Source organism: Marmota flaviventris, chromosome 14 (genome assembly GCF_047511675.1).
Source record: "Marmota flaviventris isolate mMarFla1 chromosome 14, mMarFla1.hap1, whole genome shotgun sequence".
In the NCBI taxonomy this organism is placed as follows: Eukaryota; Metazoa; Chordata; class Mammalia; order Rodentia; family Sciuridae; genus Marmota; species Marmota flaviventris.
The window spans coordinates 93,408,986-93,469,933 of NC_092511.1; the positions used below are offsets into that span (position 1 = coordinate 93,408,986).

At 41.5% G+C, this 60,948-nt stretch overlaps 1 protein-coding gene across 1 annotated transcript; it reads right to left on the reverse strand.

Annotated features, from left to right (window-relative positions):
• Positions 1-19,830: 19,830 nt before the first annotated feature.
• Il1rl2 (interleukin 1 receptor like 2) lies at positions 19,831-57,917 on the reverse strand. The gene is made up of 10 exons (XM_071601270.1): positions 57,854-57,917; positions 56,824-57,058; positions 54,643-54,838; positions 46,340-46,499; positions 42,588-42,659; positions 34,916-35,045; positions 34,005-34,141; positions 27,811-27,954; positions 21,835-21,996; positions 19,831-20,246 (listed from the first exon to the last, which is right to left on the reverse strand). The coding sequence occupies exons 1-10, from the start codon at positions 57,915-57,917 to the stop codon at positions 19,831-19,833; spliced, it is 1,716 nt and encodes a 571-aa protein (XP_071457371.1).
• Positions 57,918-60,948: the final 3,031 nt, after the last annotated feature.

Below are 60,948 nucleotides of genomic sequence, written 5' to 3' on the forward strand. Positions count from 1 at the left end.
TTATTGAGCTCTGCTGTGCATCTGCTCAGCTGGTAGATGTGCTGAACTGTCCCTGTGCCTCTAGAGTAGAGAAAAGTGGACTTGGAAGAGGTGGCCAGGTAGGGCATTGCCCAGTGGGGCAGGGCATGGACACTCCCACTCTTACAAGGGGACACAGGTCAGGAGGGTCTGGCTTCTAGGTTAGGAAGAAGGATGCCAAGTGTCCCTGCAACCTGAGAGTCAACCAGTACAGAAAGCTGAGTCAGGAAGCCAGGCATGAAGCAGATGTGACCAGTATCTAGCATGAGGGCACCCACTGCATGTCAGCAGAGTACAATGACATGTCTCCAAGGACCATGTTTGCCCAGGACTCTGCTCAGATGTGAGATCCTTACAGCCTGAGGGGTTGTCAGGGTCCCTCTTCCTGACGCCCTTGACAGTGAGCTAGGAGAGCAGCTGTGGTGGCCCAGGGAGAGAGAGGATGGCCACCATATGCAGTCAAGAATGTGGACCTGGCCCTTCTCCATCTCCCACTGCTCCAACTGGGATAGGAGAGAGGAAGAGGACAAGAGTGTGAAGCACCCCACACCCACCTTCACTCCAACTATTGGAGGGTCAGCTTCCGTCTACTCCACGAGGGCAAGAGGAAAAGGAAAACCCTAATCAAATGGTAGAAGTATTAGTATGGACCAGCAATATGTCCTGTCAACCCCAACACCTCTTCAAACTCCAAAAAAGTGACCACAAAGCTATGAAATCTAGCCCAAATATCAGCACAGGAGATTCTATCCAGTAGGAAAGAAGGCTTAGGATTGGGGAAAAATCATGTTTATGCCATTCTCTTTGAGCTAAATTACCTGGATACACCTCCTGTCTTCCACCTGCCACAACAGTCTTATGGGATTGTTTTTGACAACAATCATTTTGCACTTTTCCCACGTTGATGGCACGTCTCCAGAAAAGTCTACCCAAAAATGCTCACCCATCCAATCATAGAAGAAACCTAAGGTTATGTGTTATTTTCAATTATGTGTGCGTGTGTAAGTGTGCATTTGCCTGAGACAAGAAGGTGCAAAGTCAGTTCTCAGCATGTCTCCACTGCTTTCTGACAAATCAAGAATCTGCTGCAAAATAGAAAAGAAACGCCAGGGCGCCCTCTGCAGGACACGTGGAGCAATCGCGCCCGATCACACCCGCTTCTTGGATTGGGGACACATTAGCTGTGCAACTACCAGGAATGGTAAAGTCAGGAATTTGACATTGAGATTAGATTAGCAGGTATGTCGGCAGGAGGCACGTTGTGGCAGACAGACTGACAGAGGGAGTACTGACAGAGGGAGGCAGCAGCAATCCTGAGGACAAGGCTTCTTCTTGTTAGCTCCGTCCTCAGCAAACCAGGGTATCTGGAAACCTCTGTCCCAGACAAGCCACCGCCACCCTTCTCCACAGGAGAGCAGGGACCCCCAAACATGTTCCCTGGGCTCATTTGAGGCTGATATCACTAGATGACAAATTCACCAAGACCTGAGTGAAAGAGCACACTAAATGACCTTTAAACACTCCTTAGGTGGAGTGTTTAACCTTGGGTTTAATTTAAACCAATCAACTCGACAAAGTGTGCAACCCTGCTCCAAACCCCACAAGGCCCCTGGCTGCAGCTCTTCCCACACGGAGGCCTGAAGGTCAAAACCAGATCGAGTGCTGAGGCTTCTTCATTAGGGAAATCGCGTTCAGGTCAGTCACATTCTCTTGCAACTATTGTTGCATTTTTGAAAGATAAGCTCAAGAGAGAGCAAGAGAAAGAGAGCCCATCCGATTATTTTCTCTTCCGTGATTTCCTTTGTTCTCATCTCTGCTCTGCATCTCCCACCTCCTCTCCCAGCCACATTCCCTCCTGCTGCTGACTTATCCATTCATTCTGGGGTGTGTGCCATCAGGACAGAGACCAAGCTGATTTGGCCCTTTTTGTAACCTAGTAGGAGAGGCATTTGTTCCATGGGTGGTAGAAGACACAGTTTGGGGCATTTGTCAGAGCGTCACCAACTGACCACATGGGCTCTCTCACTGCCTCCAGAGGTGTCTCTGTAGAGGACTCACTTTCAATTTGAAAGGGGCGAGGTAGGGTAAATGGAAGTGTAGAACTGATCATTCGAGATCCCCAGCCACCCTTCTGCAGAGGTACGATTTTCAGAAACCAAGCACACTTTTTGGATTCCCTGGCTCAGGCCACACCCTTGAAAGCTGGAGCTATCACAGCCTGAGGAGGGAGTAGCTTCCAAGGCCAGACTGCCCATGCTTTGGGAGCTGCATGGTACAAAGCCAACATTGGAACAAAAATCTGCCACCCATTTGGTGTTGACCTTCACGTGGCAATCTCAGATTTCAGATACAAATAAAATCGAAACAACAGGTCTTTACCTTGCTTGGTGCAGGTGGAGAAATCAAGCTTGGGCCAGGGAAAGACCATAAGCAAATCTTATCATTGCTTTTGCATCCATAATCTCATTGTTCATTCATTTAACAAACCTCTGCAGAGAGGTCTAGCCAAGGCCCCCATGCTGGGGGTCTTCAACTCCAGAGAAGTCCATGGTTGTACCTTTTGGGGCATATACTGACTCTTGTAAGAATCGCAAGTTACAGACCCTTTATTTGCACGCAGGGGCTACCTATTATTCATGCAGTCAGAAAAGTGTTGTGGGCGTTTTGACAACTCATCACCATTGCTTGAGCCAAAAAAAAAAAAAAAAAAAAAAAAAAGTGGGAAAGGAACCAGTTTTCAAGCATGGAGAGTGAGAATAATTTTTCTGCTGTTTCCCATGCACTTGTTCCCAATTAAATCTTTGATTTTGTTGATTTCTTTCAATGCCTACTATAAGACCTATAATCTTCTCAAGACCCCAAACATTCCTTTCAGAAATGTCTTGAGAGAACATGTATTCCCTGTATACTGATATGTGACATGAAATCACAGACGGTGGCATCCAAGCAGGGTCAGCTGTTATAGAGTGTGCATGGGGAGTTACAGGCCATCACACTTACTGAGCCAAATTGAAAGGGGGGAAAAAAGTCCTCTAATGAGCGTGCCAGCCAAGCGACTGGGAGCAGGCTAGCACCTCAAAGAATTCCCAGCACCTGAATTTTGGGAGTACAGAGTTTATAAAGGCAGAACCCACAAAAACCATAAGGACGTGGGTCAGAAAAGACCTTGTTGAGACAGATATTTTGAATACATGAGAGAATTGTTTTGATTTACATTTCGGAGCCATTTTTGTTAGACATCAGAGCCATAATCAGGGACCTGGGAAGGCCCTACTGTGCTGTCAACATAGAGACAGCTGTCAGGAGGCTGAAAAGAAGACATTTCAAGCAAGCACAAATGGAGTCAGGTCAGAAGAAAATAGTATTACTTTGATTCTTTTCCATTTCACAGCTGTATCTCAAGACCCCAAGTGTTCTCTGAGTTTCATGGGATTTCAGCCTTCTCACCAAGGAGCAGCTTTCTGTTACAGTCCAGGGAAGCAATCCCCTGTCTCCATCTCTTTCTCTCTGGGACCACTCAGCTTTATCTCATACATGAGATCCTAAATGCAATAGACGCCCCCCCCCCCAACAAAATATAATGTTGAGGCTCCCTAATTCCAAACTCTGGAATGCTCCAAAATCTGAAACTTTCTGAGTGTTGAAATTATACCACAAGTGGAAAATTCTACATCTGACCTCATGTGACAGGCCACAGTCCAAACAAAGGTGTATAAAAAACTATTGTATAAAATTACTCTTAGAGCCAGGCACAGTGACACGTGCCTATAATCCCAGCAGCTCAGGAGGTTGAGGCAGGAGGATCTTGAGTTCAAAGCCAGCCTCAGCAAAAGTGAGGTGCTAAGCAACTCAGTGAGACACTGTCTCTACATAAAATACAAAATAGGGCTGAGAATGTAGCTCAGTGTTAGAGCACTCCTGGGTTCAATCCCCCAGTAAACCACCCCAAAAAAATTACCCTCAGAGTATGTTTATAAAATGCTTATAAAACATACATCAACTTCATGTTTGACTTGAGTCCCGACCCAACATGTCTTATTATGTATATGCAAATACTCCAAAGTTCAAAAAATGCTGAAATCCAAAACACTGTGGTAACAAGTACTTTGGGTATGGGATGCTCAACCTGCAATAGCTTTGATTTGCTCTTGGGTGGGGTGGGGTGGGTAAGAAAAGGAGACAACACCAAGCAGAGTTTTTGGTTGCTATTGTTTAACTAACTTTCTGTATCAGAGTGGTTACTAGAAATGACTAGATGATTCCCTTTTTGTTTTGAGTCTGGATGTTTCCTTTCTTCTGATAATGGCCTTTCAAGTTTTCAGGATGTGCCCAGAGAGATGGAAACAGCAACCCAACTTTCAGGGATGCTCTACCACCTGAGAATATGCATGGCCTATGCAAGGGCGCTAAGTGCATGAGATAGGAAAACAAAAGACTGGAAATTACATAACCCTGCCCAGAAGGGAGACTTGAATAACTGGAACTCAAGAGCAAAACAAATCCTCATGCCCTTTGATCATTTCTTTTGAAATGTACATCAGTATAATAGAACAACAAATTTCCCAATGCTGCTACCATAATAGGAATCCAAACTTGATGCTGTTAATTCTTCTCTAGAACGCTTAGAATACTTCACCTTCCAGAATCTTCAGGCAATAGAGGTTGGATTCACAATTGGTAGAACTTTCTGGAGGGGAATTTGGAAGAATACATCAGATATCTCAACCTGGAAATTCTATTTCCAGTAGTCTATCCAAGGCAAATGATCAGATGAGTGTACTTTGTTTGCAAAAGTGACCAATTGGAAACAACAGAGTTCATGAGAATTCTGTTTGGTGAGAAGTTTTGTTTTGTTTTGTTTTGTTTTATTGTTCTGTTCTGTTTAGTTTTGTTTGTATCAACTTGGCTGGGCCAGGAGATGCCCAGGATTGATTAATGGGTGTGTCTCTGAGGATGTTTCTGGATGAGATCAGCATTTGAATCAGTGGGCTCAGTGAAGGAGATGGAACTTTCCAGGGCAGGTGAACATCACCAGGCCACTGAGGGGCTGAATACATCAAAATCCAGCCCAGACTCTGACTGATGGATAAACCCATGGCTTTCCTGGTTTCCAGCTTACAGAGAACAGATTATGGAGCATCTCAGACTCCCTGATGGATCTTGTGAGATAATGTGTGTGTGTGTGTGTGTGTGTGTGTGTGTGTGTGTGTGTGGTGTAAACCTCCTCTTGGTTCTGTTTCTCTGGAAAACTCTGACTGTAATCCATAAATATAGGATTGTTAAATAAATGAAGCACATATTTTGCAAGATTGAAATACATGAATAGTCATCCCTACACCAAAACGCTAATGTATATATTTTTTTTTGCATTTGACTATTTTTATGAATTTTTCGAATGAACACATTCTCAGGCAGGAAAATTCACTTTATATTTTGAAAGCACACAGAGAGAGAGAGAGAGAGAGAGAGAGAGAGAGAGAGAGAGACAGTATCTCCTTCCCTAGATTCCCTAGATTCATCTACTTTTTAGAGAGCCCAGTATTTATTTATTTAACAAACAAACTTCTTTTTTTGTCTAAGTGTTATTTTTTTTATTTTCAATTTTCTTTTTAACTACTTTATTTTTTAACCTTTCTTTGAAGAAAATTTCAGAAATATACAAAAGTAGAAAAAGTAAAGTATTGTGAACCCCAGAATCCTCATTCCTGGCCAATCATGTTTAATCAACTCTTCAAGGCCCTGAACATCTCCCTGTCCTGGATTATTTTGATGCAAATCTCAAATGTCATAGTATCACATCTCTGAATATGTTAAGGGTATCAACTCTGAAGCAGAAGGATGCTATCATTATGCTGTCTACAAATTTAATAGTAATGCTGTAACGTCATGAAATGGCCATTGGTGATAAATTCCCCCAGGACCAGGTCTATTTCTTACAACTTTGTTACTCTTGGGTATGTTACCAAATTTTGTCCATACTCAAAAATTCTTACATACTTAAATCTCTTACTTATTTTGTTATTTATTTATTTTTAAATTTTGGTACTGGGGATTGAAGCAAGGGTTGTTTAACCACAGAGCCACATCCCCAGCCCATTTTTATATTTTTTTTTATTTTTTGACAGGGTCTCATCAAGTTGCTCAGGATTTTGCTAAATTGCTGAGGCTGGCTTTGAACTCATAATTTTCCTGCCTCAGCCCCCCCAAGCTGCTGGGATTACAAACCTGGCTTATTTTTGGTTTTAAAATGGGAGGATATAGGATACTTGAGAGCACTAATGAGAGAATGTATTTAAAGATCTAGACAAAGAGGCTGACACATTGTAAATGTACTTCACTACAGTGCTGGATCATTTGTGCTGTTAGCCATCTTTCCATTTGCTAAGCATTTGATGAGTTAGCCCTTATTTTGTAAATGTTCTGATCATATTCCTTGGCCTTTTTTCAATGAGGCAGTAATGATAGCAAATCTTGTTTTTTTAATACTTATTCCCCCCATTTTTTTCAATGTGTTCTATGCATTTCACTTTATTTGCAAGTATGTAGTAAAATGTGTCAATCTTCCCTTCCCTTTGCTCCAATCCAAGAAGTGATGTTTTAAATATGAGGTGTTCCCCAGAGGCTTCTACATAGGAGGCTCTATAGTTAGATTATGAAAGCTGTAACCTAATTAGTCCATTCCAGTTTGAATGGACCAACTGGGTGGTAACTGTAGGCAGTTACCCAATCCCTCCCCGATTGCTTCCTGGCCACCGTGAGCAGAGCAGCTTCCCACCATCGTGCCCTTTCAACATGATGGATGTTCTGCCTTATTTTGGGCCCAGAGCAGTGGAATCAGTCAACCATGGACTAAATCTCTGAAACTGTGAACTCAAACTTATTTTCCTCCAAGTTTTTTGTCAGGTATTTTGGTCACTGTGACAAAAAGCTAACACAATATAACACATAACTATGTTTCCCAGTGGTTTGCTGGTTTCTTTTATTTGGGGTCTGTATAAACTTTAAGAGCTGCTTTTAAATGAACCCTAGAATCTTTTTAGTTATTATTTAAAAAGCAAAATATCCAGGCATAGCAATGCATGCCCATAATCTCAGCCACTTGAGAGGCTGAGGCAGAGGATCACTTAAGCTCAGGAGTTGGAGGCCAGCCAGGGCAGCATAGTGAGAACCTGTCTCGATTTTTTAAAAAATAAAGTCAAGCTGTAATCATTCTCTAATTTCATGTGCTTTACATATATTTTGTATAAAATTGGATTTTTCTTAAGTAGATACAGTCTATAAATAATTCAGTTATATAAGGCTGTCTGGCAATTGCCAAGTTCACAATACTAGCAATAATTATTCCCTGCGTAGGATTTAAAGTACTGTTTATGGTTTAGATATAGTGTCCCCCAAAAGTTCACATGTGAGACAATGAAAGAAGGTTTGGAGGATAAATGATTGGGTTATAGCCTTAACCCAATCAGTGAATTAATCCCCTGGCAGGGATTAACTGAGTGGTAACTGAAGTGGTAGGGTGCGGATGGAGGAGGTGGGAATTGGCGGTGTGGCTGAGGGGTATATATTTGTATCTTGGAGTAGACCCTCTCTCTGCTTTCTGATCACCATGATGTGAGCTGCATCCCTCCCCACACTCTTTAGCCACCATGTCCTGCCTCACCTACAGCACAGAGGAATGGAGCCCTCTGTCAACCTCTGAAACTGCGAGCTCTCAAATAAACTTTCCCTCCTCTACAACTGTTCTGGTTGGGTCCTTTTAGTCAAGCAGCAAAAAAAGCTGACTAAAATAAGTACTTTTCACACACTGCATTTAATCCTTACAACCACTCTCTGGAGGCACTCTTACTCCACCTGGAGATGGAGCACTGCAGCCCAGAGAGGCCAGACACCTGGAACAGGGTCCTCCAGCTCCCAAGCCTCCCTAACACTACACCACACTTACCTTGCCTCAGAGGGCAAGTCCTTAGAGCACCTGCTTCACAGAGCTCCCAATGCAAAAATGTGTGTAAGTCAGGAGAGCAATATCTGAAATGTTGTAAATGCATCATAATCATTCAGCAGTAATAAAAAAAAAATAAGTATAAAAGGATGACATCAGAGGAAAAGAAAGCATTCCTAGGGGTGAAAAACTTCAAGAAAGAGAAAAGCATTTGAAAAGCTCTTAATGAATATAACATGGGACTCACAGGGCTTGTTTCAAGACAATTATGAAAATGCATGCAATTCTGCAAATGCTAGAAAACTCTGAAATCAAAAATGCAAAAATAACAATGATAATAAAAATATTAGTATAATAAGGATACTAATTATGATCTCAATCTGAAAATACAAAATATTTCAACATCTGAAACTTTTTAAGCACTGACGACACCTGAAAACTTTCACATCTGACCTCATGCTGTGTGCATCTATAAATATATCACAGAGAATTTCACCTTTATGTATAAATAGAAAGTACCAATCAAAAATGAAATACATAGATGAACAAAAGGAAGATCAGTAGAGAAAGAAGAATAGGGGAGAGGGAGGAAAAGTGAGGGGACATGAACTGAAATCAAATTCCATGAATGTAGGCATTTGTCAAGACCAATCCAACTACTACGTATAACCATAATGCGCTAATAAAAAATAAATACATCGATAAATAAAATTACCTTCAGGCTATGTGAATAAGATGCATATAAAACATAAATTCAAAAGTTTTCTGAATTTCCTGGTCAGACAAATACAAGATAAATACATTCATATAGTTTAAAATCAAAACATTATATATGTAATATATTTAAATATTATATATATATATATGTGTACATACGAAATCTGAAATAATTCTGGTCCCAAGCCTTTCAGATAAGGGATATTCAATCTGTAATAATGAGTAAATGTTATTACACTGAATTACTTGGTGCCACTTACCAGTTATCCTACAATGTAGGTACAGATGAAGAAATTGAGGCATAGTTTGTCACTTGTCTGAAGGGTTAAGAAATCAAAGGAAAGACAGTGGAATGAATCTGCCATAGTTTCCCCGTGTACATATACAAAAACCACACAGTGAATTCCACCACCACGTACATTGGTAAGAATGGGACTTTAACAAGAATAAGATGTATCCCATGTTTGTAAAATTCTATCAAAATGGATTCTGCTGTCATATGTAACTAAAAAGAACCAATAAAAAAGAAATCAAGTTTAGCGAGGGTAACCCAGTGGTGGAGTTCTGAGTGGAGTCCAGGGCCACCATTCTCTCACTAGGACCGCGGTCCTGCCTTGGGGCACCACAGTAATACAGCCCGCTGACCCCCCACTCGCCACTAATGGGACAGATGGCTGCATTTCATGATACCCAAGAATTTAAAACACAGTTACCTAATTATAAAATGGCACTACCCCGCCCTCCACAGCCTAAGGAGAAGAAAATATTCGTGGCCTTAAGTGGGAGATCCATGAGAAGCTGACTGCATGTCCACACACCTGAAAAGACCTGCTCTGGCTGCCTGACCAGAATGACTCCATGAGCCGCAGGTGGGAGTGCATCTCCCAAGTCACCACGAGAGGGCGCAATGGCGCCGTGGGGCGGAATCCTCTATATTTTGACAAGTTAAGGTTTGAACAGTTTGCCCTGGGCTTCTTTGGGAGGAAATGATGCTTTTCTCTTTCTTGAGGTTTTTCACCCCTAGGACTGCTTTCTTTTCCTCTTGATGTCATCCTTTTACACAGGAAATTGTGTTTGCTTAAACCCTTGCTGGTGGGAAGACCTCTACTGCCCTGTGGTCACTTAAAACAATAAACAAAGCTGATGGACCGGAAGTTAGATAATTAAAAGAGCCATAATTGGTTCTTGATAAAGCCTTGTTGATTGAAGAACATAAATTATCATGATGGGATGGAGGGGAGGGAAGCACCAGGAAGCCGTGTTACTGTGTGTTCCAAGTAGCATTGGAAATGCAGAAGTTGGTCGTTAAACCAAGTTGGGCTGTGGCCAGCATTTCGTAAAACTGAACTAAACTGAAACAGAACAGGACAAATTACATGGGACAGAATTTTTTTTTTTATTCTGTGTATGTGTGCACCTGTACACTGAGTCCAAAAATATAATGCCTTTCTGCCTGTTAGCTTGCAATTTTAAAAACATGAACTGCAAGGTGATGGATACCAGTAGCTAAAAACCTAGAGTCTGCACTCTGCACCCCTGACTCTGTCTAGCGTATGGCCTTCCGTGGGACCCAGAGACACTGAAAACATGGTCTGTGTCCTGACCACTGTATGATGTAAAGTCCTCCAACTCTTGTCCAAGCCTCTCTCCTTATAAATGCTTTTACTCTCCAGAAAGATGCTAAGTGGAGTAGTGGATCAGGGGGCTAGATCTTAATGACAACAGTAAAGTGAAGGCAAAGCCAGATTGAAAGATAGGTAGTTAGTGTAGCCAGTAAATCAGGTCTGAAAGATAGGTAGGTAGTGTAGCCAGTAAATCAGGGCCCTCACCTCTCCTGCCCCATCAGGGCTCTGGGGGCCCCCAAAATAGTTCCACTTGAGCTGTGAGGCCTCCAGCAATTCAGACTCAACTGCAGCTCTTTGAGCCAGAGTCGACCCAAAAGCTCAGTCTGTTCTTCCCACCTTTGGCCTTCCCACCTGCATTCCCCATCCCGTGTAAGATAAAGGAAGAAATGTAGAAGGAGAAAGTAAACCTTAGGTATAAAATGGATGGGACTTCCTCATCCTGTGGATTCTGCCTTTCCGGTCCCCTTCTTCCTGGGGAGAAGTCTGCTCCACTATCTTCAATAAAGCCTCTTACTTTCTTAGCTCAGTATGCTTCTCTGTGTTATACTTCAGCATTCCGGGAAGCAGGACTCTGGTCAAGGTAAGTGGTAGTATCAAAGAGAGAGAAACAGGGAGAAATGAGGAGGTCAGGGGTTGGGTGTAGGGACCACAGATCCCCTGGGGAGATAAAGCTTTGTTCTCCAGGGTTCCCAGGCTAAAGAGAAAGTGTGGCATGAACTTCCTTTTTTTTTTTTTTAAGAGAGAGAGAGGGAGACAGAGACAATTTTTATTTATTTATCTATTTTTAAGCTTTCAGCGCACACAACATCTTTGTTTGTATGTGGTGCTGAGGATCGAACCCAGGCCACACGCATGCGAGGAGAGCACGCTACTGCTTGAGCCACATCCCCAGCCCAAGGCATGAACTTCTATTCACATTACCCGGACATCTTCCAATAGCTAGAATCGCAGTGCGGATTTTACCAATATTTCAATTGATTACACCTCCATAGTAGTGAAGTTCAGTTGATATCTATTTGAATGTTGACAAGCTGATTGCTTGGCTGTTGTAGAAATAGATTTTCATTTTCTAGACACAAAGTTTTGTGATTTTTTTTTTCACATAGATGTTGAACAAATAAAACCGGGATTTGTTTCTCAAACACAAATGGAATCTTATTTCAGGAACTTTTGATACTTCTAGCACTTACAGTTTAAATTTTCAATGTGAAGAGACAGGAAAGAGAGCATATATGCCATCCGGGCACTGGCTTGCCGGGGATATATACCCCTTTCCAATTCCCTCTTTTTGCTTCAATAAGTACGTTTTAATAGTTTGATGAGCTCTTTCAACTATGCCTTGTCCCTGTGGATTGTATGGGATTCCTGTTATATGAGTAAAGCCAAATGATGAGCAAAATTGTTTAAAAGAGGTAGAAGTATAACCAGGACCATTATCTGTTTTTAACTGTTTTGGAACGCCCACAGTGGCAAAATTTTGTAAGCAATGAGCTATAATATCTTTAGTTTTTTTCTCCGGCATGAAGGGAGTCCATCAAAAATCCGGAAGAAGTATCAACTGTAACATGCAAATATTTTAATTTTCCAAATTCTGGCAAGTGTGTGACGTCCATCTGCCAAATCAGGCGTCCCCCGCCCGGGGCCACCAAATGCCGCAGTCTGGCTGGGCACAAAATCACGAGCCACTCAAGCAGGAACAAACTTTCTTTCTGAAACTCCCGCCAATGCCACGCACGCTCCCGGGAAATATGCCGAGCCACACACATGGCGTTCTCCCGGGCCACACTACACCAACAGGAAAATCCCTCCTCCGGAAATCCCTCCTACCGCATTTCCCCAACCAATGGGAACTCTCCGGGAGTCCCACTAGAGCTCCAAAGTAGCAGGCCAAGGCGGACAGCAGGGGTCTAATATCCAATTGAATGCAGATCTTAACATAATCATATCATCTCAATGGCTTGCTGCCGTCACCTTTCAACCAAAAATGCCATGCATCATTCCTACTTGGCTATGGCTCTCAGCACTGGCTTCCTGATGGGGTCAGCCCACCATGACCATGGTGACCTCACACTCACACACCTCGCACCCCATCCAGGTGCCCTCTAAGACTGAGCTCAGCTGGGTGTCCAAAATCCCAACCCCAGCCTCATTCTGCAGAAGGGAATAGATGGCTTGCAGAAAAGAAGAGAGGTAGGGAAAACCAAAAGTTAGCATCAGCAGGTCTCTGGCAGGCATGTGATCTTAAGCCCCGTTTGGGGCCTGACATCAGGAACTATGTATTTCTTCCTTCCTGAGGTGATGGGTGGTGGGTTTGCTCAGAAACTCATGAGAGAACAGGAAAATGTCACCTTGTAGTTCAAATCACCCGCCATACCCTGTGGGTGTCATTGCTCTTGTGTTATGGGTTCAAGGGTGGTGAGGCCTCAAAGGTGGGCAGCCAGTAGGAGCTCAGAGGAAAGATGAGTCCTTCCCTAGTGGGGAATCTCTCCCTTGGATCACATGGGAGAGCAGGGTTTAATTGTATTTAAGGAAAGGTGGCATCCCCCGGAAGCTCCCTGGGTATGGGTGAGCATAGCCATGTCTACACTAGAGTTCCCAGTTCTCAGGGGCCCCAAAATAGTTCCACTTGAGCTGTGAGGCCTCCAGCAATTCAGACCCAAGAGTCTGCAGCTCTTAGAGGCAGAGTGGACCCAGAAGTTCAGCCTGTTCTGCGTAGGTTGGTCATCTGTAGAATAGCCCCCGTTCTAAGAGGGAAACCAGAGAGGAATTTTCCACCTTCTTCATTTTCCAAACACACACCCTGGATCAATCAACCAAACAAGCATGTGTTGAAAGAGAGTTTATAACAGGAGGCAGGATCAAGCTGAGGAAAGGTCAACTCTGACACAACAGGAAGCCGTCTGAGTCACTGCAGGGTCCCCACAGGAATAGAAAGCACTGAGGCCAAGCCCGCCCACCCCCGTTTCCCCATTCCCCAGATTAGTCCAACAGTCTATCAAGCGCTCGCACATGCACATCGTCATCTCAGTTCAGCTTCTGAGGAAAGACCATACCTGCCCAGACACTTCACGGGATGTGACTCAGTCTCTCCTAAGCCTCACAGGCAGAAGGGGAAAGGCCAAAACAAAGTGGGCATTATTGACCACTCAGTTATTACAGGGAACCTAGGGACTCAGCACCTGTAGTCACCTTCTCTCTCACCTGATCACTTTTGGAAGCCCCATGCTCAGGTCAGCTCCTGCCCCTCAGGTTGTCCCAGCAGTGCTAGGCTTCACTTCCAAGAAGGAGGGTAAGACCCTATAGAACTGCATCTCTGCACAAGGCCCAGCTGGTTAAACAGGAGAAAAATTAATGGTGGTCTTCAGTTTTCAGATAACCTGTGTTTTTCTGCACTCATGGCTGACCACCTAACCCTTCCTACCTATGCAAATTTGGACACAAGACCATCAATTGGCTTTTGGGTATTTTGAGCCATTACCTACCAACCTACCGTTCAGTAATGAGGCCAGGCTAATTCAATTATTCTCCTTTGGGCTGTATTGGATCCCTTCTACAGTGTTAAAAGTTCACAGGAATTTAAAAAATACAAGTGCCCTAGCTGGTGATAATGAAATGGAAAACAGCAGAACTGTTGAGGATTCAAAATGGCAGATACCTGGTATAAGGTTTGCACTTCTTGATTGTTAGCAGCTTGATTACATGTTCAGTTGAGACAAAGGTTACAGAACCCCTACAAAATAGTGGATAAAACTGACTGAGTTTAGTAGTTGGGTGAGAGGAATTCCAGCACCTCTCCCCCCAAATTTCCATTGAGATTTAGCCATCTTTGATATGGGTAACTAACTTCTCCCTCTTAAGTAGGAGGCTATAAAGATCCCCCACCCAAATCCTTTAACCACAGGAGATTTTTATTTCTCTCTCAAAGATCTTATTGTACTCTACTTACCCTTTTTGTGATGACATGAGAAGGTATTTAAAGGAAGTGCTTTACCACTTCTTGTCAGCATATCCAAATTGCTTAACAATATCACTTAGGGGTTATTATTAAGTAAAATAAAGATTGCTTGAACAGAAGCACTGATATAACAACAGATCTGCTAACTGAGATGGCTACTAACTGGTGGGTAGCATATACAGCACAGATACACTGCACAAAGGGATGGTTGGTGGATGGGGCCATGTAAGATTTCATTACACTACTCAGAATGGCATACAGTTTAAAAACTTATGCATGCTTTACTTCTGAGATTTTTCCATTTAATATTTTCAGATGGCAGTTGACCATGGGTAACTGAAACAGAAAAGTAAAACTGCCAATTAGAGAAGATCACTACACAAATGCTACCCCAGGTTCTTCTCAACTACCACCACCCCAAACAAAGGGTGCCCCTGAACTGCTTCAGAAATTCTAGAGTGAAGCAGGGTCTTCAAGGAAAATTGGCAAGTTTCATTAAACTTGTGCTTGTGTCAAATGATGGTAAGAAGTGAACACCTCCAGGACCTTAACACCTGCAAATCTTGTTTGGAATCATGGCTGTTGAAGGACCAAGGAACAATTGGTGATGGTCTGAGATGGTGGGACTGACTTTAAGGCTGGGGCAGGGGTGACCCTGTACTCTCTACTCCAGCCTAGTCCTTGGGAGGCCCAAGCTAGGGATGGCACTGTCAATAGCAGATGCCTTTTGAAGGTTCTTCCTCCAAATGCTCCTTGGCCTGGGTTACTACCTGGCCGAGTGGTCGCTACTGAAAATTAGTCCTGGCTTTCAGCAGTATTTAGCATCTGCCTCCCAAGACTGGCCTTCAAAACTCCTTAAGTCCCTCCAATCAAGACCAAGTAGTAAGGACAATAATCAGAGGTTCCATCAGGAAAGAAGTCTCGTGAATATCCAGGGCAATCAGGAAAGACTGGGGTCCTTGTGTAAGCAGGACAGAACGCTACCAGCAGGCAAAGCTGGGGGGCCTGGACAGATCCTCCAGCTGAGCCCTCACAGTACAGCACAGATGCAGGTCCCATAGATCCAGATAGAGAGCACCCTGTCTTCACGGGCTTTTTCTGTCTGACTTTGAGTAGTAGGTTAGGATTTCCCCCACACCATAAGCTGCCTTCTGCAAAACATTCAATGTCTACTGATGCTTTTCTCTGTAATGAAAGCTTTCTCCAAATAGCATGGGCAGAGTTCTTTCAAGTGTGTCCAAGTTGCATATAAATGACCACTATTTATAATGCCCATACCGAACTTGACTAGCGCCACCACAAAAATGAAGGAACTCGGAGAGGTTGATCAGCTTCTGAAGGGCTGCACAGGTGTAGTGTGGAGATGGTGAGTCCCCTTTCCTCTTAAAATCACCAAGCACACAACCTCCAGGTTCCAGATTCCTAGGAAGCAGTGGACTCTCTAGTCCAGGCTAGAGATGGACATTAGTTAAGGCCAATGCATCCTGCTAGGGGTGGGGCTCATATAAATCAAAGCACAACTTAGAAGACCAAGACAGCCGCAGTCTGGCCGGGCACAATTGACAAGCCATTTGTCAAGCACAAACGAACTTTATTTTTAGAACACACGCAGCACCACACAAGCTCTTCAGGAATTCCCTCAGAGCCCAACTGCCACCACCAGCTTCCAGCGAACCTCTCAACCCCCACTCCTCCGGCTCTTGAGGCCGATTGGCTGGGTCGCTTGGGCGGAGCCAAAAGAGTCCCCCAATGAGCAGCTCCGTGGTCTGAAAGGGCGGGGGGGGGGAGGGGGGGGGAACAGCCCAATGAGCATCACCACAGAGGAGCCAATCAGCTGGCAGCTGGAAGTTTGCTGGGGCCGCTGTGAGCCAATCAGCTGGAAGTTTACTGGGGCCCCTTTGGCTGTGGCTCTCAACACAAGACACCTGTTCCTCTCCATCTCAGATTACTAGAGGCTTCCGTCAGTCACTTCAATTCTTCAGGGCCTTAGTCTCCCCCATGGTAACCTGTTCCCATCACAGCCCACACAGAAGTGAATAAGGCACACTGGCTGACCAGGAAAGGCTTAAGACTCCAGACACACCAGGAAGAAATACAGTAGCCCCCTTATCTGGGGTCTCACTCCCCAGGGTTCCAGCTATTCCTGGTCCACCCAAGCTTGGTGCCATCTCACACCCACTCAGGAAGCAGAGTGCCCAGCATAGTGAGATGTTTCATGGGAGAAAGAGAGAGAGACCACATTTACTGCATGTTTATTGCAGTATATTGTTACAATTGCTCTATTGTATTAGTAGTTATCATTGTTAATCTCTTACTATGTCTAATTTACACATTCACCTTTATCTTGAGTAGGTATTATAGGAAAAAAAGATGGTGCTTACGGGGTTCAGTACCATCTGGAGCTTCAGGCATCCACTGGGATCTCACACTGTGTCCCCTATAGATGACAGGATGCTGCAGCTCCGGAGACCTGTGATGCATTGTGTGCCTCTGGGCTAGATCAAGTACCACTGAAATTGTCAGGCTGAGTTTCTTCTCAAAGAATATTTAGATCTAACTCATTCACCCAAGTTGCTAATCACTGACCCTCTAGATGAAGTCCTCAAAAATTCTGAGATCAGGTCTTATAAATATAGAAACAAACACAAAACAAAAGGCTAACGCAAGCATCTTAACCCCACATCCATGTCTATTGACTCATTAGAAGTTTCCGCTGAAGAGCTTGAAAACACGTCAGCCAAACTTCTAAAAACATAGCGAAGATTGTTTGTTTTACAGAGAGATGTCCATGGCCTTTATCAAATTATCAAAGGCGGAGATCACTGCTATGGAGTAACCCTTACTGATCTTTAAAATATTTGTCCATATTTTTGCAAATCTCTGAGCACAGCAATGAAATCGTTCCACCTGGAGAACCCTGCACAGCGTTCAAACATGTGAGATGTCATCTTTTTGAGAAAGAGAGTTTTCACATAAGACACAAAATATATTTTAATAAAAGTAATATTAAAATATGCTAGTGTAATCCATTAAGATTATTACAGCTTGAATTAATAATACATCTTGAATACTTTTAAACAGAAAGAAACTTCAAACACATATGGGATGGGGGTAGCTTTTTGACCTAAAAGTAAAGTTCTGGAATTGAATTCTCCAACAGGCCCGGGTATCCCATAAATCAGAGGTTTTTCCAAAAATACTTTTTCTTCTGATGAGTTCGGATTTCTTTTCTACAACCAGTCTCAACTGAGGTCCAGTGAATGCCATCAGAATAAATAAGCAGTCACTGGAGAATTCATTTCCTGAAATTCACAGGCATACTAGGAGCCCCTTAGAGAGGACACACCCCAATTTGTCCCCTACTTCCTGAAAAGGACACTGCATCTGCTTTCCTGCCTCTTTTGGAGGAAATGACTGGGAAGGACAGGGGAGTTCCAAATCAGAACAAGGGGGATTCCCCAGATTCTCTACAAAGCGTGTGCTGGTGATCACTCCCCGACTGGAGTCCAGATTTTTCTGCTCCCTGAGATGAGTGCCCCCTGCTCCAAGCTGGCTGCCTGGTGTGGCCAGGTTCCAAGCCAGGCACTGTAATGTGAGCTGCCCTCAGCCAGCCTGCAGTCCCCAGCTTCTCCAGTATTGCAGATAACCTCCTAGGACAGACCAAAACCTGGAGGGTGAGGGGATGGGATGGGGAACAGGTGCAAGAAGAAAGGTATTGTACTTCAAATCCTCCATGAGGAATTTTCATGTCAGAGTGGTAAACAAAGAAAGAAATGACAATCATCTGATGAGAAGGTCCCTTGATAAGCTTCTTGCTTTTGAGGACTTTCCAGAAGTAGAGTCTATGCTCTCCTCTCACTCTCCCCGCTAGGCAGAAAACATGTTAAAAGGAGGAAAGACGACAGGGGGCGCTGTGTAAGAACAGGATGAACCTGGAGGGCGCTCTGCTCTGCGAAATTAACCAGCCACAGGGAGATGCACGCTGCTCCACTGCACCTCCGTGAGGTCAGACTCACAGACCAGAAGATTGGCGGTTGCCAGGGTCTGGGGGAGGAGGGGGAGGTGCTTATTTGTTGGGCACACCATTTCAGTCTGCAAAGATGGAAAGGCTCCGAGGTGACTGGTGGTGACAATATCACAGCCAGTGGGCATGTGCTTGATGTCACTGAAATATCCACTTAAAAAATAACTAGGATGGTAAATTTTTAGGTTCATCTATTTTTGCCACAATTAACTTTTTTAGAAGCAGGTGTTAAATAACAATACTGAATGAGGGCTTTGTGCTAAATCACCTTGAAATGTCAATTAAAAGAATGGAGAGGGCTCTGTAGCACCTGCACCAGACACTCCAGGGGCACAGGCCTGTGGGACCCTGCCCCCTCCTGGCCACCCTGTCCTCCTTCCACGTGGGACCACTGTGGCTGGGCCTGGCCTCCTGTCCCTGGGCTGACTCACTTCCAGCCCTGGATAGCTCTTCCTTAACACGGGCCACTGTTTAAATCTTGGGATCATCAAACATGGCTTGAGAGAGTTCAACTGTAACTAATGTCCTCAAGTTAGGTTTTGCAAAGTAGTGAAGAGGCCTGACAGCTAATTCTTAGTATTAAAAATTGTTGGCAAATCGTTAAATCATAAACTAACCTTTGAGAAGGGCGCACTCACTAGGGGAAAACACATGTTGCTTTCCTCAGACCAGAATTACTCCACCTCCTGCGTCCAAAAGGAAAAATCAAAAAAAATTCTTACTCCTTGCCAGGCATGATGACACACATCTATAATCCCAGCAGCTCAGGAGGCTGAGGCAGAGGATCACAAGTTCAAAGACAGCCTCAGCAACTTAGTAAGACCATGTCTCAAAATAAAAAAACAATAAGGGCTGGCTGGAGATGTGGCTCAGTGGTTAACTGCCCCCGGGGTTCATTCTCTGATTTAAAAAAAAAAAAAAAAAAAAATCTTACTTATTTTGGTTTAGCAGGTAAAGTCTTTCAAAGGACAGGATTCCCTGGGTGGGTGACCACAGGACACTCATAGTGGTACCCCAGGGGGTCTCCCACTGTTCTAGCTGACCGCAAAGTAGCTTCCAAGGACACCAGGCCAAAACTGTGGTTACAGCTGTTTGCCTGCCCTGGAGGAGCGAGTAAGGGGGATTCCAGCACCTCAAATACTGCTGGGGAGCAGAGCCCTGTGGACACTGGGTGGGGAGAAACAAAGTGTGGTTCTGGCCAGTCTTCCTCAAGTCACTGACTGTCCTCCTGCCATCCCTAGACTACCCAAGCTCCAACTTCAGAACTCACAGTCAAGCTTTCTGACTCTGTATATCCACTTCGACAGCCCTCTGTATCCCATTCCCATGGGGCCGCAATGCCACATCCATCCCTTGCTCAGTGAGAGCTCACCAGTCTCCAGGACCCATTAAGTTCACGGGCCCTCGGGAGAAGTGATGTCTTTCCCTAAAAAACTAAGTCTGATCAAAACAAACCAACCAAGCAGCACAAAACAGCAAGCTTTGGGGCAGAGAGCCCAAATGAAATGCGTCCTTGGCCAGCCACAAGATACCATGAGGGGACAATTCTCAGTCAGCGGCTGATGAGCCCCATTTTGGTCTCCATTTGCTGGCTGGGAAATTGCAGGGTACGAGCTTCAGTGAGTGGACCTGAGGAAGGCGGGAACCTTTTGGGCGGCATGTGGTATCTCACTCTTTTCCAGAACTTGGTCTTGGCACACTGAGATGACTCTGTGAGGTCCCCCCTCCACTGGATGGCCCCGTGCTTCTGTCTCATGTACTGAATTGACTCTGGCATGGTGGTGTAGTCCTCAATCTTCTCCAGTTCAATCAGAATGACCTTCATCCCAAGCTGGATGAGGGCGTTGTAGACGGCGATTTGTTCTTCTGACATGTTCTTTAGCAGACCAAAGCTGGGCGACTCGGGGACTATAATGAGGATCAGCCTCCTGCACAGCTTAATGTTTTCATCAATGACATTGGCCACAGCTGGAAACAAAGAATGAAGACTCAGCCTGGGTGGTAATGCTACGGAGCACATTAGAAAGGGTCACTGAGGAGAGGAAATGGCCTTTAAAATCAACCCGATCTGGGCAGGAATGGATTAATAAAACTTGAAGCCTTCCTGGCTCTCTCATTACTTGTGTTTTGTTTTGTTTGGGGAAGTCTGTTGTTATGTCAGTTTCCCTAGCTAACAAGTATTTATCATGCCTAGCTTTGTATCCCCCCAATAGCTGAAGGTCTATTATATATTACAGAATGAACAGATTTATAAAATAAATTTTAGAAGGACAGGAAAAACGTAGTTAGTTCAAATGTTGTGTTAGTCTAACATTTGTATTTTCCTTTGGTTCTTTACAGCTATTTACATAACCAGAATTTATGTGACTGATTTAGAAACCAAATAACACCCACTGATGATGGCTTGCGGGGCGGGGGCCGGGGTGGGGAGGCGGGGAGCGTTCTCCAAACGCCTGGCTCTGCAGATATTTGGTGTGCAGTTGTCTCCAAGGGGATATAAGAGTAGACTGTCACCTCCTCAAGGACAGGTTCTTTGAGTGTTTGGCTTCCTTTGGGTTTCTAGTATCTGGACAAGTACACCGTGTATGGAAGAACTCAGTGATTAACTGCTCTATTAGTGAGCAAATGTATTTCCTAGTGAGTAAAAAACAGATAGCCAGGCGCAATGGCACACGCCTGTAATCCCAGCAGCTCGGGAGGTTGAGGCAGGAGGATCATGAATTCAAAGCCAGCATCAGCAAAAGCAAGGCACTAAGCAACTCAGTGAGACCCTGTCTCTAAATTAAACACGAATATAGAGCTGGGGATGTGGCTCAGTAGTTGAGTGATGGGGAGTTCAATCCCTGGTACCAAAAAAAAAAAAAAAAAGGGATTTTAGATCACAGACATTTTGCTGCACAGTCCTCAAAGGAAAACAAAGGAGATGAGAGGGAACTTTCGTATCAAATGTTGACGCTGTCCTAAGCTCCCTACTGGAGCCCACTCAGGTTAGTTCTCGTAGTGGTGTTAAAGAAGCATCCCTATCCCCATTTTACAGATGAGACAAGTGAGGTTCAGATACTGAATGAATTGCCCCAAACCTCATGCCAAAATTAAATGGGAGAAGTATATTAAAAACTTCCACTTCTTTTGGATAGAGAAGGAGCCTGTGGAGTTGAGCTTCATAAATCAGCTTTAACATTACCTGACTTGTATATTTAAACCAATTGGGGAATTCAGTAGATAGACTCAACTACAGGAGGTCAAATGATCATTTTCTTCTTTCAGTGTTTTAACCAAGACTCTGTTCCTGGCCACCTGTTGACATGAACAGGTAAGCTACATCCTCACTCCAAAGATGGGCTCGCAGTACTGCAACCAGAATCCCAGACAGGGGCATCTTGATGAGCCTGATGAGAGAAGGCAGCTTGTTCCACCTGCCTGAGCTCCAGTCACGGCCTTCCCAGGACTCTCAGGGCAAGGTGAGCAGAGTGCGCCATTTGGATGTAACATGAAGGCAGACAGGGGTCTCCTTCCCTTTTTTCATTTACTATTTGGTACCGCACTTGAACCGTACCTTGTCCGGGGAATTCATCCCTGCCGAATATGAACAACTTGTATCTGCACTGTCTCTCCAGCACCTCGGGCAGGAGCTTCAACACCAGAGTATCCACATCATGCCTCTGGCTTTCTTTTTGAGGCTTGGGGTACAAGACGTACGCATCATACAGCTTCCCGTCTGAAAAGGAAATGGGAGAAACTCATACAGTGATTCCTACTGAATCCCCTTCTGTGGACAAGGCGAACACCTGAGCTGCTGCCATGAAGCCCTCTGTCCTTGGGTTCAATGACTTCTGTGTGTCCAGCCACCAAGTTGGCACTCACAGGCCACCGTAGCCCTACTAGGTGAGAATGGAACACCAACCCATCCCCACTACATAAGAATGAAGCTGAAGCAGGACAATGACTTCATTCTGCAATTCCTCAATCCAGCCCAAGTCCTCTGATTTTATGGACACCGCTGCCTTTAAATGGGGCCCCAAAACAAGAGGAGATTGAGATTCTACCAACATCATCCTCAGTGCATGCTTCACCAGGGAAAGCGGGCCCAATCCCTCTTGATTTAGACCCACCAGTAAATTCTGTCAGTTCAGTTTTGCAGGCTGGCATTGCAGTCAGAGAACGAGCCCTTTGAGTGGACTGTGACTGTGCCTTGCAGGGCTGAGAAGTCCATGCAACAGCCATCATGAGGATGAGCAAGAATTCACTGAGAGCAGAACAGTGTCTCCACTCAGTGCAAAGAGGAACTAGACACAGGGCATAACTGGGCAGACCATTCACATACACAGAAGTAAAACAACACGAGGCACTACAAGATGACGACAGCTAAGTGAACAGAAGAAACAGAAAGAAAAGAAAGTCCCCATCCTTTGAAGCTCTTAATAAAAATTGCAAAGGACATGCAACAGAGAGGATTTTAAAGAAATGAGGGTCTGAGAGTGCAGGGTAAATAGGCAGAAAGGGGAGCAGCTTAAGACGAGTGTGGGAGGGGGAACATTGATGGCCTGTTCAGGAATCCTGGGAATGACACTGGGGTAGAGGGTGTGAGTGGAAGAAGAGCCAGTTACACCCAGCTGTGGGCATCTCATTGGAATATGTGATTTCAAACTTCAGGTTTTGGAAATTCAAAGCCAACCTAATGGGTACCAGGAGGACAGCCATTCTTCTCTTTTCTCTTTTTATGGGAGTTTGATGAACAGACTTGGAGAAAGGTGTGGTTCAGAAATTAACAAGTGGAATCAAAATCTCTAGTTTCTGTGTAACAGTAATTAAAATGTCTATTTTGACAGTAGTTAAAATGCATACTATTCTAGGTGACATGTTGCCTTCTCTTGTTCCATCAATTCCCACACCAACACTGCCGATCTCCAGGTCTCTGGTCACCATTCTTGGCCATCCTGTGGAGAATGACAAGGCATGTGTACACACACATCTGTGCATGCTCCTGCAAACACATGCTCAGGCACATGCCGTCATACACATACATGCACATGATGCAATTGTACCATGCTTGCATATGCATGCACTTCTCCCCACCCTCTGCCATGAAGGACACTGGGTGATATTGGGGACTCTGGATCCCTGCTCTATGTTCAGCACCAGGAGCAGGACCCTGCTCAGAAGAGTGCCCAATCAGTATCGATGAGAACGTCTGAATGGAGTTCCATTTTGCAAAGACTTAGACAGGTTACATCTATGTTGTTGGACAGGGAGGTTCTAGATCATGGGTGGATTCAGCCTTTTAATGGATAGGATCATGGGACATTCATTAAGGGAACAATTAATTTGTGTCTAGAGATGACCAAAATCCAACACAACTGAATTTTCTGTGAAATCTTAAAGGTCTCCAGACTAGACCAGCATTCCAAATAGCGGATGTTTCTGTACAAACTTAAATGTTCCATTATCAACTTCCTGAAACTATAAATTTTTTATTAAGAGAGAAAAGATGAAGGAAAAAAAGATAAAGATTTTGTAAAATGTTCATGTTTTTCAAAATTTTAGGAAGGAATTAAATTTTCCCATTCGAAAATTTGGTAATATTGATCCTTTTGTCTCTGAAAGAGGGTTGTTTGTGTTGGTGGTCTGCTCAACCCAGAGAATAGCTCCCCTGGTCTCTTAGCTATAGCTAACCCTCAGCTTCGTCACCACTCTGTCCCAGAGCCTGCCACTGGATTCTCCCTCTTATCATTCTGCTTCTCCTCCCCACCCCCAATGACTCCAATTTTAAAACAAACAAGCAAACAAAAAAATGAGCCACTTTTGCTAAGTGTCCTCTCTTTGATATTCTGTATCTAAACAAGCCATCTGAGGATACACAGTCACCTTGCTCTACAAACCCAGAAGATATTTGGGTGGTAAGAACTCACCTTTCAAAAAGTTTTTAAAATTAAAAATATAAAAATGTTCAACTTTTTTGTTCAATTTTTTTCTTTCTAAGTTTTTTTTTTTTCTTTTTGCAGTGCCAGGAAGTGAACCCAGCATTTCTCACCTGCTAGGCACATGATCGACCACAGAGCTTCATCCCTAGCCCTCTGACTAATGCTTTTGAATAAAAATACTCTTTGTTGCCTTGTTCTAAAAAATACAATGTGTTTTCATCACTTTCGATGGACCAATCCATAATTTACTGACCAGTATACTAAAAGATCATGCAGGGAACGGCATAAAGCTTATTCCCGATCAATCTTGTGCAACTGTGACTGATTGTATTCTCCAAAGGCAGCCCCAGCCACATTTCTGGTCCTACATGTTCTTTCAGAATGTTGCCACACCCCTACAAAGAGGGGAATCTATTTCCACTTCTTTGAAATTAGGGAGGCCTCCATGGCTGCCTCAAAAAGTAGGATGTAGTGGAATTGGCAGTAGAAATCCAGGAGGCCTAGATTATACCAGAAAACACAACTTTCCCCGGATTCTCTTGCTCCTGAAATGCTCACCCTGGGAAAACAGCCACCATTCCTTGAAGAAGCTCAAATGTGACACACAGAGAGAAGACTTGAAGAAACTCTTGCAAAGAGGGGCTGAAGCCATCAGCCAACAGCCAGAGTCAACTGCCAGTGGTCCAGCTGAAACTGAGCTGGGCTGTCCCCACTGTGTCTGTCCATGTCCCTGGTCCACAGAACCCATAAGCAGAATGAAGGGCTGTTTTACACCATGACATTTTGAGGTAATTCATTTCCCAGCCAAAATAGTTACTGGAACAGCAAGTAACGAGGGGCTGACCGTATCCTATTTCATCAAGAACATTTCAGACACACAGACCTCCTGGTGAGCATTCTGAGGACAATAAGCCCTGTGGACACTCACACGACCCATCTCTCTATACTGGGGAGGTGACAGTTTATCCACATCCTGGCCAAGCGCCTTTCATTTTCTGAGGAGATTCAACCTGATCTTCAATATTAAAGTATGTGCATGCGCTCTTATTGATTGTTTGCCAAACACACACAAAAAATCTGACTTTTATAAACTAGTATTTATGAAAGATTGCCTAAAAACTATTCAATTCTTGACTTTCTCTCAATTTGATATTGTGAAATTTTAGATTTGATTAACCCAGAGCAGAAGAAAAAAAATCGGACAGGTTCAATGTACCTTCGTCTAAATGCCATTAGTGGTTTGGGGTATTCAGCTCCAGCATGCATAGAAGTCACTAGAAGGAAAGATACCTAAAATATGGTCATACATTTACCACAGAAATGTCGCAGACAGGGTTCTTTATATCACACCCTTTAAACAGAGGACATTCCCCCCAAAAAAATCTCCCTTGGGAATGAGTCCCAGAAAACACCATGTTCTCTCATGAGCAATTGAAAGGTTTTTGTGAACAGCAATATTAATAAATCTTGTAATTGCCTTTGCTTTAGCTTTGAAAACAAATTCAGCTTTAACAACCAAGACTTGTCATTAGCTCTACCTCCAGCTTATTTAACCTTTCTACCCTTTGTTCACTGTATCTGTTTTGGTTTTTTTCTAGTTCCTCTGCTCTCCATGCACATTCTCCACACACCTACCTGGAGTATGAGGAGGCATGTGCGATCCCTCCAGGAGCCTAGTAAACTAATCCCTCCATTCCTCTGCACACATGCCCACCTGCCAGAAGAGCTTGACAGAGGATATACAGAATTCTCTGACTTCAGCCGGGCCTGAGAATGACTCATACGAAAACCACGAGTTAGACTCACCTAACTATTCACCATGTCACACAGCTTGATGAACCTAGTTGGGGTAGATGACTTATCTTACTTATCGGGCATGTAAGAGGACATCATTTCTCTCTCCCTCCCTTGTCTCTGCCATCCATTACTCTGTTTGTTCCCAGATCACTTAGAAAATATCCTCAAGGGAAACAAAGCCACAAACGAGATCACGGTGAATGTCAGAGTCTATCACCAGCTCATTGTGAAAGCCAACACTTGTATTACAAGGGAGTGAGGTGTAGACAATTTAATCACAAAGCACACACATTCTTTCCGGAATTAAAAATTTAAAATAAAAGGGCCCATTGGCTGCCTGTCAGCCCACTCACTGGTTGTGGGGAAACTGGGCGACAGCCAGGTTTGGCAGTGGGTGGGGCTCTCTGAGTCTCCTCTGCTCTGCGTGTCTGCTTGGCATGAGTCACTTTTCCTTTTTTTTTTTCTTTTCCTGTTAACCTCAACTCACTGACAGTCAGCTTCACCAGGCGCTCTGCTCGATACCAATAATTCACAGCCAATCGTGCTCCTGCGAGTTCCAGTGAGTCAGAGAGGGACAAATGCCAAGGAGTCGGAAAAGCTAGACCTTCCAGAAAGACCACGTCAGCGAGGTGATCCTGTTAGTCAAGACAGAAAGCAGCCGAACCACTCATATCTGCGTCAGAAGAAATAAATGGTGGTGGACCCGATCCTCTTCTCAAAAAGGACGACAGTCACAAGCGCTTAGAGCAAACTCTGTGCTGACCCTAGCCAAAGCCAGATATACACACTCCCAATCCATCTGCAGCCCTAGGAGCGCTGCATGCTGCGCTTGGCACACAAGACCAGAGTTGGACATGGCACTTCATCACCCACCAGGCACCTGCTGCTCTCTTCGTTGCTCGGGGTCTGCCGATGCTTCTCGTTGTTCTATTTTCTTTTCTTTTTTTGGTACTTGGAACGGAACCCAGGGTCTCATACATACTAAGTACGTGCTCTATCACTGAACTGCACACCCAGCCCCTGTGGTGCCAATCTTTAATCCTGACTTTTAACTTAGAAGTAGTCCAGGTTAGGATACCTATATTTTATCCAGTATTACAATAACTTGTGCCATAATTTTCATATGCAAAGCAGGCACTTAGAGTAACGGTGCTCTTCTATACATAAGCTACTTATAAAAACATGCTCTGATCAGCACTACAAGTCTCTGGACTGGAAAAGTTTAAATATGTACATCCCTCATCCTGTGTGGACTTCTCTTGGCTTTGTACCAATTTTTCCAAGCAATGAAAGAACATTAGAGCAGATTTATTACCTTTTTAAAGGTCACGTCCATTCTGAGACCAGAGAGAGAGAGAGAGAGAGTGTGCAGAGTCACAACCACACCACCCCTTGAGGATCACACTGGGGAATCTTCTTGTCAAATAGCTCTGGCAGGAGAGTAAACGGGGAACTCAAATTCACACTCAGGTCCATCTCTCTTCAACATTGAGAGTTGGAGACTGAAACCCCTTTGGGTAACACATCCTGGACCTAAGGGAGGACAGCTCCTACTCCCCATAATATAAACAGTACTCGAGTTGCCATGGTGCTGAGGACACATCACAGAAGGACAGCACTTTGCTCTTGGAGACAAAAAATACTGGTGATCGTGGACAAATCTCTCTGAAGCACTGTAAGTTCCAGGGAGTTCTAAATTTGCCAATAGCATGAAAGTCAAGCTTGTGAAATACGACAAAGTCTATTTGAAATGGTTATGCTGACGACAAGATACCAATTTTAAGACATTTCTCAGAGAATATGCACACACTTACCTTCTATGGCCTTGGTAGAACTGAAGGCACTCCGATACCAAAGTACAATGTCGATCTTAAAATAATTGTAGATGCATAGAACAGATGTGACCACAATGGCCAAAGCAATCAGCCCTCCTACCAAGTAAGCGCGGAAATCTGGAGCTGCAAATGACAGCAAAATAACATCATCATAATCCAGAGAGTTGATTAAACCCTTTATTCAGAGACATTACAGTATAAATTCCAAAGGTAAGTGTACTCGATATCAATGAGGACACTACTTAAATATTTCTTTAAAGTTAAATAACAGGTATGGGAGTAGAATAATCTGATCTGGGCCATGGATTTTAGGAAGCAAATGGGCTTTGGGGCACTAGGAAGAGAAAAACTGCAGAAATCTTCCTTCTCATTCCCACTGCAGGACAACTGCTTTCCAACTCTGCGTGTCCTGGTTCTACGCGGTCAACACCAGACGCTCCAGCGGTTTGTTTGAGACATTCCCCAGTTTTTACTGCACAATCTCGATCCACGGCACATCCTGATTACAATCCTATATCACATTGCTCCCCCGTCACTACACACTGAGGAGCATGACTCCCGGGTCTCCCCGGAAGCCATCTTTGCTGACTTCACATGGCTGCCTGAGAGGGAAGCCCTCATCCATGCCTCTGGGTGCCAGGAGTCCAGGCTGGGGCCCTGGGTGAGAGACAGTTTCTGAGAGGCTGTTCCAGTTCTGCTCGGCTTCCTGTGCAAGGATGGGGATGGACAAGCACTGGGCAGAGCTGACCAAGGAAAGGAGCAGTTCCTCTGGGGCCCACGTCCAGGGAGCAAGGCCCCCCGCCACACACACACACACACAAAGAGGAAGAGCAGCGTCCCACCTCACTACAGCCAAACCTAGGCCCCCAAAGAAGGAGCCTCAGGAAAGAGGGAATTTGGAAAGAGGAAGTGGGAGAGAGGAAGAGAAATCCTCCCATTCCTACAACCCACCCCATAAACCACTTCCTCAAGCCCCTTCCTGATCCTCCTGAAGATGAAGGATCCCTCCCAGAGGGATTTCATTTAAAAATATATATATATTTATTAAAGAGCTTATCACAATCTTCCCTAGGCCACACCATGTTGTAAATATCATGAGGCCCCAGACTTTCTGTTTCCTGTTGCAGATCTTGAAATACGTGGCACCATAAAGCACAGTAACAAAAAGCACATTTGGGGGCTGGGGTCATGGCTCCGTGGTAGAGCGCTCACCTGGTGTGTATGAGGCACTGAGTTCGATTCTCAGCACCACATATAAATAAATTAAATAAAGTCCTTTGACAAGTAAAAAATATATATATATTAAAAAATAATTTAGTTTAAAATAAAAAAGCACATTTGGTGCTCCCGCCCCCCCCCCCAAATATATATTGATTAAGTCCCAATGCAGCCAGGTAGAAATGCTCCACACACAGGGGCCAAATTCCATCCTGACCCCATGTTATAACCTTTGACTTGTAAGCAGGAGATGGGTCCTCCCATTCCCCTCTCTCTTTCTCTTTGTCAGCCCTTCTTTCTCCTTCTTGAATCAACACTACCCCTCTTCCTTTGGGAGAATTCGTGTGTAGGGAGACCTAATGTACAACTCAGGGGTCTTGGTGTGGTAAGCAGCCATTGATAGGGTGACGATGCCCCCAATATTTATCAGATTCAAAGAGCCCCTGTGGCAGGTAGCAGGAGTGATACCCCGGGATTCTTGAGTCGGTCATTCATTGCATTCAGGTGTGTTGATGCTCTATGCTCTGCAAGTGTGCTGAAAGATGACACTGGAATGACTAAGTTCAAAGGGAGTATGGAGTTTGATATAGGAGCAAATGGAAAACTCACTGCTGGTATGTCCGAAACCCTGTTAAAAATGGTGTTTGTCACTTGAGTCCATGTGGCCACCATCAGCCTTTAAATTTGCCAATAGCATGAACGTCAAGTTTGTGAAATATGACAAAGTCTATATGGTCGGTGAGGACAAGTGATCAAAAAATTTATGGAAGGGACACATAATCTAAACAACTTTTTAGTGACTCTGTTTCACACAAACTGGTAGGATTCAAATCTGGAGGTGTTCTCAGCAAAAAGAAGGAAGTCCAATGGAGAAGTTATAACCTTGACTTTGCCCCCAAGAAAACCAAGAAGCCTGGATTTAAGAGGGTGAGGTTCCTAAGAACTCAGGACAAACAAAACAGTATGCAGCTGATTGAAGTGGTGCACGCCTATAATCCCAGCATCTCAGGAGACGGAGGCAGGAGGATTATGAGTTCAAAGCCCAGTCTCAGCAAAAGCAAGGCACTAAGCATCTCAGTGAGACCTTGTCTCTAAAGAAAATACAAAATAGTGCTGGGGATGTGGCTCAGTGGTCAAGTGCCCCTTAGTTCAATTCTTGGTGCCCCCACCAAAAAAAAAAAAGCAAGCACATGACCAAAATTGCATTGCATATGAGATGTGAAATGAGTGTCAGGAGGAAGGAAGATGAATTCAGTAAACAAGAACTTCTCAACCTGCCTAAAAGGAAGAGACAAAATGTTAGATATGGAAATGAAAAACCCCAAGATAGTGCAGCCTGGGAAAAAGGAGTGAAAAAGAAAGCCATACACTGATAGCTTTCATCTCTTTCAAGATAAATCCTTTTCAGAAGCTGGCCACAGGTGGGCCATTCAAACTTAGAATGAGACTTGCAAGATAATCCTCTCCAGGTGCTGACCACCAACCCCCAACCCCAAATCCCAAATTCCTGAGTACCCAAGCTGTCATGCTCACTAAATCACCTCTCAGTGTAACCTACATAACCCCAAAATTCTCCTTTGGCCAGTGGCTCATTTTCCACCAGGAAAGTAGGTCCCCTGAAAGTGTAATCCCATTCCTGAATAAAAGGCTGAAATGATCCGTGAAGTTCACCTCTGGGCCCGGCTAAAACAAAGGATCCTACCCGCTGCCCCATGATTGACAGATGTTAACTGGGGAAAAATATAGCACTATTTCTTTTAATCCTGGATTTGGCCTCAGAAGCCTCCTGAGTAGTGCTTCTGGGTAGTCCATACTGACAGGTTAGGATTGTCATGGAAATCTGGTTTTGGCCAGATTCAGGTGAGGTTACTAAACAAGGAAGTCAAACTTCTAGGTTGAAGCAGATTTAAGTGGTAACTTCAGGTCTCATGGTATCTCCAAGGCTTCTCTTCTTCCCCTCTTTTCTCTGGGGTTGACCATGAGTTCCTGTCTCTGGCCTAAGCCAGTCTGCAGGTTCTGCCCTGATCACCGCTTGAAAAGCAATTCCACCCTCACTGGCTTCAAAGTCATCTTCTTTCTCAAAATATGAGGCCCAGAGAGGACCTGCTTTTGTCTCTGATCTATTTCATAGGGCAGACAAAGGAGACAACCAATAAGTTAGTGGGAAAAGGTAGATGGGGGGGATGAGAATGCCAAGCCATGGAGGGTCATTTTTATCCCATAGGGAAGGAGGTGGGACTAATGTCCTGGCAGGGGAGTGGCAGAGTTCCAATCATCCTTGGAGAAGGTAATTCTACAACAGTCACCAGGAGATAAGTAGACCAGAAAAAGTTCTCAAAGCAAGGAAGTCATTAATAAAATTAATATGATCATCCAAACCCATAATAGTCAACCGGAACCAGGATAGTAGTAATGCAAACAAACATATTTTTTTTTAAGAATTCACTAAAATGTCCTGGCTCTGTGGTCACTCTGCAACATTATCTCTTGATTCTCTCCTACACTGTGATAGGCAACAGGAATATGAATTGGTCCAATCGTATGGGAAAACAGTGTGACATTATATAGAAAGGCCAATAACACACTCTCATTAGGCAACTCTACTCCTAGAACTGTAGCAGAGAGGACTATTCTGCATGCATACCAGGACACACATCCAGGAAGCTTCACAGTGGAGTTATTGGCTAATAGTCCAAACTGGAAACAACTTAAATGTCCATGTGCATATATAGTAAAGTGGATGCATGATGATCTAGCTGTTCAAAGGAACAGGACGCAGCAAAAAAAAAAAAAAAAAAAAAAATGAATGAACTACAGCCACATAGATCACTGAGGTACCAACACAACCCAGACACCTACGAGGAAATGAAAGTCATAGGAAGAATTCATACTATAGAATCCTTTTCCTATAAAGCTCAAAAAACAGGCAAAACTAAACTGTACTTTTTAGGGCTAGCAACACAGATGGGAAAGAAGAGCAATGACTTTCCTAAAAGTTGAAGAAGTGATCATCTACGCAGGAAAAGGATGATTTGATCAGGAAGGAAATGCGGAGACTCTTTGGGTCTGGTAACCTGTGTTCGGTTGTCTTTCTTAATCTAGATGGCAGCTTGGCATGAATTTGCTATGTGATTATTTGCTATGTAATATGTAAATTATATATGTCCTTTCTCATATGTATGTTATGTATCATGATTAAAAAACTAAAAACCGAAATTCCAAATCAGTCTCAACAACAACCCTCCGTGGAAGGTACCGTTATGATCAATGACAACACTGTGGTCACACGACTCATAAATGGTAAAGCCATGACCTGTGACCCTGGAAACCTGGACCTTGCTGTCCTGGGTTGGAAACACTCCCCATCTAGATTAGCAGTGGAAGTGGACAGGAAGTCTCCATAGAACTCGGCAACTAACTGGGCATTGGCATGAGGGAAGAAGAGGAAAGGAATGAGATGAAGCTGAATTACCTGGATGATACGGGGGACACCATTAGCAAAGGTAATAAACACAGGAACCAGGAGGTTTGAGAGGGTAGGTGTGTTTTCACACTTTAGCCAATGTATCCGTGGTCTAGCACACGGGTGGAAAGGCAGGCTGCCGCGTGGGAAGAGAGGACACAGGGGAAGACATTGGTTCCTGCACAAGGCTGACACCGAAGCCGTAGAGAAAGTGAGATGGTCAGGGATGAGGGTGCAGAGAGAAAGTCAGCACTTAGGACAGGACCTCAGGAAGGACACCACAGAGAGAGATGGGTGCACAAGACCCACCCAAGGAAAGTGGTTGAAACTGGCTCCTTATGAAAGGCACAGGAGAAGAAGAAGAGAAGGCAGTGGAGACAGATAAGCTCAAGGATCCTCCCTCCTGGTGTAACCACAGCAGTTCCTCACAGATCCAGGGAGAGATGTGCAGCTGCTGTGTGCCCACGCAGAGCAGACACTGCTGGGGACAGAGGGATTCTGGCCTCCTGGTCACAGCACAAGGAGAGAATGCACACCCAGAGCTGCAGGACGCTGGGCACACACCCCTATTTCCCCACTATTCTAAGGAAGGCTGTGGACACACAAAATGTCAGGAGCTTGGCAGAAGCAGATGCACATCTGCTAGCTTCATACGGCAACCCGTGTTTTCTGTTAACTTCTAGAAAAACACTTCTGGCGGGGTTTTAGCTAGATGCATAAGTATGTAGGTTTAACTGATTACTAAGGAACACTGGCCATTCAGGCTCTCTGTTGTATATGAGTTAGCCACACACACACACAGAGAGAGAGAGAGAGAGAGAGAGAGAGAGAGAGAGAGAGAGATTATACTAAAAGAATCAAGAAAATAATGCCTTGGTAAACTACCCAGCATTTTACAAGGTATCTCATACACTTCTCTTGTAGGTTATCAACTTAGTTGATCTCAAGGCTCTGACATCACCCTCTATTATTACTCTCTATTCTCTGGCTTTAAGACCTCCAATGCATCCTTTAAAAGCTCTATACAGTTGTTGAGTGAAATTTTTGTACGCCCTTGGAGTGGGGAGCTCGCCTGCTCAAATATCAGAATCATATATAAGTTTGCAAAGTTATGTGGTGAAAATATGCATAAGCATTTTATTTGCATATGAAATTATTTGTAACAATCTAAAAGCTGAAAATCGCAACTAAATGGTCATACAAGTTGAACAATTAGGTTTTGTAAAGGAAAACTCAGTTTCCTGGAATTTTAATGCATACATTATCAATATATATGAATGTGGCATTTTCAAAGATGCTACTTTATCCCAGCCTTACTCCATGCAGAGTAGGAGACGATATCAACTCTTCCCCAGGTGACACACCTGGGTTTTCTACTCAGTTCCACCGTCCTGTGTCACCATTGCACACGTGACTTCCCCTTCTCTTTCAGATGCATTTCCTGCCCAGCACTTTGAACATGTTGAGCAGTGGGTGACACACTGGACCTTACCTGGGAGCGTTAGCATAAAGTAGGCTGTGGACACTCCAGCATGACACATGAATGGAAGTCCGTAATCTTCCATTTTCACTTCTAAGAAGGTTATGTTTACCGTGTAGAAAATGTGTTCCGGAAAAGAAACATTGGTTCTACATAAAAAAAAAAAAAAAAAAAAACAGTTGAGCATAACGCTTGGGTCAAATTAACCCAACATAATTCATAATGTTTTTTTTTTTTTCTGGAGACAAAATTATGTATTTTCTCCCCTCCCCTGGAGAACACTTTCACCCTAAGAATTTTTTTTTTTACCCTAAGAATACTTCACTGAGTGACTCCATGAGGTGTATAGATTATGTGGTTCCAAATTTGCATTTTCTTCTGGATAGTGGCAAGGAAGTATGGTTCTGTCAGCGAGAGCCTAAAAGCCTTGCTTCTCTAACTCAGCTCCACCTAAAGGCCCTGCACAAGTTCTATTGCCCTGAGGTCACGGGGCCCATTTTACACCACTCCAATCAGACTTCCATACATTGAGTTTATACTCAATTCACTGGGAACTAACTATGTCCTCTCTCCCCAAGACCTCCTGCCTTGGCTCTTGTTTTACTATTTAATCCTCAAAGGCCAGTGGTTCAGGATGTAACTGAATAGGAGTAGGCTGGTTTCAAGCAGCAGTTGAGAGAAATGGACATTCTTTTACTGAGGCATGCTTCAGGTTTCGCCACATGCCCCCCATTAGGCCGGGCTCACCTCTCTGAGCCAGCTGCTTGGCCACACAGCACACTGCAATCTTCAAAAGACAAAGCCAAGAGGAGCGGTGGCTGAGCAGGTGGCGGGAGTGTCTATAAGCAGCAGCAGTGGCAGCAGATAGTAGGTGGAGACAGTCTTGCCAGGTTTTAGAGAAGCCAGAGGAACAAAACACCTACTCGATTCCCTCTCTGATGCGTTTGGATTCATTGTAGTAGGTGTCCACCAAAGTACTGTTGACCCTCCAGCATCGCAGGTTGGTGTTCTCCTTCGAGTCTGTTATGTTGCAGTCCACAATGAGAGTGGAGCCTAGAGCAACCAAATTCACAAATATTCAGTGAAAAGTTTACCAAGTTTCAGTGACTCAAATTGGTTAATTCCCAAATGCATCTTCTTTTGAGATTTGAGTATCTTGAGTGCCAGAATTTCCCCAGCCCCGGTCAGTCGGCTCTCTCTCCCGGACAGAGATCAGGAGGGATGAGCCGGCTTCTAGGGTGTCTGTTGTAAAGAGAGTTGCACATGCTGCCGAATGCCAACACTTCAGATGATGTCCTCTACAATATCAGAGACACAAATACCACTTGTACTCGAGCTGCAGCCGAGACCTCTACAGCTTACAAAGTATTGTATACGGATTTTCTCCCTCAGTCTTCATATCTTGTAAACAATCCAACAAGGCAGAAGAAAGGGGAAGAGTTATCCCCATGTTAGAGATGAGAAAATTGAAGTTTCAGACAGATTGACTGACTTGCCCAAGGTCATACGTGAAGTACAGGGAGAGATGAGACAAACACAGTTTTCTAGTTCCAAATCCAGTCATATTCCTACATCAACAAATGTGGCCCCACACCCATTGTCATCTCTCCCTTACCTGCTTCCACATACACACACACATCTTGTTTAATAAATCCATGTTTTCATTTTACTTTGTCCAGAAGTCTCATAAATCGTACATGGAGTTTGAAGGATAGTTCTTTATTCTAGGTGGCACTTTAAAAACGTCATGGATGGAGCTGGCAAATATCATGCTAAGCGAAAGAAGCCAATCCCCCAAACCAAAGGCCAAATGTTTTCTCTGATATGCAGATGCTAAGTCACCGTAAGGAGGGGGGACCAGTAGGGAAGAATAGAGGTACTTTGGACTAGGCAGAGGAGAGTGAAGGGAAGGGAGGAGGCAGGCTGGTAGGAAGGATCGCAGAATGAATCAAACATTATTACCTTATGTGCATATATGACTATGTGGTGTGATTCACGTATAACCATAAGAATGAGAAGTTATACTCCATTTATGTATGATGTGTCAAAGTGCATTCTAATGTAATGTATAACTAATTAGAACAAATTGTTTAAAAAGTAAAAAAAAAAAGAAAAGAAAACACAAGATAAGGCTGGAGTTATTTTCGGCTTTCAGAAATAGGACACATGGACATCCTAGGAACAGGACATTCAATCCGGGAGAAGATACATTAAAAAGACTAAAACATTAAAAAATGTATTGTGTACTATATATAACACACAGTTAAAACCATGGAATCCAGTTAATGAATTATGACAAAGCAAATATCCACCCCACCCTCACTCCATCAGGAAGGTAGTATACTCCCAGAAGTCTCCCAGGCCCCTTCCCTACTTCATATTTCATCATTTGCATGTTCATCCCTGAGCACCAGTTTCTACTGCTCAGCATTTTGCTGGTAAGACTCATCCATGCTGCTGGAGAGGATGGAATACACTAATCCTCATTTATTCCTTCTACCACGGCTGCATACCGTTCATATTATTTCTGGTGTTTGTCTAGTATGCCTAGGGCTCCTAAGAACTCTTTCCTTTTCCCCAGTATTGGGAACTGAAACCAGGGGTGATCAAGCCCTGAGCTGCATCCCCAGCACTTTATATTTTTATTTTGAGACAGTTTCCTAAGAACTTGCAATTCTCCCTCCTCCACCTAGTGAGTTGTTGGGATTATAGGCACGTCCCACGGTACCCACCTAGGAACTCCCTTCTGCATGTCCCCTGGATATTCCACATACAATACTGGTAGATCATAGGTCATACATCTCTTCAACTTCATACAATGGTACAGCTTAGCTTTCCACAGCAGGGCAGGGGCCTTCTTATACTTTACACGCTCAACAGTAGCTAGGGTGCCCAGTCTATTTTAGTTTTGCCATCTTGTCATGTGCATGATGGTACTACACTATAAAAATTAACATTTTAGCTGGGCACAGTGGTGCAGACCTGTAATTCTAGCAGCTTGGGAGGTTGAGGTAGGATTATCTCAAGTTCAAAGCCAGCCTCAGCAATTTAGTGAGGCTCTAACCAACTCAGTGAGATCCTGTCTCTAAATAAAATATTAGAAAGGGCTGGGCATGTGGCTCAGTGGCTAAGTGAGTGCCCCTGGATTCAATCCCTAGTTTTAAAAAAATTAAATTAATATTTTTGCTTTATTATTCCTGCTAAAACTTCAATTAGCAGTCTTATTTCTGTACATAGAAGGGATTTTTTTTATTTCTTTCTTTCTTATTTTTAAGATTTTTTGATTTGTTTTTGGTTTTCCACAATTTCGCTATGGTGTATCCAGGTGTAGTAGTTTTAATTTTATGGTCTTGCTTGGGATTTTTCGTTTATAGAATCTTTTGGATTCGTGTGTCCTATCAGTTTGGAACATTCTCAGCACTAACTGGGACAACATAACATTGCCTCTGCCTCCATAGTCTCTCTCTCTTTTTTTTTTTTTTTTGAGTGGGGGAGGGGGTATACCAGGGATTGAACTCCTTGGCACACACTGAGCCACATCCCCAGCCCTATTTTGTATTTTCTTTAGACACAGGGTCTCATTGAGTTGCTTGGCACCTCACTTCTGCTGAGGCTGGCTTTGAACTCACAATACATCTGTATTTTCTATTCCTTTGTCTCTCTATGCTTAATCCTAAATTTTTTTTCCACCTATATTTTAGCTTAGTAATCCTCATTTTTAAACAAGTCTAAAATGCTTTTAAAACCTTTATTGAGTTTTAATTTTTTTTTGGGGGGGGGGACTGTACTGATAAGCTCTGAATATTTTATTTGTTCTTTTTCAAATCTGATATGCTGTGACTTTACATTTCAAGTTTTCTTTAGAAAACTTCAATCCTGTCTTTTCTTTCCTAAAAGAGACCACAGACAATTTTTTTTCTAAGATACATATCTGATATTTATCTGAACCCCTGTGGCTGTTTCTATTATATATACCTTATCCAGAATTTACTGGGCCCAAAGTGTACACATTTCTAATGGTTCTACATATACATTGGCAATGGCCTTCTATACAGTTCAAAGTAAGCTGTTCATTCATTTCCCATTTAACAGCCGCCGTTTCTTGAGCGTCTGCTACATTCTCGTCTCTGTTTTGAGCCCGGGTGAATCAGCAGGGAAGAGAACAGACAAAAAGCAAAGCTCTTCAGGAGCATAAGGTCAAACAGAACCAGAGAAACTAAAAGAAAACTTTAAAAGTATGTGAGAGTAAAAAGTGAATTTGTGAAAAGGGTTGGGAGGATAGGGGGTGGTTGCATGAGACTCTCTAACGAGGTGGACAGGGGAGCTAACTCCTCCTCGCAGATCTGATGGAGGGGAGGGAACAAATGGTATGTGGCTGGAGAACAGCATCCAAGCTGAAGGGACAGCAAGCAGAACCTTTGAGGTGGAGCTGTGCTTGGGCTGTTGGAGCAGTGGGAGCAGAGGGGTAGGCTGGGAGGAGGAGGGTCAGGATGAGGGGGAGGGCTCCTGAGCATAGGGCGCGAAGAGGCAAGCCACCAAATGCCACGCTGGGCACCGTGAGGACTTGGACCTTCTTGCAAGTGAGATGGGAAACCTCTGGAGAGTTTCAACATGTTTTAAAGAGATCGCTGCTCTTCATTGTCAGTAACGGGTGAGAATGCCCTTTATGTTACCCTTGCTAATAAATGGTGTCACATGGTTTTCAATCCTTGCCGATTTCATAGGTAAATATACTTTAATGTACACTTCTTTTATTGGAAATGAATATTTTTAATATCTTGTTGGTTTTTTTCCCTTGTGTGAATTTTTATGGCCTCACTCAGATTCTGCAGTTTTCTTGATCTGTTTTTTTTTAAAGTATATAAATTATATTACCTGTTTTCTGTCATCTTTATTCCAAACATTCTCTCCTACTTTGCCCTTTACTTTTTAAAAATTTTTTTTTTTCATTTGTAGATGGGCACAATACCTTATTTTATTTATTTATTTATTTATTTTTAATTTTTTTTTTAAAGAGAGAGAGAGAGAGAGAATTTTTTTTAATGTTTATTTTTTAGTTATCAGCGGACACAACATCTTTGTTTGTATGTGGTGCTGAGGATCGAACCCGGGCCACATACATGCCAGGCGAGCGCGCTACCGCTTGAGCCACATCCCCAGACCTTATTTATTTATTTATTTATTTAATGTGGTGCCTCACACATGCCAGGCAAGCACTGAGTCACAACCACAGCCTCTGCCCTTTACTTTTTAACTTTACTATTTTCTATATATACAGGTATTTGTATTTTGTTTTGTTTTTCATATTTTTAACTTTCAAATATTGAACAAGGAGTTTATATATATTCAATGTACATAGTATGAAACACTTGATATACATACAGAATGTGTGCATGTATGCACATATATATATATATATACTATAATGTTTACTACGATCAAATTAAGAAATACATCCATCAGACTTCCAGAACTGGTTCATCCTTTTTTTCTTTAAATATCACTCTTTGTTTATTTTAAATTGGTCAATTTTATGTTAAATGATTTTTAAAAATTTTTATTGGTGCATTATAATTATACATATTAATGGATTCATTATGCTATATTTCTATGTGCACATACCATAACTTGATCGATCTCATCCTCTAGTATCTTCCCTTTCCCTCTCCTCCTCCCTCCCCTTGATTTGCTTGCTCTATTCTCATGATCTCCATTATTTTTATTATTATTATTTTAATTAGTGCATTATAATTATATAAATATAAAGGTGTATAGATGCCTGATATATTTTGTTACATTCATACAGGACATAGCATAATTTGGTAGATTTCATTCCCCAATACTTCTCCATTCCTCCCCTCCTCCCTGTCTCTCTATCCCCTTCCTCTACTCTCTGGGTCTCCCTTCTATTTTCATGAGATCCCCTTTATTTAATTTTATTTATTAATTCCTTCTTTTTTCTCGCTCTCTCTAGCTTTCACATATGGGAGAAAACATTTGAGATATTTGCATATTGTTCCATCTTTTAACTTGTGATTCCCCCCACACACACTGGTTTTATGCAGAGAAACTATGATATTCTGGTATTCGCTAATTTTATAATTCTTATGGTTGGATGGAAAATGGATCCAGAGAAAATAGAATCCATTTCAATTTAGTAATTACATGAAATAAATGTCAATGGATGTGGGGAAAATAACCCTAATCATGCAAATCACTTCAAGATGACATGCCAAACATATTCTTGAAGGGAAATGCTGGTGCTCTGGAGATGAGAGATGCTGGGATTACCCAACAGCTGTTTGCCCGTACATAATCACCTGTGGCAGTTGTGTCCCAAGAGAAAATAGGCTTTACAGGGCCTGTTGAAATAACCAACAAGGCCAGAGAAAGTATGTTAACATCAAGATAATATACTACTATTTCAGGCCTGTGAAATGATACTGGCTTTGAAAGTTTCTTTTGTGTTGGAATAACCCCTATAGAAGAATTGATAGTGTTTATAGAATTTTAGATAATTAACATTTTTTTCTAAGTAGATATTCATTTAAAAACAATTATATATTTATCTTCCTCCTAAAAGACTCCTGCTTTTTAGCTAAGTATGTCAGAATTTCCAAAGACAGAAGTGGGAAATGAAGTCGGGCAACCTTGTCTTCTAGGTGTTTATGAGATCTCCAAGGGAATCCATGCAGTGAATACATATACCCAAGCATCCACTATAGTGGGCATCCATAGTTCCTTAAAATTCAAAAAGAACTTCTAAATAAAGGCCTAGGGCCTTTTCAACAGATTTCTGTTCATTGTTTCGTAAGCTTGGCATCCCCAAGTCTTCTATTCAGGTATCCTGGAATTGGGGAAAGGAGATTTCTGGAAGTTTACCTCCCTTCCACCAGACACCCATCAACTCTTCCACCCCATTAGAATACTATATTAGAATACTATATGATGCATTCCCAAATCCAAACCAACTATGGGATTTATCATTCTACTTATTTTTTCTTTTAGTATATTCGTTATTTCCTATTTTTATCTTTTTTCCTTAATAGTTCTTTTTTTAGAGAGATAAATGGTTATTTATGTATTTTAATTATTTCTACACTTAATTATGATAATATTTAAAAATACAGACTTGTTTAGAGTACAGTAGTGGTCACATGCCAGGAAGTTCAATATGATATATTCTCACTGTCATTATTTTCTAAATATTCTTGAACTCCAGCTTTGGTTTAATCTCTACCCAAGAAAACAAATATTTAGGATATGAGTTTGTTGTTAATTTCTCTTTTATAAAATTTTTTAAAGGTTTTAAGTGATAAATAATAATTATATGTTATAATACAATATTATAATATGATTTTTGATATGTTAACAATGTGAAATAATCAAATCAAGCTAGTTAACAATTCCATCATCTCACATATTTAATGAGGGAGATTTTTTTCATTGTTTTGATTTTAGTTATGACTTTCTAGGCTTACTGCATTTTTATTGTACCACATGTGGTCTGTGCAGTTTCCTCTTTGGGGACCCTGCATTTTTCACAGATATTTATGAGAGTGATCTATTAAATACATTTGCATGTGATTTTGCTGAAATGTTTTAGATTCTTATTTGCCTAATAAATCTGAGTATATTAAAATCTCCCACTACCATTGAAACAATAATATTGTCTTAATTGTATTGTCCTTAGATTTCTGAGACTTTTAGCTTTATATATTTTGATGTACTGCTATTTAATACATAAAAGTTTGAATTTTAGGACATATTGTAATTTTGATGAATATAAAGTGATTCAATTTGTCATGGGGGGGGGAGGAATTCTTGAAAGATTATTATCAGACTGAAGTCAAGCAACTTGATCATTCATGTTAACGTCTGCAAGTATCTTGCTTATGCAATTATTTTTCATCTTTTAGGTCATGCATTTTTTCCATATGTATCTTTTGAAAAGAGAATATTATTAAATTTACAAAATTCTAATTAATTTTTAATATTTGATTCAATCTGAACACCTATGTTTTAATGGAAACTTTAATTTGCTTTTTCTTTTTGAGAAAGTACTTAAGGTTTTTTTTTTTTTTAATTTTACTAGTGACTTCCTTTATGTTTCAAGGAATAACTTGAACCACCTTTTCTCTACATAGAGAGGCATTTTTTTTTTGTTCCTATCCTATAAAAATGAAGGAATATAATATGATCACTTCCACCTTAATGTTCTTCCAGTAATAGATAATATAACCCAGAATTCCCAATCAACATTATTTAGTTATAGTTTTATATTATGTGTTGTCTTTTTCAAGGGTTATCTTTACATTTTCATCACCTCTACACACACAGACTTACAGTAATCATCCAGAACTACCGTGATCCCCCTCCCCCTAAGAACGCCAATATTGTAACTTCTCCAAGCCCCAGCTCTGTTTGTTTTTATTTTGATGCCTCTCCCGATCAGCAGGTATATCCAAAGCCGGAAACTGGATGTGTACGGGATTTGTCTTCACAATCGAAATTCAGAATAGTCACTAGACAAAACATGTGGACATAGTGAGTTGAGCCCTCGGTGATGTCAATGGCTTCCATAATTTTACTCACCAAGTTGTACTTCAATGGAATTGTTTTTTGGATAAATTATTTTAGGAATTCTTCTTTCATTTCCAACTCTTCCTGCTAAGAAATCAAATCCACAGTAAATGGCATTAGAATACTATATGATACATTCCCAAATACCATAATATAATGGCAAGAAGCACATCAGAGAACAGATCAATAAACACTGGTCAAGAAAAGACAAAACCTATGGTGTGAGAAATTATTCATAAATTTATATATTTTTTTTCAACTGGGAATAACTAAATTGCTGAGGAGGGAAAAACTTAGAACTTGAGTTATCAAAGGAATTTCCCTCATTGTATATTTGGTATAAATGTAAACTAATGAGATGGTATAATAAAAACCTCATTACTTATTAATCCAAGCACACTTTTCAAGTTCTGGCTAGTTAGAAATGATGTCCCCAACTTATCAGTATCTTCAGTTCCATTCTTCTTTCTTTCTATCATTTTGGTGTTCTTTTAAATCCTTTTCTGTCATTTTCTACCTCTTTCATCTATACCACTCCCACTTTATGCTTGTCTCTCCAGATTGATCCTCTGGATCCCGTGCTCCTTGGATTTTCCCACTCCTTCCCTTCCCAATTTGCCCACTAAAAGTTAACAATCCCCTGCTTAGTCCCTCATTCCTTCTATATATTTGGGGTAGGATGTGGAAATGTAATGAAGGAAGCTAGGGGAGAATGCAGCAATACATGCCCTGTACGATGGCCATGATAATTGTGCATTCTACAAACTATTCCAACTCAGTATCCCCAAATAGCAGCTATCACCAACTAGTCCCCATACCCCCACTCACTGGATCACACACATGTCAAATCTGGAAGTCATTCTAGGAAGCAGCTTTTCTTTCATCCTCCTCAATTTCATCACCAGTGCAACAAATTTTACCTCCAAACATTTCATAGTCTGTGCCTCTGTCTCCACTTCTAAGTCATCTTATTCTCTACTCTTTTCCTGGACAATCTCATCCACACTTGCAATCTTCAATTACCACTTCAGGCTTTGAAAGTCATATCTCCAGACCTTCCTTGAAGCTCCAGACCCACAAAGGACATGGCCTTCTCTACATCTCCTTTTGGATTTCTCAAAGGTACCTCACACTCAGCCTATTAATGACCAAACTCATGATCTGACTCTTAGATCTGTTTTGTTCAGCCTCATGACTCTGCGCTTGTACCCACCCAAAGGTTGTTTAATGGCAACATGGTAAAGCTTATGTATAAATGGCCCCTTGAGCCTGCCCCTGTTTAACTCCATGTCCTCAGTTCCCTCCACTCCTCATCTCAGACATACTTATGTTCAAATGAACTTCATTACAGATGCAACATAAACCATGACATTTCACACTTCCACACTTTGCCTTATGCTATTCTGCCTAAAGACCACTTCTTATTTTTCTTTACATTTATAAAATCTATTCATCCTTCAAAATTCTGCTGAAAGAAAGCTTGAAATGGAACCACCATGTGACCTAGTAATTCCACCTGAGCATATACCCAAAGAACTTCAAATCAGCAAACTATAGTGATAGCCATATCAATGCTCATAACAGCTCAATTCCCAATACCTAAGGTATGGAACCAACCTAGATGCCCTTCAACGGATGAATGGATAAAGAAAATGTGGTACATATGCACAATGGAATATTACTCTGCCATAAATAAAAAATGAAATTGAATCATTTGCCAGTACAAGGATGGAACTGGAGGCTATCATGCTAAATGAAATAAGCCAATCCCCCCAAAACCAAAGGCCAAATGTTTTCTCTCTGAAATGTGTATAATGACTCAAAATAGGTGGGGGCAGGGTAGGGGAGGGATGAATGAGGTTCACCAGATTGGACAGGGAAAAATGGGGGGAAGGGAGAGGAGATGGGTTTAGGAAAGACAGTAGAAGGAATTGGACATAACTTGCCTGAATTCATATATATGAATACATGACCTAAGTATAACTCCACATCATGTACCACCACAAGAATGGGAACTTATACTCCATGTATGTATGCGATGTTAAAATACATTCTACTGTCATGTGTAAGTAAAAAGAACAAATAAAAAAAAACTGGAAAAAAATTCGACTGAAAGCTAATTTCTCTTAAGAGCCTCCCTAGACCATTTTCTTGCCACCTTGTAGCTCCTTCTGTTCTTTTTTGTGTCCCTTGACACCATCAATAAGGTGAACCTTAGCATATAATGTTAAAAATAATCCATTTATATCTTCAAATTCACTACCACCAGGCTGGAGTTTCTCAACAGAAGGAATGATGTTCTCAAAGTTTTAAATTGTCAGGGTGTAATGAAATTCTGGGCATATGACAGATCATACATGTTGATTGATTAAACTGGCAGGAACTATAGACTCTTGGACCCCGTGACCTCTTGAGGTATTCTTTTTTTTTTTTTTTTTCCTTTATAAATTTCAACCTTCTGAAAAAGTTTCCCATTTACTCATGCAAAACTGAAGCATTTTGGTATTCGGCTAGTCATTTGGTTAATAAACGGACCTATGCTTTGACAAGGCCAGACACTGAGCTTGGTGCTGGGATTCAGCTGGGAACAAGATAAGGACAGAGAAATTCCCAGCAACAGGAAACCCAAGAGCACGAAAATCATGGAATCTAGCTCCGTTTTTGCTTTCTTAATTAAGTGGCCCTCGGTGAAGGAAGTCAAAATGGAAGCCACCCCCAAAACATCGAATCACATGTGTGATTTCAGCAAAGAGTACCGGGGGACACAGGAGGAAGATCGGGCTGGAATGCAGGGCATCACTGGACTCCAGGAACAAAGGGACCATCCTGGACTGATGTGGAGCCCTCCAGAGGGGCGGCAGGAGTCACCTCTGCTGAAAGGACCCTCTAGGGAATAACACCATCAAGAACTGGCTACGTATCCCCCAGAACTAGAAATTAGTGACCAACATGAAGGTCCAAGTCAAAGAAATATCCAGCCTTTCATTCTTTCCCTCTAGACGAGTAAATACAGAAAGTGACTCTCTACTGAAGAATGAGCAGAAAGTGACAAGAAGAAATCTTTGCCTGGTGTGTGTAGAAGGAAACGTGTCTGCTTGGGCAATGAAGGCCAGGGCTTCAGTCCTATTTCTGACGTGAGTCAGCTTTGTGAATTTGATGAGTTGCTTCTGTCCTGAGCCCCCATAAGATTCATGGTTTGAGCCAAATTATTTTGAGGATTTCTTTTAAGATTCTACTTTTCAAATCCCCAGGGCATATGTTCCACGAAACTGGCTGTTCTGGGTCAAGAAATGAAATCTTATGAACAACAGGTTATTCTAGAACTATGGCCAGAAACACTGAACCTTACAGAGCCCAAGACAGAGAAGGCCAATGCTGGAGTGGCCCACAAATCGCTCACAATAGTGAAGGCTGAGGGAAATATGGGTCAAATTAATAATACCCATGAAGCACTGAATACCTACACTTTGTCAGGCACCAGAACAGCTACTCTATATACCTGATCTCATTTCATTTTCCCAAATCAACCAAAAGTTTTGAATATTCTTGTTTTGCTTTTATTTTTGTTTTTTACAGATGGGGAGAACTAAGTTGCTCGTGCCTTTTTGCCTCACTCTTTCTACCCTCTGATCTATCAGTGACATATTTCAAAGCCTATTAATCTTCAAGAAAATAAAAATCCAGATCACTTCTGCCCAAAGCCTGAAGCCAACCGGCTCAGCTTTGTGTGAGGGAGACCAGGCAACAGGTGTAAGCGTACTTACCGATGCTCACGTTGATGCTGTTCAGAACCCTGTATGCTCTCCCGGCATGTGTCAGCTCGGCTGCACACGCATAGCTCCCGCTGTCCTCTGCAGAGACATCATACACAACAAGCTTCATTTCCACAGGAACAAACCGTGTCTCTGTGATCTCTTTACAATCCTAAATAAAATAAATAAATAAATTCCAGTTAGCATTTGGGGGTACCAGTTACACTCCTAATTAGCCCCATCCTCAGAACTGTAGGAAGATAAGAAATCTATGTGAACCCTAAACCTTAGATCATTTACAATCTAATTAAAAGACCAACAGATGATAGATGATTGATAGATAGATAGATAGATAGATAGATAGATAGATAGAATAGATGGAGATGACAAGTAGATGAATGGATGGATGGATGAATGGATGGATGGATAGAGAGAAAAGAATAAATGATAGACAGATGGATAGATAGAGCAGGAATTCCTTTGTGGAATTCATTTGTGGATGCATGTTGTGTGTGTGACATAATCCGTAATCTGTATATTTGTATCTGTCCATCTCCATCTATCTCCAGAAGATTTGACAAAGTATTTCCTAGGCTAAAATGAGTGACACAAACAGTCAGTCCAATAAGAGTTGAGAGGGAAAGGACTTGTGTAGGTTAGAGAGAAGACTTCATGGAGGAAGACTGGGACTAGGTCATAAAGGATTTTAGCAGAAGAACAGGAACAGGTAGGAATGTCCTCCATTGCAAGGCCCATTTCTCCAAGTGGAAATTCATCTAATGGTAGGAAGCCCCTGTGCTTTGTAAAGCCCAGGGGGATTGTAAGACTGTAAGTCTAGGTGAATAGTGGCTGTTTCTACCATGTTGCAGGCTCAATTATACCTTCTCTACTATTAGGGTTTTATTTTACAAAATCCAAAATAACTCTTCACAAAAAAATCATGTTTGGAGGTGTAAACAGTGGTAAAAGAACACTTTCCAATCCACAGAGAACAGCTACCACATGACTTCTCATGTCAGCCAGGCTGCCACCAAACTCCACCAACCTGAAGCCAATTAGTCTCAGGAATGCCTTTCCCTCTAAGTCACCCTTAGCATCCACCCAGAGGGCAAGCCTCACCATTCACTTGTCCTATCAGAAGCTCGTATTCTCATGCTCGTCACCACACCTTTCTCTCATTGGGCCAATTCTGCAGTCTTTCTCAAACCTGTTCCCCTTCAGGAAAGCTCCACTCCAGAATGACTGATTGGCTAATTGAGTCCAATTATTCAGTCAAACATTTGAGTTCCTGCTCTTTATCAGCACTGTGTGAGGCCTTGATCACTCAGGAATAAGGTGTAGTCTCTGTCCTCAGGGAGCTCACAGTCTAATGGATGAAGAAGACATATGAACATCTATTTTAATAAAAATTTATTCAAAATGTTTTAATTGTGGGAGCTCTCTCTTCATTTAGTCAGCCACAGTTCAGAGTCATACCTCATTCCCTATCCAAGAACAATGTGAATAATTCCACCTTGCATGGTGAAACCCATTACATAATGCCAGAGTGGATATTTGTTGATTTGCGATATCCATTATGACTTCCCAGAAGTATTATATTATTTCCCCATAAGTACCCTACCTGGGAAACCAAATTATCACGTAGACAACTGCTCACCACATAGAAAGGGAATTAGTATTAAGAGTCAGATGGAAGGCATCAGACCCTGATGATATGATGTCTCATTCTTCAGGACACAAATAAACACTAATTTTGAGTCCTCAGACTTCAGAAATCTCTTTCCTGGGTAGTCTTCATTTGATAGTCCCTGGCTAGGCATGATCTCTGGCTGTCTCTTCCTATATGCTTCCATTGTTGAACAGTCTTCCTCCTGATTGACTTGTTCTTCCTTTCAAAATATGCAAATATTTGATAATATTAATTATTGGCCTTACTAATTGAGGGTAAGTCTTTCCCTTTAGAGTGAAGTGGAATGCCCTGTCTGATCCAATGGAAAATTATTTCAGAGTGTAAATTCTCTGCAAGGCTTCATCTTTATTTTAAATTTTGAGAGTGATGTTTCACTATCAAGATTAAAATATGATTAAAATATGAATAAAAAGAGAGCCAATATTTGAATGTCTTATATATTCCAGGTATCAAGATGAACACCCCTAACCTGGCATGCACAATGTTTCAGAGACACAAAATAGCCCAGCGCATTCTGGCTAAGATACAATGGCTATAAAAGACTGATGGAGATGAAACTAGGGAGGATGGAGGAGCCCAATTAGTTAGTGGCTGAGACAAAGGCATAACTAGGGTCACTGAGTCTAGCAGGTGAGGCAGTTTCAGAATGAGCCTTTCCTCATATACTGCATGCCTCCTATGACCTCCTACCTCTTAAGTCCATAGGTATTTTTTTAAATGAAGAATCTGAACCCACCATAGATGCTCTCATAGAGTGGAGAATAAGGGCAAGCATCTGATTTTTTAAAGGTCCATAGATAAAATTGGATGCCTACTTGAGACTGTTTATCACAGCTCTGACTCCATCTCCAAGTTCTACGGAAATTTAGATTAGATGATAATAAATGATTCAAACATTCCTACATTGCTAATGACTATCAAAGACTAATCACACTGGAATAGAAAAGAGTAGATTTTGTGCACTAGCAAGCCTTCTGAAATAACATAGAATAAACTTTGCCTTTCAAGTGCGGAAACTGAGACTCAGCATACCGGGGACTTAACACCACCAAGATAGTGACAGAGGTGACTCTTACATATCTACTGTCTACCAATATCAAGTGCTTTCACATTTATAGGTCACAAGTCAGGAAAAAAGAATTGCCAGGGGAGTCCTTTTGTCACGACTATAAATCATACTTCCGGGGCCAGGATGTGATGGTTTCAAGGTTGCAGGTGTATGACAGGAAGCCTGAGGTGCAGTCTAAAGCGCCGCACAGAGGAATGTGTGAACAGTATCCTGAGAAGTCCACAGCTGGCTTTGAAAAATAGGTGATACTGAAATCAAATCCAACTGAGGCTGAGGACACTGTGGCTGGCCGTCAGTGCCTTCTGAGGGAACAGAACTGTTTTAAATGCTAAGGAAAATATGATAGAGCACGCAAAGTTCATATCACCCATCCTAACACAGAACAGATATATCAAAACATATAGAATGCATCTAAAACTTGGTTCAAAGTGAAATTACAACTTCAAATGTGTATATTAGAAAATGAGAAAGGCTTATGATAGAAGAATGATAGGAGACTCTATCTCAGAAAGTTAATAAAAAATTTAAATTAAAAGCAAATATCAGAGGGGGAAAACTAGATGAGAACAGAAATAAATAAATCAGAGAACAAACTAATGAGAGAATTAACAAAATCTAAAAATTGCACTATAAAAACACTAATAAAAATTGATAAGTTCCTGCCAAGAGCAATCAACAAAAAAGTAGGAAAAATGGAAATATACAATATTAGGCATGAAAAAGAAAATAAGACAAATCCTACAAACCCCATATAGATATTAAGAGCATATTTTAGCAATATTATCTTAATAATTTTAAAATTAATATGAAGCACAAATATCTGCACAAGCACATCATACTAAATCTGTTATAAGAAAAAGTAAATATGAACAGTTGTTTAACTCGTAAAGACATTAAATATGTAGCTAAAAAAACTTTCTTTCCATCAAAGAAAGTTCCAATTCCAACTAGCTTCACTGCTAAACTCTAAAAGCACATTCTAAAGAAATGAAACCAATCTTACCGGCACCAAAACAGATTGGTAGACCAATGGTACAGAATAGAAGACACAGAGACAAACCCACAAAATTACAATTATCTTATATTAAACAAAGATGCCAAAAATATGCATTGGAGAAAAGATAGCCTCTTCAACAAATGGTGCTGGGAAAACTGAAAATCCATATGCAACAAAATGAAATTAAATCCCTATCTCTCACCATGCACAAAACTCAACTCAAAATGGACTAAGGACAACCAGAGACCCTGCATCTAATAGAAGAAAAAGTAGGCCCTAATCTCCATCATGTGGGATTAGGCCCCAACTTCCTTAATAAGATTCCTGTGGCACAAGAATTAAAATCAAGAATCAATAAATGGGATGGACTCAAACTAAAAAGTTTCTTCTCAGCAAAAGAAACAATCTGTGAAGTGAATAGACAGCCTACATCTTGGGAGCAAATCTTTACCCCTCACACATCAGATAGAGCACTAATCACTAGGGTATATAGAGAACTCAAAAAAACTAGACACCAAAAAATCAAATAACCCAATAAATAAATGGGCCAAGGACCGAACAGACACTATCAGAAGATGATATACAATCAGTCAACAAATACATAAAAAAAAAAATTCATCATCACTAGCAGTTAGAGAAATGCAAATCAAAACCACTCTAAGATTTCATCTCACTCCAGTCAGAATGGCACCTATTATGAAGACAAACAACAATAAATGTTGGCAAGGATGTGGGGGAAAAGGCACACTAGTACACTTCTGGTGAGATTGAAAATTGGTGCAGCCAATAAGGAAAGCAGTATGGAGATTCCTTGGAAAATTGGGATGGAACCACCATTTGATCCAGCTGTCCCTCTCCTTGGTCTATACCTAAAGGACTTAAAAACAGCATATTACAGGGACATAGCCATATCTATGTTTATAGCAGCACAGTTCACAATAAACTGTGGAGCCAACCTAGATGTCCTTCAGTAGATGAATGGATAAAAAAAAAAAAAGAACGTGGCATATATGCACAATGGAATATTACTCAGCAATAAAAGAGAGTAAAATCATGGCATTTGCAGGTAAATGGATGGAGTTAGAGAAGATAATGCTACATGAAGTTAGCCAATCCCAAATAACCAAATGCCGAATGTTTTCTCTGATATAAGGAGGCTGATTCATAAGTGGGATAGGGAGAGGGAGCATGGGAGGAATGGATGAACTCTAGATAGGGCAGAGGGATGGGAGGGGAAGAGGGGGGCATGGGGTTAGAAATGATAGTGGAATGTGATGGTCATTATTATCCAAAGTACATACATGAAGACATGAATTGGTGTGAATATACTTTGTATACAACCAGAGATATGAAAAATTGCTCTCTATATGTGTAATAAGAATTGTAATGCATTCCTGTGTCATATATAAATAAAAAATAATTTAAAAATTAAAAAAAGAAATGAAACCCATCTTAAGAATTTTTCTATTAAAAAAAAAAACCATATGCCTCAATTCTACTTATTTTATAATACCAGAAAATCCTTCATATCAAAATCTGACAAGGACTTAACAAGAAACCAAAGTTATGGACCAGTATCACTTACAATATAGATGCAAAAATCCTGAACAAAATATTAGCAAACCAAACCTGGAAATGTATAAAAAGAATCACACACCATTCTGAGTTATATACACGAATGCAAAATTGGTACAACATTCAAAAACCAGCCTTGTTATTCAACACATTAGCAGAATAAAAAGAAAAATCATACAAAAAGTAAAAAGGTGTTTTATAAAATTTGGCCCCAATAACTAATAAAAATCTAAGTAAACTAGGGAAATTTTCCTAATCTCATAAAAGACATTTGTTAGTATCTTAAATATCAGTTAATGGGGAAATTTTCCTCCAGTATAAAGATATAAAAATGCTGTAGTTGCCATTTTTGGAGAGCTAACAAAATAAATGTCAAATGTCTATAATCTACTAGAATAAAGTAATAACCCTGGAATGTAATAACTTCCAAAGTGTTCAGAGATCCTGGCTAATAAAATAAAGGAAAAGACATAGAAGTTGCAATGATCAAAAGGAATGAATGAATGAAGAATGGAAGGGTGGGAGGGAATGAAAAGTGAACTGTCATTAATCTGAAAACATGACTGAATGTGTAGGAAATCCAAAAGACTCTGCAGATCAATTATTAGTATAAATGAATGAATTTACCAAGTTTGCTAGATAGAAGGACAATGCACAAAAATAAATTGTGTTTCTACATTTCAGCAATGAACAGATGATAAGAACACAAAATCCATATTTAAAAACATCAAGTTGCCAGAAATAAAGCTAACAAAATAAATGTCAGACATCTACATAGAAAAATTATAAAACCATTCTATGAAAAATTACATTAAGGAAAATCAAAAGGAGGGATATGCCATGTTTATCATTTAGAAGACTCAAAATTGTAAAGATATCGATCTATGCTAAATTTACTTACACTTCAATCACAATGATACTCAAACATTGTTTTTTGTGAAATTCCAAACACTCATTCGAAAATTTTAATAAAAATTTGAAGAACTACAAAAGAGAAGACAACCCAAAAGGAGAAGGACACAACATGAGAAAGGAAACTTTACCACATGTCAAATCTGAACTATAAATTCAGTGAAATTACAATCAAGATTCCAAAACTTTTTTTGTGAAAGTTAGCAAGTAGTTTATAAAATTGTGTATAAGTGCAATAATAGCCAAAGCGATATTTAGGGAAAAAGAAAAGTTTAGAAGACTTAAAACTCATAAGACTTGCCCAATGTCACAACAACTAACAAGAATAAACAGAACAATGCTCTACAGGACACTGCAGAGAGTTCCCAACCATACCCACATGCGAATAGCAATCAGATTTAAGTTAGCAATGGTGTGCCAAGCAAGGTAGAAAGGGCAGGTGAACTATAAATCCACGTGGAAAAATTAAATTTGACCCTTAAAAATTAATGGAAAAGAAAAAACCAGCTAGAGGAACATGCAACAACATGGTTGATTCTCACAGGTTTACTATAAATTTACAGAAACTGTACACAAAATACTATGCATAATGTGATTCAGATTAAATAAAGTTCAAACACTGACAAATACAATCTGTAAAGCTGTTAAGTCAGAGGAAAATCGATCTTTGGAAACAGGGAGGCATAGTATTCGCAGGCTAGCATGCCAAACACCAGTACCCAAGATACAGAAATATCTCAAATATCCTATAAGTCACCAAGAAGCAGGAATTCAGAAATGGTAATCAAACATGAAAAAAGTCATCAGTCTCACTGATAACTAAGAAAAAGCAAACCAAAACAACAATAAGAAGATATTTTATACTCACTTATTTTGTAGAAAATTAAAGTTTATAATACAAAGTCCTACATGAGGTTGTAGGGAATCCTGGTGAGTATATAAACTGATGTAAAACTTTGTAGAGTAATTTGACATCAATAAAGTAGAACATTTCACTCATATGTCTCTCTGGAGCTGGTGATCATGTACCCCGAAAAACTCATGCTGTCAAATGTCCACTAGAAGACCGATATGAAGATATTTATATCCACATTTCTCAATAAAGAGGAAAATAGAAACAACCTAAATGAACATTCGAAATTTAATAAAGACTATCAACAAAAGCAAAAGGTAGCTTTTTGAAAAGCCTGAACTCACAAGTTTCTTGTGAAATGCAATACTTATGTTTGTGTGTATGTGTGTGTGTATGAGAAAGAGAGAGAGAGGAGAGAAACAAGAACTAAAGTTGAACTCAGTGCAGAAGCAGACATGGAAAGAGATGAAAAACAATGTTCCAATATGTATAAAATCATGAACAAAATGAGCATTTTCTTAGGAAAAAAAAGATCTTCCTGAAACTGACTCAATCTTACCACTAAAAAAAAAAAGAATCACGAGACGAAAACCCTCCCATAAAGGAAACTCCGTCCCGTACTGGTAAGTACAACCAAGAAGTTAGGAAAAAGTAATTCCAAACTAAAATAACCAGCCTGTGCTCCTCCAAGCCGAGGATTGCCTTCCAAGTGGGCAGGTGCCAGTACAGTCATGAAAAGAGGTAAAAACATGAGCTGCCGAAAGATGAGCACAGGAGGCTCTGTCTGCATAAACATGGAAGCACGAGACTATGCCCAGGTGTGTGTCTGGGTGGCCTTACATGAGAGTGCCGGAGGAGGAGTGAGAAAAGGCATTCCCTGGGGGTCTCTGTATAATCTGTAATCTTTGACCCACTTTCATACAGCAACCATTTGAACAAATTAGTGTCAGGGGGAAAAATGATACCCTGAAAAATATGGATAATTGCAGGGATATGGATGATACAAATAATAAGACATTACAAAGTCATAACCAGAAAGTTTAAATACTACCTAATTAGCAAAGTAATAATATCGATAGCTAAGACTAACAGACCTATCTTAGGCACATGAATCTCTTTTCCCAATCTGCCTTAAAAGAACCAACTTCATCTAGAAAAATCAAATGGACTTTTTTTAAAAGGAGGAAAAAATATCATTAGGATTTTTTTTTTTTTTTACCTTATACCACATTATTGGACCCAAAACACAAGTCTCTGGAAAGTACAGATGACAGGTCAGACTGTCACTGGGTCCGACACGTAATATTTGTTGGTAGTCATCTGATAAGTTGGGTAGACTCCTTCTGGAATTATCACACCAATGTTTTTCAAAAACAGTTAGGTTCATCCATATTCTGACACAGTTGTTGGCATTCCTGTAAGAAAACAGCAGGCTGAAACCCACAGTCTTAAGCAACCACAAAATCAAATGATTCAGGTCATCTTCTCATTTTTCATATCATTTTCAAGTCACCATACCAATCCTTTCTTAAAAGAAACAGTTTGCAGCCTACAAAACATTGATGACCCAACAACAGATGACATGTATACAGTAGAGAAACTGGACAACATCTTAAGGAAGAGACCAAATTGAACTCAGCCTCGGAGGGGCAAAATGGACACCATGCATTTCTCCGCAGAGAACACAGAGCACTTACCCAGGATCCCAGCCAAAGAAACACGCCCAAACCTAAACCCAAAGGAAGCGAGATATAATAAACTAATTCCCTGTGCTCCTTAAAAATATCAGAGTCATGAAAAATAGAGGAACTCCTTCAGATTAAGAGATGAAAGGTTTATGCAATCAAATGCATTACATAATCTTGGACTGAATTCGTTTCAGGAAAGAAAAGAAAAAGTTGTACAGTTCACTGATAGGACCCCTGATAAGATTAGACTAGAAACAACAAGTTAAAGTATGTATGGTTACATTTTCTGAATTTGGTAACTACGCTATGATTATGTGAGGGGATATCCTTGTGGTTAAGAAATATACATTTAAATATTATGCAGCAAAAGGGGTATGCTATGTACAACTGAAATGGTTTAGAAAAAATATTGTGTGTAATACACACATACACAGATATTATGTGGAGACAGAAAATTATAAGGAAAATATTCTTATACAAATAGAACTCTTGAGGAAGGGTAGATAGGATTTCTCTATATTATTTTGCAGTTTTATGTAACTTTGAAATCATTTCAAGGTAAAAAGTAAAAATATATCCATATTATATATGGATATTACTGATCTGGGAAAATTCATGTTTATTCTTTTCCACGACAAATAATATCTTTGTTTAATTTCTGTAAAAGATGATTTTTCTTCATTTCATGACTTCCAGATTTAAATGTTTTAAATCTGGCTCCAATATCCCTAGTAATTTGTGTGGCACATAATCTCCAACTGCAGTTATAAGTCACAGCCTAGACTATAGCAGGAGAGCAGAGTTCCATGAGACCTCAGCAGCAGACCCCTAGTGGCCAGCGCTGGGGAAAGGAGCCAGGCGGTGACTGACCACTTCCACTGTACACCACTCAGTCAGCCGTTCTGTACCCTGAGTCTGTCTGTCTGATCCAAGTTGCAGAAAGATCAAATAATGTATTACTATCATACAAGTTAGTTAGAGTGAATCACGGAATTATGACCCTTTGATCAAATGTGGTCCACAAATGGATTTCCTTCACATCTCACAGAGCTTTACAAATTGAAAAGTCACACACACACACACACACACACACACACTCAAATCTCAAATAGACAGCTACCTTTGGTAGCATATGCCCTTTCTAGCTGACCACAGGCCCTTCTAGGCTCAGTGGTCTCCTTCCGCCTTTATTTCAAATGTCCAAAAATAGGAAACAATTCAAAAGTCCCACCAGACCTGTGTCCCTTATCAATTTATTTCCTAGCACAGCACCTTGTGTGGGTTTGGAAAATACTTAATGCTTACTGACTTTTAAATCCTCACCTTAAACAGATCCTTTATGAAGAGAGCTCGAAAGAGGTTTATCCTTATCCGGGTGTGCCGCTTGTCACAAAAACTTTTGGCATTCCAAGAAAGATGGCAACAATAATATTATACTAATATTATACTAATAAACACACTTTGTAAGTTGGTCTGGCCTGAGGCTTCACTTCAATAGGAAAAAAGCATTTCATGTTCTAATAATGGTTTACAAATCTATCGTATTTTAAAATGTGTTCACTGGAAATCATTGTATAACAACCATAAAACTATACAATATTATTTGTTTGATTGCATTTTCTATGTTTATTAAAAATTTATTAAAAGATATACATGCACACATAAAGAGAAAGATTCATATGAATTAGTTCCACTTTAAATGAGGAACTTACTTTATAACACATAGGTAGATGCCCGAGTCCTCCAGTTTCAGAGGAAGAATCAAAATCCAGGTGTGTTCCTGGTGAATTCTAGACTGATTGTCTTTGGAAATGGGGGCTTTGCTAGCAGCACGGTACCACACTACATTTACTTCCCCGTATGTGAGCGGAGGGTTTGTACAATTGAAGGCAAAGGGCTGGTCTGCTGATGCTGCCTCATGATGCATATCCGTGTCCTTGCAAGTATCTAGGAAAAGAAAGGAAAAAGCAAGAATAATTAGCCATGGGGGAGGGGGACACAAGAGTCGTGCTGATTATTAGTGTTAATGAACACCTCTTCAATTTTCTAGTCAACTTGAAATTTTATCTGAGAGTTTTCTAAAAAAATAAATAAATAAAAAATAAAAAACATCAATAGCCTACTGATTCGAAAACATAATTCCAAGTGCATCAAACCTATCCATCCTGGGTTCCTTCTTCACAAAGGCCTCTCCTATTTGGAATGATTTCCTTCTTTCCCTTCTTAGACTTAATTTTCTGTCCTCCTCCTCATTGTAAGGGAACCCACTTGGTCCTGTTTTCTTTTTACTCTGCCACCTAATTACTACATCTTCAGTAAAAGGTATCCCACCCCAAAAATGGGTTGTTTTTTTTTACCAAGCTACTTAGATTTTTCTTAGAAATTTGCTCTGTTGAAGTTTTCTTTGTTTTTAATCCTGGATCATAAAATAGCCCTTTGTCCTGTAAGTAGACAGTACTACCTCCATTTAAGCACTTTCACCCAAATCTTGACTTGCATATTGATCTCACTTCTTCCCATCCCAAGAATAACCTGGAAGCTCCGACGTGACATTGGGGGCGCTGGGCATCAGATAACTAGAGTCTACAGCTTTGCCATTTCCCCATTCTGTGGAATTCTGGAGGGCCTTCTAGGGACAGAGTAATTCACAAGGCTCACACCCCAGGAGGTCTGCCCAGGGGGGCTAGCGGTGACTGGCTACCCTGGTGGGCATCCTCTGAGACCCGATGACTCAGAACGTACCTGCCCGGACAAAAAGTGGAAGAGCGATGGACACTCCGCAGAGCAGCCAGGACGGCGTCCTCATTTTGGGCTGCGGGGAAGGAAGAAGAAGCTGGGCGGGGGACAAGGCGCGGCGCAGGCGCCCGCGCCCCCAAACCCCTCTCCGGCTTCAGAGCCCTCGGAATCCCAGAGACCCCCGACCCGGGCCACTTCACGAAGCTCGCCACGTTTTCCCCAAAACTGGCCCTTTCCCTGCCCCTTCTTACTCCCAACGTCCGAGCTCGAGAATGCGGGAGCGCGGGGAGAGGCTCCCTGGTGGCGTCCCTTTCTGCCACCTGGCAGCGAGGCAGGGTAGGCATCTAGCGCGCCCGGCCGTCTCCCCGGGTCCCCAGCGTGGCGCCCCGGGAGCCTCCCCTGGGCGGCCGTGATCTGCCGGGTCCAGGCGCTCTGAAGCTAAACCCCAAACTCCTCGGGCAGAAGCCAGCGCAGGCGTAACTGGCAAGGGCCGGCAGGAAAGGATGGAGGAACCCTGAGCGACACCGCCACCAGACCTGAGGGATAACGCAGGCTCGACCCCTCGGCCAGGTCACGGGTCGCCTCCCCAAGGCAGCCCCGCCAGTCGGGGAGCGCCCCGGGAGTCCTGATCTCTGGCCTCCCAGTCGTGCACATTTTTGTGTCATCTGTCACTGCACACCTTTCCCACCGTCAGCGCGCCACCTGCGCCTGGCCCGGTCAGTCTACCTGCCTGCGAAATCCGAGGGAGCAGGTCCCAGAAGAGAGAAAACAGGTCCCGAACCCCGTCAAGGCGTTTTAATTCCTTGGCACCTCCTGTCCTCCGTGGGAGGGGTAGGCCTATCTTCCCCAGTGGAGGGCAGAAAGGAAGGGGAAGTGGGTTAAAAAATCCTTTTTGCCTGATTACCCAGCAGACAGCAAGTTCTTCATCACTAGGAATGTCTACTTAAATCTTCCAAATCGTCTCTATAAATGAACTATTCATTCTTTCAAATCCCATGTGAGCAGTTATTAACACGCCCTGCGTTGGCCTATATGGAAGCAATTGGAAGCCACCCAATGGCTTCTAAGGAATGTTCTTAATCTGCCTGAGTCACGCCCTTTAACTTCTGTGAAGCAGGCATGGCATGGTAATCCTCCATACCCTTGAGTCTGAAGACTTTTGCCTAAAAATTTCTAAATAGATCATGTCAACAGGGACCTGTTAGCTTGGCCATCAGGAGTCACTCCCAAGTTATCCCATGGGCACTGAAAGAGAAAAATTTAAATTGTAATTTCCATTCAATGGATTCATAGGCAAAGCTATTTCTAGTGGTCTTCCTGGGATTAAAGAGAATGAGGAGGAAATAAAAGAGCAACCATGGGAGCAGAGAGAATGCAGTAATTGCATTAACAGCAAAGTATCTACACCTAGAAAATATTGAGAATTTCAAAGCCTTTGCTTGTGTGGGTTATGCCTGCCAATATTACTATACTTGAAATCATAAAGAAGAACTCTAAAATACTTACTTTCTCATTAATTTTAAATAATGGCCCTATTGCATGTTGAAATAAATATATGCATTTTATGAAAATGACTATACTATCAAAAACAAACTTATTGAGAAGAGTGTGATTGCTCTACATGCTTATAAATTTTTTGAGTATCTGGCTTAATAGAAGATTAAGTGGATCATCCCATCTGCTTCTGTATCCAGTCTCATGATATAATATATCATGTCATCTATGAAAAAGGCCACCTTACACTAGTGAGAATTTAAAAAGTCAAATGAAGTCTTACTATGGTTATGAAAAGAGTTTTGATTTCACAGATATCTTTAAAGGGTCTCTGGGAGTCTCCTAAGTCTCCCACACTTAGAGAACTTCTTTGTTAAGCTCTAAATGAATATCTTTATTATTTTCCCCTAACATCAGCATTGAATGAGCCTTGTCTGTACATATTCAGGGTTTGTCTTCGCCCTAAGCAAAACAAAGATGTGACTATAAATAATGTGATTCGCATAGAGAACTGAGGCAGGATAGAAGAAATAAAATTATGTAGAAAGGAGACATAAAGAAAATATAATTTTAACATATTTTCCAGGCCTGCCATTCCCCAAATCATTCACTTTCTCAGGACTGTCACTCTCAAATATCTGGGAAATCTGTAACTCTATCTCGTGTACTGTTAAAGAGACATACAGGCATATTTAAAAAAAAAAACAAAACCTGCAATTTAGGGGACTTTTCAATGTTATTTACTGAATTGGATCATGGAGACCCCGTGTCAAACTAAGGCTCCTCAGAATGTGCAGAAGACCAGAAAATGTCTTAAGATCACTAGACTAATGTCATCCTCTTATACCTTCCATATTACTCCTTGTGGAGTGTCCTTTAAAAGAAGAGTCAGGAACCCAAAAACATGCCTCTCAAATCTCCAGATGTCCCACATTCTCCTTTGAATGTCTATTCTTTGCTTTAAACAAACAAACAAAAACCCTCTGTCTCTGCCAACATGTGCTGAAATTTTTTTCTGTTGTATGTCAAGGACCCTGCTTGTCCTGAGTCGAGTTTTCCACTCTTAAGGAACTCCTTGGGACCCTCTTCCAGTGATATACTTTTCTCTAATGACAGAACTATTGCCATGAGCAGTGTTGCAGATTATTTCCGAATCTCTTTATTTATGCTCCTTTTCCATTTGTACCTCCTGAATATATGCACTCTTGTGTCCTATCTTGTTTCTGTGATGTGAGGACTGGCATGTACACCTATTCCATTTGAAGTAGATGCCACAAAGTTTGTGAGGTTAGGACAGTGAACCCCCCATAGTGACTGGTTTTTACTGGACCTTACTGACATTACACTTTGCTAGTGACTTTAAGGATCTGATTATACTTTCCAGGATGGTCACATGCATTTTCTGATACATGGAGAATGAATTGTTTGGTTTTTGAAGACAGAACTGATTTGGCGATTGTAAACTTTGCAATGAAAAACAACATTATGTTAAGTGAAATAAACCAGACACACAAAAACTAGTACTGCATGTTCCCTCTCATAGGTGGAATTAAAAAAAAATTAAAAATCAACTTGAATGTAGAATAATAACTAGTGGGTTGATAATG

What these genes read in the sequence shown, in the direction of transcription:
- Il1rl2 (XM_071601270.1), bottom strand. Translation starts at nt 57,917, where the DNA reads ATGAGGACGCCGTCCTGGCTGCTCTGCGGAGTGTCCATCGCTCTTCCA. An exon ending in ATCTACCTATGTGTTATAAA is followed by an intron (nt 54,839 to 56,823) that starts GTAAGTTCCTCA and finishes GTTTTCTTACAG; the next exon opens with GAATGCCAACAACTGTGTCA. An exon ending in TTCTACCAAGGCCATAGAAG is followed by an intron (nt 21,997 to 27,810) that starts GTAAGTGTGTGC and finishes TTTCCTTTTCAG; the next exon opens with ACGGGAAGCTGTATGATGCG.